Source organism: Hyla sarda, chromosome 1, assembly GCF_029499605.1.
Source record: "Hyla sarda isolate aHylSar1 chromosome 1, aHylSar1.hap1, whole genome shotgun sequence".
Lineage (NCBI taxonomy): Eukaryota > Metazoa > Chordata > Amphibia > Anura > Hylidae > Hyla > Hyla sarda.
This window is the reverse complement of record NC_079189.1, coordinates 233,354,567-233,426,655: the sequence shown is the minus strand read 5'-3', so window position 1 is coordinate 233,426,655 and position 72,089 is coordinate 233,354,567. Positions and strand designations below refer to the sequence as shown.

General features: G+C 43.7%; 1 long non-coding RNA gene across 1 annotated transcript; it reads left to right on the top strand.

Annotated features, from left to right (window-relative positions):
- The first annotated feature begins 21,474 nt into the window (after nt 1-21,474).
- On the top strand, nt 21,475-53,608 carry LOC130366515 (uncharacterized). The gene is made up of 3 exons (XR_008891905.1): nt 21,475-21,528; nt 22,237-22,339; nt 53,365-53,608. It is a non-coding gene; the product is annotated as an uncharacterized LOC130366515 (long non-coding RNA).
- Nucleotides 53,609-72,089: the final 18,481 nt, after the last annotated feature.

Below are 72,089 nucleotides of genomic sequence, written 5' to 3'. Positions count from 1 at the left end.
CAAGTTCCGGCACCAACCCCTCTCTTCCCAATCCGGCGGCCACGCCTCCGCGCACCACTCACCAGCAAAAAAGGCTCCAAAACCAACCGACCCTGCAGCATCCGTGAAAAGCTGCAGTTCACCGCTGCAGACCTCCTCCGCCTGCCAACAGGTATGGCCATTATAACACCGCAGAAACTCCCGCCACACCAACAAATCAGATCTCAGACACCGAGAGATACGGATCCGGTGACCAGGTAGGGCAACTCCCCTGGTCGCTAAAGATAAACGTCTAGAAAAAACCCTACCCATCGGCATTACCCGACAGGCAAAAACCAAGTGCCCCAAGAGCACCTGCATCTGCCGAAGAGTAACTTTCTTCGCCTCCCAAAAACATTCAACCCATTGTAACATAATCTCCAACTTAACAGAAGGCAAACGAAAAACCATGGCCACCGAATCAATCTCAATACCCAAAAAGGACATTACCGTGGACGGACCTTCCGTCTTGTCCGCAGACAGCGGAACACCAAAACGCTGCATCAAAAAACGAAAAGTACTTAACAGGAAACCACATCTGGGGGAACCCGCAGGGGCAACAAACAAAAAGTCGTCCAAATAGTGAATCACCGATGAACAGCCCGTCTCAAAACGTACTACCCACTCCAAAAACGTACTAAACATTTCGAAATAGTGACATGAGATAGAACAACCCATGGGCAAACAAACATCATAATAGAAATCACCATCCATACGACAACCCAACAAATGAAAACACTCCGGATGTACGAGGGGGCATGGGGAAAAGCCGATTCAATATCGTACTTCGCCATTAAGGCCGCAGGCCCCGCTCCTCGCACTAGCGCCACTGCCCTGTCAAAAGACACGTAGGAAACCGAGGAATCCTCCTTCGGAATCCCGTCATTTACAGATGTACCCTTCGGGTAGGACAAATGATGGATAAGTCGGAATTTTCCAGCCTCCTTCTTAGGCACCACACCCAACGGGGAAACTCTAAACATAGGCAGCGGAGGGTGGCGGTACGGGCCCATAAAGCGCCCCAGGGCCACCTCCTTTCCAATTTTTTCACTCAACACATCCGGGCGTTCCCTGGCTGATTTTAGATTGTCAGGGTACTCCCCAGCATCAGAACCCAAAACAAAGGGGATAAAAAAACCCTGGGAAAAACCATCCCTCAAAACTCGGGCGCACTCCCTATTGGGGTACTGCTCTAACCACGGGGACATCGCGGACACGTTCACCGGCGTCCTTCCCCTCACCAGCAGCTGCGGGATGCCCCGGGAGCTTCGGGGCCCGTGGACAACGCGTTGCAGCGTGGCCACCTCCGCAAGCGGAGCATTCGTGCTTGTATTTGCACAGGTTAAGGAACTTGCAGTGTCCTTCGTTAAATAGCCAGCATGCGCCGGGACGCCGCACGGCCACTGACCCTGGTGTCCCCGCTGGGCCAGCGGCCCCAGACTGAAAGGGGGTTCCCTTCTGGGCCATCATCAAGCGCAACCAAACATCAGTTGCCTTAACTCCCCAACCAACCTCAGGCGTCAAAGCCAGGCGACGACGAAATTCTTCGTCATAACGCCACCAGGCCGAACCCCCATGAGACTTGTAGGCATTATACACCGAGTCCATATATATAAAAAGCTCCGAACAACGTTCAGGATGCTTTTCACCCATTATACAACCCAAAACAGCAAAAGCCTGAACCCAATTTCCCATAGTCTTAGCTACTTTTGGCCTAGCTGGAAAAGACTTTTCAGGCTGAGGCCTACGCTCCTTATCAATGGTGTGCTGATCCACCGACACCAACGACCAGACATCAACATACTGGTTCCCCCAAATCTTCTCTTTCACAGCCAACTCAACATGTGATCCAAGGGGACTGACACCACAAAAGAATGACTCCTTATGTACCCCAGCCCGTACCGGGGAAACCTTCCTAACCACGGGAGCCGGACTAGCCTGTGAACCCTCCAGCCTGGCCAAAACCGCTTTAAGAGTAGGCAAAAGATCAGAACCCGCATCACCCCAAACCCCAGCAAAGTTGAACTCACCCGTCTGCGCAGGAACAACAGTCGGAGAAGATGAAGGTCCACACTGAGGAACCGGAGCAGGGTCCACACGCTCCACGGGTGCAGGTGTATCTACAGCCCCAGGTCGGTCAGCTCCATTCGAAGACCTCCGAGCAGGCTTGGACCTGTGTCGCCTGCCCGAACGCCTACGAGACCTCCTGTCCGGGCTAACGGAACTCCAAGAACTCTCCCCCGAGGAGGAGGGCGAACGCCAGCGGGATGAACGGGACCTGCGGGACCTGTCCCTGTTCCTGGACTCCCGGCGACAACGTCTCCTACACCCATGATGCGACACAGCAGTTCTGCTCCTGCGCGATCGGCCAGAACCCCGGGAGGACGATCGGGACCGACGCCCACGGGACCGACTCACAGACCCACAACCATCACGGTCACGCGGTGGCTGGCTGACTATAGGCGCCGGCAACTGTGCAGCAGCAACCACAGGGGGAGTGGGGGGAGGAGGGGGGGGGGGGTTATGCAAGGAGATGGGGGCACTATGTGGCTGTAGTGCAGGGGTTAAAAATGTAGCCTGAGAGATAGGAGGAAGCAAACCCTGGCCCACTCCCACCACCTCTACAGCATCTTCAAATAAAGGCTCACTACCCACATCCATAGAATCTATTGCAGCAGGCAGCAAAGGGGCATTTGCAGGGAGACTAGTAGAGCTGCTGCCTGCTATTGGAATCACACTGGGACCCTGGAAAACAGGGGGGGTACCAGGCACCTCAACAGCTGATGAGGATGCCTGCGAGTTATGAGAGGCCTGTGCGCCCATTACCTGATCTACCACTAAGGAGCTACGCTCAGCCCTAGCTGCAGCCGAGACAGCGCGCCGGGAAGTGCCGGGAGCCGAAACCGGAAGGGGCGGAGCTACCGCCCGACACTTCGCTGGGCCAATGCTGGCAGCGAAGGCCCGGGATCCCGGCGCCGTGCGCGCGGCCTCCCCAGCACGCCGGGCGCCGCTAGGAAGGTGAGGGGGACTGGGGCTAAGCCTGGAAGGGGGGCGCCTCTGTCTAGAAGTACGTCGGCCCCGCGGGGCCGCCGCCGGAGCCGACAGTAAATTAACAGGGGCTGCAACAGGGGAGCTAACAGGAGCCGGGGCACGCATCGCAGCAGCGTCCCCGAGCTCCGCTAAAATGCGGGGGATAAGTGAAGCATCAGCCAGCACCCGCTCCCGGAAACCACACCAAAACTGTTCGTCAGCCATCACAGGGGATGCTCTCACCTTGGATGCTGGAACACAAGAGGGAGAGCTGCTTGCAGGACACCCAGTAAATACCCCTGGGCGTACACCCCTTGGAAACCCCTCCCCAAGGTACTGGAGTGGGAGGGTTGCTGTTTCTTCCTGCTTCTTAACCCTTTCGTCCCCACAGTCAGGGCTACATATGCCTATTCGGCTAGGTAACCTACAGTCCTGTTCGGTGCTGTTGTTCTCCGGCAATCCTCTTTGGTGTCTTCAGCTCCGGGCCAGACTTGGAGCATGGGGGGAGCTTAGTGATGTCACCACTACTGTTTGCTAGCAGCGGGACCCAGCAGAGAACAGCAGTGGTGATGTCACTAAGCTCCTCCCATGTTCCAAGTCTGGCCCGGAGCTGAAGACACAGAAGAGAATTGTCAGAGAACAACAGCACGGGACGGGACAAGGTAAGTACCATTGTCATCAGTGTCACCTGCTTTACCTGTCTGTACCGACAGGTTAGTGCAGGTGACACTGATGACAGATTTCTTTTAACTCGTGACTGGCTTGACTTAGTTCAGCTTTTCCCTTTTGCAAGTTCAGACTCAGAGGCTTGCAGTACCAGGATCTACTGCTATAATTAACTACTGCTATAATTAACCTCTGTGGGTACCTTGCTTGTCCCTTATGGAACTCAGGACTGAAGACTTTAGACTGTACTTCTATTCTGGCAGAAATTCAAGTGTGAGTGTGCCACAACCCCTCCCATAGCACCAAGCAATCTAAACATTATTTTCAGAACGACGGGTGCTGCACGGAGATCGCTGGGGTTTCCCTGAGGCTGCACCTCTGCGATCAGACATCTTATCCCCTATCCTTTGGATAGAGGATAAGATGTCTAAGGGGTGGAGTACCCGTTTAAGTGCCATGATTGCTGATGGAACTTAAGAGGCTAATGACAGAGCCGTTACTTTCAGTCTATGCAGTGCAGGCAGCTCCTGTGCTGGCTTCATAGTCAGACCACCACTTAGGATGTAAATGTACTTCCTGGAGTGTTAAGTTCCAGGGCACCAGGATGTACATGTACAGTGTGTGTCTTAAGGCAGCAGGTAAGCACAGCCTGCTGTCATCTCCATGCTGAGATGCTAAGCCCTGTATATGGAACATTAGTGGTGATGTTATGATACAGGACTTGAGAGTAGACAGCCTGGACATGGAGAACAAGCACCACTGCCCTGTGAACATTAGTAGATGGGAGAAGCACAGGGTAGCAGTGAAGATCCCTATCTGCACTGAGGCAGCACTCTATAAATGCAGGCATGGGACAGCTTGTCAGGTGACAGCAGGCACACTAAGCAAATGAGGAGCTGACTGATCAGGTGTGTCTGCTTTTATTTAATCCCTCCCAACCATCCCACTCCTGCTGTATGTACACCCCCCCCATCCATTAGAGTTCTCCCCTCCCTGAACACATTAGAATTACCCCTCCCCCAAGCACTGTATAGACCCCTCCCCTCCAGCACTGTATATAGCCCCTCTCCCCAGAACTGTATAGACCTCCCTCTCCCAAGTAATGTATAGATCACCCATACCCTTTAGGACTGTCGAGATTCCCCCCTTTTTTATACTTACAGGTGATAAAACAAAAACGTTACTGTAAAGTTGGCAACAATAAGTCCATAGTCTATTGTCTGAACTGAACTTATTGTATTCTCTCCATCGACTAATCTACCTAAACCTGACATACCCATATCGGTGTGTGGTAATACCATAACTCCCAAGCTCGCTATCTTTGAAATATTCCAGACCCTGATCTAGCTTTCACTCCCTATATTAAGTCCTTTTCATGTTATTGTCACCTGCACCTCAAAAACATCTCCAAAATCTGCTTGTTTCTCACTATTGAAACCGCTAAACCTCTTATCACTGCTTGGATTTGTTTTCACCTTCACTATTGTAACTCTTTACTAATAGGCCTTCCCTTCTCTAAACTCTCCCCTCTCCAGTCCATTCTCAATCCCACAGCCTGGCTCATCTTCCTCCCGCCGTTACACCGATGCCTCCCCCTGTGCGTCACACTGGTTACCCCTTTAGCCCAGAAAAGATTACAAAATCCTCCAGTCTTACTCACAAAGCTCTCCACAAGTGTTGCACCTCCCTACATCTCCTCCCTCATCTATCTTCCATCCTACACATGCTCACTGCTTTGCTAACATCTTCTATAATCCAAACCTCTCACTTCCGTCTCCAAGACTTTGCTCATATTGCTCCATTTGTCTGGAATGTGATACCCCCAACGCTCAGAATTAAACCCAATATCCACTGTACACTTGCCCTAAAGACACATCTCTTCATACAGGCCTATAACATCCCCTAATTGGTCTTCCCGATTGTCACTTTTCCCCTTTTGAGACCTCTGGGTTCTAGGAGACATCAAAAGAGCCATATTCGTCAGTCTCCTCCTCTGTTCTATGCCCTTTAGAAATTCGTAAACTGTCTCCAACCAGTTTGCTGTCTAGTGTAACAGCCACCCTTGATCCATCCACAGTCTAGTGTAACACCCACCCCAGGCCAGTCCACAGGTAAGTGTAAGAGCTGACCTCGGTCAGTCCTCATTCAAATGCAAATGCCTCCCCTGGCCAGTTTGCAGTCTAGTGTAAATGCTGACCTTGATCAATCCGCCGTCCAATGTTACAGCCATCCTCGATTAGTCCGCAGTCTAGTATAAATGCTATTCCTGGTCTTTATGCAGTCTAGTGCAAATGCTGACCCCAGTGAGTAAACAGCCTAGTGTAAGTGGGGGGGGGGTGGATTTTTTGGGGAGAAGGTGCAGTACAGTATACAGGGAGCATAGAGGGATAGGCTGCTGCTGACCTCCATTATTCCCCAGCAATCTTGCCTGTCACTTTTTCCATGAGAGGTACTACGTGTCGCTATCCTATCCTCATTCCTTTTCTGTGCCAATACTCAAGAGATGCCTATGCACCAGTCTTACAGATAAAGTTGGAAATTTCCCACCTTGATTTGTTGAGTGAGTGTCATCTGCAGCTCCATGACAAAAGATTTGCCCCATGACAAATGTTGGAACCTTATACCATTTGCTTGAATTGAATAATTCAAATGAGTGCTCTCCTCCTCTCATGTCCCCCATGTCCAGCGGGGCTGGAATTCGCATCGAGGGACGTGCCCACATGCGAATCCCAGTCCGTCACTCACCTTTCATATTCTCAGTCCCACACCGGAGCTCTGCACCCTGTCTATAAGTATCTGCACCTCCCCTTGCCCTGTGCCGGATCTTTGTTGCCCCAGTGCCTGAGAGAAAACTATTGTGTTCCTGTGTTCCTGTTATCCTGTCTATCCATGTACCTGATCCTTGTTCCGTGACCTGACCCTTCTACCTTGCTGCCTGCCCTGACCTTCAGCTATCCTGGTCATGTCTTGTCTTTATCCTCTGTACCATGCTTCATCCCAGCAACCTGTGTGGACGAGTCGTGCCGCAGCAAGACCATCCCGCTTTGCTGCAGGCTCTGGTGAAAACCAGTGGCACCTTAGACTGGCACGGCTCACATCATCATCCACACAAGCCCAGAGGATCCACCACCTGCCATGACCCTTACTGTAAGATCCGTCCATGGATCCTGCTGAGGTGCCTCTGCCAGATGTTTCAGATCTCTCCACCGTTGTGGATCAGCAGTCACAGCAGTTAACTCGTCAAACGCAACAGCTGAATCAACTGTTTGCTATGGTGCAACAGCTTCTTGCCGCTCAGCAGAAACAACAGGGTCCAAGCTTTTTTTTTTTTTTTTTTATTTCAAGTTACAAAATTACAATAATGCATTTCAAAATTCGCTTTACAGGTCCAAGCTTTACTTATCTTTGCCCACAAAGTATGACAGAGATCCCAAGCAGTGTAGAGGCTTTGTGACACATTGTTCTATGCATCTAGAACTCATGGCAAATCAATTCCCGACGGAGAGTGCTAAAGTGGTGTTTGTTGATGCATAAATCACCTAACATTCCTAAATGGTTTGGAATAATGTGCTTTAGCCATCACATAGTTAGATCCCCCCTTTAGACAGCACATAGATTCCCCCATATTAGGCAGCGCATAGTTACAGCTCCACTTTAGGCAGCACATAAGATTCCCTCATATTAGGCAGCATATAGTGGGATTTGAACCCAAGGACCCAGCACTGCAAGGCAGCAGTGCTAACCTCTGAGCCACCATGCTACCCTTAGCATATGTCTAATATCTATGGTTGCTAAAATGGACAGAGATGTCAGCAGGGAGTACTAGAAAAATTAGGCATGTACACATGCCTGAAAAATTTGGTATTGTTGCAGCCGCTTCTGTAGCAGCGACCAGAAAAATTGAAGCACCATAACAAGTGCAGTAGCAGAGGCCAGAAAAATTGGGCATGTACACATGGATGAAAAATTTGGTATTGTCGCAGCTGTAGCAGCGGCCATAAAAATTGCAGCACCATAACAAGTGCAGCAGCAGAGGCCAGAAAAATTAGGCATGTACACATGGATGAAAAATTGGGTATTGTCACAGCCGCAGCTGTAGCAGCGGCCAGAAAAATTGCAGCACCATAACAAGTGCAGCAGCAGAGTCCTGAAAAATTAGGCATGTACACCTGGCTGGAAAATTTGGTATTGTCGCAGCCGCCCTAAAACATTGCGACTTGAACCCTAGTTGGTGGCGGATAAGTCACACAAGTCATCCGGCATTCAGAGTTCAAATACACCAGCGTGTAGACCATTTTTAGCCCAAGGCAGCTCATCTGATCAGGCCTTGTTCAGTAAAATGTATCGCCCAGTGTCAGTCCCTTCGGGATCCATCCCTCATTCATCTTAAGAAAGGTGAGGTAATCCAGACTTTTTTGACCAAGGCGACTCCTCTTCTCAGTGACAATACCTCCTGCTGCACTGAAGGTCCGTTCTGACAGGACACTTGAAGCGGGACAGGCCAGAAGTTCGAGCGCAAATTGGGATAGCTCAGGCCACAGGTCAAGCCGGCACACCCAGTAGTCAAGGGGTTCATCGCTCCTCAGAGTGTCATTATCTACGGTTAAGGCCAGGTAGTCTGCTACCTGTCGGTCAAGTTGTTCTCTGATGGTGGACCCCGAAGGGCTGTGGCGATGCGTAGGACTTAAAAAGCTCTGCATGTCCTCCTTCAACAGCATGTCTGTACAGCATCCTGTCCTTGCCGGCGTGTTCGTGGGAGTAGGAGGAGGATTACTTTCACCTCTTCCCCTGTTAGATCCCTGTTGTGCTGTGACATGACCCTTATACGCTGTGCATACTTCTTAATTTATTTTGGACCTGCTGAATCCTTTCCGCCTTGCTGTAATGCGGTAATATGTCAGCCACTCAATGTTTATACCGGGGGTCTAGTAGCGTGGACACCCTGTACAGGTCGTTCTCCTTCATCCTTTTTATACGAGGGTCCCTCAACAGGCACGATAGCACGAAAGACCCCATTTGCACAAGGACAGATGACGACTGGTATTTTTTTTTCATTTGCACAACTGTCACACCTAATGTGATTTGCACTAGGGTGGCACAATTTGCCCTGCAGGCAAATAAACTGGCAACTGTGACGTGAACTGACAGTGACAACTGGTTTTATTTAGCAGCCAAAAAAGGTATTTTTTTTTCATTTGCACAACTATCACACCTAATGTGATTTGCACTAGGGTGACACAATTTGCCCTGCAGGCAAAAAAAACTGGCAACTGTGACGTGAACTGACAGTGACGACGGGTTTTATTTAGCAGCCAAAAAAGGTATTTTTTTTTATTTGCACAACTATCACACCTAATGTGATTTGCACTAGGGTGACACAATTTGCCCTGCAGGCAAAAAAAACTGGCAACTGTGACGTGAACTGACAGTGACGACTGGTTTTATTTAGCAGCCAAAAAAGGTATTTTTTTTCATTTGCACAACTGTCACACCTAATGTGATTTGCACTAGGGCGACACAATTTGCCCTGCAGGCAAAAAAACTGGCAACTGTGACGTGAACTGACAGTGACGACTGGTTTTATTTAACAGCCAAAAAAGTTTTTTTTTTTTAAATTTGCACAACTATCACACCAAATGTGATTTGCACTAGTGTGACAATGAGCAAAAAAGCTTGCCAGTGGAGTTCCCATTTTAAGCAGTGGTCCCCAACCAGGGTTCTTCCAGCTGTTGCAAAACACACAGACTGATATATTTCAGCCCTTTGAATACTGTAGTAGTTAGTTGCTTTAAAGAAAAAAAGCTTGCGGAGTTCCCCTTTTAAGCAGTGGTCCCCAACCAGGGTGCCTCCAGCTGTTGCAAAACACACAGACTGATATCTTTCAACCCTTTGAATACTGTAGTAGTTAGTTGCTTGAAGGAACTTAAGTTTTATACTGGAGTACCCCTTTTAACCAGCGGTTCCCTCCCAACCAGGGTGCCTCCAGCTGTTGCAAGACACATGGACTGATATCTTTCAGCCCTAAAAAGGGCTTTTTTGGGTGCTGTCCTTAAAGCAGATGTTACACTAGTGGTTTAGAAGTAAACTGGACCCTGAATACCCCACCTAGCAGCAACCTAGCTATCGCTTTCCCTATACAGCAGGAGCAGCTTCTCTGACCCTCCACTTCCTAAGCCTGCAGCATGCTGAATGAGGGTAAAATGGCGTCCGTGCAAGAGGTAGGAGGGTCTGGAAGGGAGGGACTGCTGCTGATTGGCTGTAATGTGTCTGCTGACTTTGACTCACAGGGTCAAAGTTTACTGCAAAGTTAAAGTATAGGGGGCGGATCAAACTTCACATATGTTCGCCTGGCGATGCGAACGCAAACATGCTAAATTCGCCGGGAACGATGCGAACGCAAAAATGCTGAATTCGCCGGGAACTGTTCACCGGCAAACAATGCGCGACATCTCTAGTTGACATATTATAAGAATGTCTAATCTGTAATTTGATGCCTTTTGGAGATTTTTCCATCTTTCCCTGGTTTCTTTACGCACATTAATAAAAAATGTTACATGGGGTGCCCAACCTATTGATCCCCACTGTATATATATATATATATATATATATATATATATATATATATACAGGTGGGCCATTTATATGGATACACCTTAATAAAATGGGAATGGTTGGTGATATTAAATTCCTGTCTGTGACACATTAGTATATGTGAGGGGGGAAACGTTTCAACATGGGTGGTGACCATAGCGGCCATTTTGAAGTCGGCCATTTTGAATCCAACTTTTGTTTTTTCAATAGTTACATAGTTAGTATGGTTGAAAAAAGACATACGTCCATCAAGTCCAACCAGGGGATTGAAGGGAAGGGTGTAAGGGGATAAGGGAAAGGGATGTAGTTTTATAATTCTGCATAAGCATTAATGTTATTTTGTTCCAGGAATGTATCTAACCCTGTTTTAAAGCTGTTAATTGTTCCTGCTGTGACCAGTTCCTGAGGTAGACCGTTCCATAAATTCACAGTCCTCACGGTAAAGAAGGCGTGTCGCCCCTTTAGACTAAACCTTTTCTTGTCCAGACGGAGGGAGTGCCCCCTCGTCCTTTGGGGGGGTTTAACCTGTAACGGTTTTTCTCCATATTTTTTGTATGGGCCATTTATATACTTATATACGTTTATCATATCCCCCCTTAAACGTCTCTTCTCAAGACTAAACAATTGTAACTCCTTTAATCGCTCCTCATAGCTAAGATGTTCCATGCCCCATATTAGTTTAGTCGCGCGTCTCTGCACCCTTTCCAACTCCGCAGTGTCCCTTTTATGAACAGGCGACCAAAACTGAACAGCATATTCCAGGTGAGGCCGTACCAATGCTTTATAAAGGGGGAGTATTATGTCCCTGTCCCTTGAGTCCATGCCTCTTTTGATACATGACAATATCCTGCCGGCTTTGGAAGCAGCAGCCTGACATTGCATGCAATTCTGTAGTCTGTGATCTACAAGTACACCCAGATCCTTCTCTACCAGTGACTCTGCCAGTTTAATCCCCCCTAAGACATACGACGCATGCAGGTTATTAGTACCCAGATGCATAACTTTACATTTATCCACATTGAACCTCATTTGCCAAGTGGATGCCCAGACACTTAGTCTATCCAAGTCATCTTGTAACTTAGGCACATCCTCTATAGACTGTACCGTGCTACAAAGCTTGGTGTCATCTGCAAAGATAGAAACAGAGCTGTTAATACCATCCTCTATATCATTGATAAATAAATTAAACAGCAGCGGGCCCAGTACTGAACCTTGGGGTACACCACTAATAACCGGGGACCAATCAGAGTACGAATCATTGACCACCACTCTCTGGGTACGATCCATGAGCCAGTGTTCAATCCGGTTACAAACTAAAGTTTCCAAGCCCAAGGACCTTAACTTACCTGTCAGACGTCTGTGAGGGACAGTATCAAACGCTTTGGCAAAATCCAGAAACACTATATCCACAGCCATTCCGCTGTCAAGGCTTCTACTCACCTCTTCATAAAAGCAAATTAGATTGGTTTGACAACTTCTATCCTTAGTAAACCCATGCTGGCTATCACTTATAATACTATTATCCCCTATGTATTCCTGTATGTAATCCCTTATAAGTCCTTCAAACAATTTACCCACAATGCACGTTAGACTGACCGGTCTATAATTGCCTGGCGAAGACCTAGAGCCCTTCTTGAAGATTGATACCACATTAGCCTTGCGCCAGTCCCTTGGCACAATACCAGACACCAGAGAATCTCTAAATATCATGAACAAGGGTACAGATATTACTGAACTTACCTCTCGAAGAACTCTTGGGTGTAGTCCATCCGGCCCTAGGAAGAGGGTCATGTGACAAATCAAAGTTATTGGGAATTTCACAAGAAAAACAATGATGTGCTTGGTTTTAATCTAACTTTATTCTTTCATAAGTTATTTACAAGTTTCTGACCACTTATAAAATTTGTTCAATGTGCGGCCCATTGTTTTGAATTGTCAATGCAACCCTCTTCTCCCACTCTTCACACACTGCTAGCAACACCGCAGGAGAAATGCTAGCACAGGCTTCCAGTATCCGTAGTTTCAGGTGCTGCACATCTCGTATCTTCACAGCATAGACAATTGCCTTCAGATGACTCCAAAGATGAAAGTCTAAGGGGGTCAGACCGGGAGACCTTGGGGGCCATTCAACTGGCCCACATCGACCAATCCACTTTCCAGGAAACTGTTCATCTAGGAATGCTCGGACCTGACACCCATAATGTGGTGGTGCACCATTTTGCTGGAAAAACTCAGGGAACGTGCCAGCTTCAGTGCATAAAGAGGGAAACACATCATCATGTAGCAATTTCGCATATCCAGTGGCCTTGAGGTTTCCATTGATGAAGAATGGCCCCACTATCTTTGTAAAAAGAAAGTAAAAGGGTGTAGATCAGTTCACCATATAGTCCATAAACAGTAGTCATCTGATAGAGGTCCTGGAGCATGGATGCAGGGAGCCGTCACTCCCCGTAGCATAGAAGAAAAAAGGAAGGAAAAAATCCAGCTCCCAGGTGTAGAGGATACAATAAAAAGTAACTTTTAATGGTGAATATTAAAAAGGAAAAAGGAAAGTGACATGTCACTCTAAAAAGGGAGTGAAACGCCGATGCATTTCGAGCTGTTGCTCTTAGTCATGCCACTGGCAACTAGTCACACAGGGGTTTAAATACCTACTGACTCATAAACAGATCCCACCGTGAACCAACCATCCCCGCCACCATCAAACAGGATGTGACGTGGCGGGCCAAAAAACAGCCAGGTGAAAAAATGAGACATTTAAAACCTCATATGAAAATCAGCAACAAAAGTTTAACCCTTGAGAAGCCTATTGTGCAAGCTGGCAAAGCCATATCATTCATCAGCCGCACGTAAAATATCAACACTGTAGGATAGCAGTTGATTCATATACAAATGTAGATATAAACGCCATGTGTGCAAATATAACAGAAAATTCAATTATTATGACACATATCCAGGTAGCGTATGAATAGATTGGCCCACTGCTGACAATTGAGAGAAAATACACTAAAATCTCGGGGCACCCACATTAGGAATATCACTAAACAAACTTGATTCTAGCTGGTATCACATGAAAAAAACCCAGAGAGGAATCACATAATGTGTACAGCGGCATGCACAATTATGTATACATATATTGAATAAAAGGTCAAAATATGCAAGCAGCCTGGACACAGTGAAATTATGTACAACACATACCAAAAAAAAGAGAAAGTATAATATAATGCAACTCACTACGATCCTAATAAATTAAACATATGGAAATATACAATAAAATGATAAGCCGACAAACAACAATATGTATCTCAAAATGAAACAATATGATGCGGTATATATATATACTCTCATAACACAATTAAGGAAATCAAAAACGGATGATCATATATGAGATGCAAGATTATGCAGCATGGTTAAAAGGTTGCGGCAAATAAAAATGATAATAATAATGGGTGGAAAATAATCATAAAAACCGCATAATGTAACCAGAAGCATAATGTTGTCTAGGTGTCTGGCAAAACGACATAGGTCGGACACCCCCTATGTTATACAAAGCTAGTATAGACTAATATGAATAGAACAAAACATGAATAGATAATTTCTTATGGCAATAATAGCACAAAAACAAAAGCCAGGCCGTACTGGTATGCATAATGTGATATAATGTAAAAGCTACTGAAATTTAACCAGCTACAAATTACATTAACATGGCGAGCATGAAGATGGAATATAGTGAAAATGACAATATAGGCCTCATATAGGAAAAACCACAAAATAAAAATAAATATATATATATAAAAAAAAAAAAAGGTTGCATGATAAATGAGAATTAGAGATAATAAAATAAATATAAAATAAAGGATTCTAATGAACCCAGAAAAAGAAAAAAATATTTTCTTCAAAATAAAGAAGAAAATTAAACTACGGAAACCAGTCACAACACAGATTACATCAATAGAAATACATAAGGTCATTTCTAAAATTAAGACCTGATGGAGCGTGAGTTTCCACCCTAAGGATCCAGAAAGCTTCTCTAGTATGGAGAGCGTGTAACCAGTCACCTCCCCGTTTAGGGAGGGGGGCTTTTTTGATTCCCTGGATCTGGATGGTCTCGCTTTTACCTTGATGTTTTTCTACCAAATGTCTGGTTAAACCAGACATAGACCGGGAGGAGAAATTAGTATGAGTGGACAGATGTTTATATCTCCTCCTTTTCAGTTTACGGCCAGTACAACCTATATACTGCGGTTTACATGTAATACATGTGACGCAGTATACAACATGTTCGCTGTCACAATTGATACAATTTTTTTATAGTGCAGCTGGCGCCCGTGGCTGTAGATGTAACCTGGGGAGAGGAGGGCATTAGTCTACAGATACTGCAGCGGGACTTGCCGCATTTGTGGCTACCAATGGTATGTAGCCATGTATTTGTAGATTTGTCTACTGGAAAATCGCTAGGTGACAAGATTGATCCCAGAGATCTGGCCCTCTTAGCCACATATCTTACACCTCCAGACAAAAGATTGGCCATATCGTCATTCTGCAACAATACAGGGATATGTTTTATGATAATATTCTTAATCTGGTCAATGTTTTGACTATAGGCGGTGGTAAATGTGGGGATGAATTGGGGTTCTGATGAAGTCTTATCAGAAGGGGACAAGTACTGGTCCCTGGATTTGGAGTCTGCGATAGACTTGGCTCTCGCGAGTATGGCATTACTGTAGCCCCTATATTTGAGGCGACTAGTGATGCCAGAACTCGCTGTGCGATAAAAAGTGTCATTTGAAGACGCTCTCTTCGCCCTAATATATTCCCCTATGGAGAGGTTTTTTGTGGTATGCTTGGGATGTCCGCTGCGGGCGTGAAGAATACTGTTGCCCGCTGTAGCCTTGCGGAACATGCTGGTATGCATCTTATGTGTGCATTCATTCCCCATGAGAGTAACATCTAGGAAATTGATCATCCGTTTCTCTCTTTGCATAGTGAAAAGTAAATTTTAATCGTTATCATTGAAAAACAATAGAAAAGCAGCAGACTCATCCTCCCCCATCCCCTGGCATATGAGGAGGAGTTCGTCTATATACCTGCCATACCAAATGATGTTATGATGGTAAGGATTACAGGCGGCATATAGACGACACTCTTCCCAAAAGGCCATATAAAGATTTGTCAGGGAGGGGGAGAATTTGGCCCCCATGGGGCAACCAGTGACCTGAAGAGAAAAAAACAAAACATTAAAGGTAAAAAAGTGATACTGTAACAAAAAAGCAAGTACTTCCACAATGTATTGTTTTAAACAAGAACATACATATATATATATATATATATATATATGTATTTGTTGAGATGATATCCCACTGCTATTTCTGCTCTGTCGTGCGGTATAAAACTATATAGGGACGTCACGTCATAAGATGCCCACTCATAGTCCCCACACCACTCAATTTGGGAAATTGCAGTTAAGAATTTCTCTCTCATATAGTGTTTTATCCAAAATGACTACAGATCCCGTTTGTCCGCTTGTCTAATGTATATATGGGGGTTATCCTTTAGATCCTTCAGGGCTTTTTCTTCCTTTTTATTGAAATTGTTTGGTAGCACTGGTGTCTATCTCTCCAAATTTCGTAAATCCATTTCCACCCTGCCATGATATGCATCCATTGCCTCTACCCTAGAATTGATAGGGTAGAAGCCAGGGTTAGGTAGAGGTAACGTGTTCACTCGTGTTCATGGATAAAGTTTGTAGATCTATGAGGTCTAGACATGTAGTTCGGTCTGTAAAACTCGTATGGAGCGGCATGCTGGTATGTCCTATATCATTTAAGATCTGAGGCTTGGGTGTGATCTGGTGGGTTCAACAGTGTCCATGACAGAAAAATGTTTTTTTACTGTAAGAGCTCAAATAAATGTATTTACATCCCTAATGGTCTGATATAAATCAAATGGAACCAATGGTACAAAGCCCAAGCCTTTTTCTAGAACTCTAGCTTGTTGCTCAGTGATGATACAAGCAGACAAATTGACAACTGTATAATTGCACGATGAATATTCAGATGTAATGTTGATCCCATGTAACTCTGTTATTGTCTCCTGTTTCTTGTCTGCATGCCGCCGGTACTTCCGCCCCACTCTGTGCCTTCTTGATCGGCCCTTCTTTGTTTGTATTTTCTCCTCTTTTTGGTGCTTGTACCCGTCTCGTTTTTTGATGTCATATTATAAGATGAATTGTGTTGGTCATGGCCATGATGATTTTGATGAAAATTTTCCTCTCTCTGCTGGTGCCTATTCACACAACGGGTCATCATCAGATCCGTCCATACAATAGTCAGTGGTGTCATTATCTGAGGATGTGAAGCTAACATTTTTTATGACATTGATATCCGGCTGGTTGCGGTGCTTCAAAATAGATTTGGGCTTTTGCCTCTTTTTTTGCCACGTATAAACTGCATTATTTAAATAATCATTGGTATCTCTTTTAAATTTGATTTTCTTACCTATGCAATAGCGTCTTCTAATTTTGACAGCTGTTCATTCATTTGAGATTGTAATATAACAAGTTCTTGTGATCCTGTGTATTTCTCCAATAGAATAGTAGTTTGGTTAATGTTGTCTTCCAATTCAGACATATGTTGTTGTTCACACTCAATAATTAATTGCATAAGGTCTATGGAGAATTTGTCAAGAATAGTGTTCCATTTTGTAGTGAAGGCTTCACTAAACGCAGTGGTGGAACGTTTGCAAATCCTCAGAACCCTTGGGAACATATTTTTGTTGAGATACTGCGTGAGAGTGGTGGCATCCCACCATACCCTGAATTGATGCATTTTAAATTGCTGTAGCTCCTTCATAAGAGATTTAAGGTCCAAAGATGATTCTTGTTCCTGATTGTCAGAAAAAATGTTAGTAACCCACATGCGTCTGTTTGGGTCATTAGATAAGGCTACTTCTTGGGAGTTGGTTGGACTAGTAGTGTCAGTCATGTCATCCATAATGAAGAAATATATGCACAATGAGTTAAGTAAAAAATATATATATATAATCAAGAGAAAAATCAATTTCAGATGTTACATGTAATTCAGCATGTAGATATGCATGCACTGATGGCACAGTGAATGGAAGCACTATCAAAAAGGCGGCAATGTAGCAAAAAGAAAGTCAAAGGGTGTAGATCAGCTCACCATATAGTCCATAAACAGTAGTCATCTGATAGAGGTCCTGGAGCACGGATGCAGGGAGCCGCCACTCCCCGTAGCATAGAAGAAAAAAGGAAGGAAAAAATCCAGCTCCCAGGTGTAGAGGATCCAATAAAGCTTAACTTTTAATGATGAATATTAAAAAGGAAAAAGGAAAGTGACATGTCACTCTAAAAAGGGAGTGAAACGCCGACGTGTTTCGAGCTGTCGCTCTTAGTCATGGCACTGGCAACTAGTCACACAGGGGTTTAAATACCTACTGACTCATAAACAGATCCCACTGTGAACCAACCATCCCTGCCAGGATGTGACGTGGCGTGCCAAAAAATGGCCAGGTGAAAAAATCTGACAGGTAAAACCTCATATGAAAATCAGCAACAAAAGTTTAACCCTTGAGAAGCCTATTGTGCAAGCTGGCACTATCTTTGTACCCCATATATCACACTATACCATCAATTTTTGTGTTCCAACAGTCTTGGTGGGATCTGTCCAATGTGGGTTAGTGTCAGACCAATAGCGGTGGTTTTGTTTGTTAACTTCACCATTCACATAAAAGTTTGCCTCATCACTGAACAAAATCTTCTGCGTAAACTGAGGGTCCTGTTCCAATTTTTGTTTTGCCCATTCTGCAAATTCAGTGCGTCCATCTGGGTCATCCTCATTGAGATGCTGCAGTAGCTGGAGTTTGTAAGGGTGCCTTTTGTGAGTAGCTAATATCCGCCGAAGGGATGTTCGACTAATGCCACTCTCCAGTGACATGCCTCGAGTGCTACGCTGTGGGCTCTTGCTGAATGAAGCTAGGACAATGTGTCACAATGTGACTTGATCCACGAAGGAATGCTTCTATATACCGAGGACTAATACTCAGCATATAACATTATTAACGCATATATTCAAATGGTAGCTATGTGAATATGCAACAATACAGAGTGCAGGAGAAATCACTCTTAAGACTGGAAATTTGTACAAAGAAAACATAGGCACTGTTCTTGCAAGTACCCTGATATTAAAGGAAATCGTGTATAGACTACACACCTGAAAAAAACGCATGCACGGCAGCCACTAATGTGACTTGGTTCATATAATTAGGATGATGGACTGATCATCAGACTTTAAAGCAAAGGGGAAAGAATATCTTGAAAAAGTGAACACGATATTGATGAAGAATACTTAGAACTACAAGACTTTTTGCACACTGGTGGCGGTCATTAAATCAAAACATGTTTAAATAATTTTGTATCTACAATGTATTTTTAAGAAGACGTAATAAAAGTGAAATTTTAAAGGTTCCCTTAAATTTCCTCTTTTTCTATTCATTATTGGGAGACCTAACCTATATAGTGGTCATTACTACATCATCTATATATATATACAAGTAGAAGGCGTCCCACAGCACTCCAATATAAGGTGAAAAGCAGTGTAGTTTATTTCCTCATATGTGGCAAGCAACGTTTCAACTGTCTGCACAGTCTTTATCAAGCTTGATAAAGACTGTGCAGACAGTCGAAACGTTGCTTGCCACATATGAGGAAATAAACGACACTACTTTTCACCTTATATTGGAGTGCTGCGAGACGCTTTCTACTTGTGTCGATTACTGCCGCCAGTGACCAGGGCTACGATTGGGCCCGCTTGCACCCATATTGCCTTGACGCCTTTCGGATGTGCTGCTCTACCTTGCTTATATATATAATATAATATATTATAATAATATATAATACCACTTTAAAGCAGCTGCAATACAGTCTTACTAGAAGCCTGGAAGGACTGATACTCTGGTGGATTTGGTCCATATTAGAATTTGATGTTCCTTATGGGCTAAGCTGTTTTATTACCCAAACACTAATCAATAAGGGAGTATGTCAAGTACTAAAACACGTCAAACATCTTTGTGTGGGTATAGGAGTCTCCACACGTCTTCCCTCCCTAATTCTTAAATAAATATAGGGGAGGAACCAGTATTATTTATGGCAAACCTTTTACTATCTCCACCAGGATTAATTACACAATTAAAATTCCTACAGATGACTAGAGGGACAAATGCCTTTCCTTTAAGAATTCTGATCAATCAAATGGGGATTTTAACAGAGAAAGGAGGAGGGATGTAGGGAAACGTCATTATCACTTCCTTAAAGTGGTCACCATATATAAAAAAAAATACATCTACAACTATCATCTGTTAGATGATCCTTCGAAATATTGTTAATTTTATTGTGGATAAAGACAAAGACAAATAAAAATAAAAAATAAATGGAGTGAAGTTCCTGAGAAGCCCCCCTATTTCTACCCTTGAATAATGTATGTTGAGATAGGTCTTAGTAAAGCAAACCACTGCTAAGAGAGAGTCTATTAATGAAATAAAAAAAAATAGGGTAACTCTAAAACCTCACCCACATTCCTCTTACATTACAAATCAAAACATTAAAACTTATAAAGCGTATAGTAAGTAGAAGAAGAAAGGGGAAAAAAACCTCTCTTTGACTCATTCCCCCCCCCCCCCAAAATAAATAAATAAATAAATAAATACATAAAATACTATGGGTCCACAAATCTCTTACCAATTAATATACCTTGTAGTACCTATCCAACCTCCTTAAACCCATACATCAGGAAAGTATGTCAGAGACCCTGAGTATATAGCTGTTCCATGGCCTTCACAGTAGAATAGAAAAAAAAAACACAAACAATATTCAGTATGGCTGGGAAAAGAAGAGAGGTAAATTCAAGCTATATACAGTAGTTTAGAATTGTAGTTTTGGGACTATGTAAGAATGACTTCTTTCAAATGGGTTCGATCACTTGGAAGTCCTTTAATGCTGTGGAAAAACAAAAAGCACTTCTATCGGTATACATGCAGACAAAATCATTCCAGGTTTATTGCCACAGAGGAGAGGAGTCAGAAGGGCCATAAATTGATAAACTAATACATGACAAATGCAAAAAAAAAAAAGGAGAAAAAGGGATTATAAAATTAATTTATCATAGTTAGTGGCCCTGATTTACTATTCTAAATCGGACATGTTTTGTTGGGTTGTGTGCCAGATGCTGGTGCATTGCACCAGAAATTCTGTCTGCGCCAGAATTGAAAAAAGCCGACTAACTCTCCATTTTACAGAGAAAACCCCCCAAAAGGGGCGTGTCCCTGAAATTTTCACAAAAACTCAACATATTTACTAAGGATTCCACAGAAAATATAGGGAATTTGAGCTGAGAAAAACCCAACAGATCAGAGCATGTGTAAAAAAGCAAAATGTAGAGAAAAGTGCAAAATGTAGGAAAACCTTAGTAAGTACCGTGGAAAAAAAAGTAGTGGGGAATTAAAACCCACAAAGAAAACTCCACTCCACTCTTAGTTAAGTGGAGTTACACAGTCTAAGCCACGGAAAGTTTACAGTTCCTTAACTCTGTTTTAGAGAAAGAAGATATCAAACTGGTCCACTCACATTGCAATGCACATTTCAAAGGCAATAATGGAGGAAGCATATGGTTCAGAGAGCCCATAGCAATAGGCCTATTGGTTACAAGTACATAGGGGGAGATTCATCAATACATGTGCAGAGAAAAAGTTGACCAGTTGCCCATAGCAACCATTCAGATCGCTTCTTTCAATTTTTGAAAAGGCCTCTGAAAAATAAAAGAAGCGACTTTCACAGCACAGATCTTGATGAATCTCCCCCATAGTTTACAGAATATAGTCTTAGCATAGATATGTCAGAGGCCACTGGAACATATTTAAGTCCAAGTATTCTTTAGCTGAATGACCATAATGGAGTTCAGAAAAGAAGGAATCCCTATTGAGTTGAAGATTAGAGGGCTTCCCAGTAAAAACAATGGGGGAGATTTATCAAAACCTGTGCAGAGGAAAAGTTGCCCATAACAACCAATCAGGTCACTTCTTTCATTTTTAACAAGGCCTCTGCAAAATGAAAGAAGTGATCTGATTGGTTGCTATGGGCAACTGGGCAACTTTTACTCTGGACAGGTTTTGATAAATCTCCCTCAATGTTTTGCTGGACCATCTTTTACTGTAAGGTTCCTTATTAGCATATGGGTTCCTAGAATTCCTAAAGCTCTACTCTGTAAGTTTTGTGTTATTTGGCACATCTTGGCATTTGGAGAAGTCATGAGTAACTGTCTAATTTGTGCCATCTCTATCCTCAATACTTTCAAGGCAGCCTCTCAGTTTATCCAAGATATGTTCTGGTTCCTTCTTTGTTATAAAAGGGCAGCTTCATTTATTGTCTGTTTACTCCCATTTGCCTAGAGGTGAACAAAAGGCTATCTTAGCACTAAAGAGGAAATTTGGAGCAAATTATTTATTATTATAAAATATATTTATTAGATGATTATACCAGTCAGAGGTATTGTCCTTCTTATAGTCCCTTTTTAAGATAGTCTTTAGCTGTGGCAGTGTTAATGTATTTTATATATGTTCATATTCAGATCAGGACGTTTCAAAAAATTTTCCTCCATTTAATCTCTTATGTGATTTTTAGTATTTTTGCAAATCACATAATTAACCAAAAATTACCCCTTACCTCAGAAAATAGCTCAAAAATCTTGGCCAATGTGTGATCACCTCTTTGCTATCTGCAGTTTACTGCATCACTTGCAGCAGAGAGATCAGGATGGAATACAGGAAGTGGGGATGGGGATCTGATACTGCTATGTTCAGGAGAGGGGGGGGAAAGCCAGGGTCATGTACGTGAATTGTAATGAGTCAATCTGTTTCCAGGAGAATAGTTAAATTCTGTGTTGCTGTGACAAAGCCCAGGCCAATCTGGGGGCTTGGCTATGGAGCCAATTACATCTGGCCTCAGAGTCCACACCCTTCTCAGGTAAATATAACTATACCCTCTCCATTAGCTTCTGCATCACTCCTACATGATCCTTCCTGTGTACTTGACTTGACTCTTGGTTTTGTGACCCAACTATCCCACCAACATCTGTTTGTGTACTGCTTTTCTGTTTATTACCCTTTGTGTCCTGACCTGCTTCCCTGACCTCTGTACAATGTTGTTTATTGTTTAGGCCCTTATTACGCCCCTGCACTTACTAAGAACAGAGACCACTGTTCAATTGAGCACATGTTGTTTAGGGCGGATACTCAAGTAAGCAGGGAAAGTGGCTATGGGTGAGCTTAGGGCTTCACTTACTTCTGCTGGACATAACGTGCATTTTTTGAGCCTGTCCCTATCAAAACTCTGCCAAAGGGTAGGGCCACATGTGCCACAATTTGCTGCATATTTTGCTACACATTGAAGTCAATGGGTAGAAAAATCTGCTGCATGTTTAGCTACCCATTTCCTTCAATGGGTAAGAAAATATGCAGCAACAAATATCTAGAAAAATACGGCATGTGTGACCCTACAATTAAAGATAAATTAAGGCTTCCCTCTAATCTCAGCAGCAAGAGCAGTTCAATGCTTAGTATAACCTCCCAATTGCTGTGCTGTTGTTTCTTTTCTTTCAGCTTAGCACCTTGAAGGCCCATTACATCAGTAATCCTTTCTCACTCCACATGCTATGTATAGTACTGTATTATGTTAATTATCCCCGGGACCAGACTGCTCAGTTCAGCGCAATGTTACCAGCACTATATACAGTACTGTACTGTGAGTCTTTTTGGAACACAGCGCTTTCTCTAACAGCCGGTTTAATTATTAAGGATAGTATTCCAACTGAGCCTGTTCTCTCTTTGATTTGTGCACCCTCCTGCCTTTCTAAATGCAGATGTGTGATAGTGTTTTTCAGGGACAGACAGGGGATATGTTCTTCCTCTGTTTCTCCCACATCATCATCATCAAACAGACTGTTAATAGCATTTATATGGGGGACAGTAGATTCCAGATTTGCTTCTCTGTCACTTTAACATATTTGCTAATAGCAACCAGTTCATTGAATATTAAATCCAGCAAAAAACTAATGTCATTTCTCATGCTTTGCACATCCATTGTTAGTCTAAGGCTATGTTCACATGGTAAAATGTCTGTGCGGAATTCCACATGAATATTTCGCACAGACATACCGCAGAGTCCCATTGATTATATTTCCAAGTGATTCTAGAATCGGCATGTTCTGCCAGTCCTCCGCTGTCTGTGGAATATCCGCATGGAAATTTTCAGTGTGGACATTCCACTGGGAGAACATAGCTTAAAGGGGTACTCCGCCCCTAGACATCTTATCCCCATCCAAAGGATAGGGGATAAGATGTTAGATCGCCGCGGTCCCGCTGCTGAGGACCCCGGGGATCGCCCCTGCGGCACGTGCTATCATTACTGCACAGAGCGAGATCGCTCTGCACGTAATGACAGGCAATACAGGGGCCGCCCCCGTCAATACAAGTCTATGGGAGGGGGCGTGGCGGTTGTCACGCCCCCTGCCATAGACTTGCATTAAGGGGACAGGCCGCGATGTCATGAGGGGCGGAGCCATGACGTCACAGTGCTCCAGACCCTGTATCACCCGTCATTACGCACAGAGCGAACTCGCTCTGTGCAGTAATGATGGCGGGGTGCCGCAGCGGCGATCCCTGGGGTCCCCAGCAGCGGGACCGTAGTGATCTAACATCTTATCCCCTATGCTTTGGATAGGGGATAAGATGCCAGGGGCGGAGTACCCCTTTAAGGCAGAATCTGCTATAACTGTACAGGATCTGACTGATAGGACAAAGCTCCTCACGCTGTATTGGGCACTCACAAGATATCAATAGGATGGCTGTCCTTTAGGCTATTTTCTAATGAGGGAATTTTACTTTGTTTCTCCCTGAATGATCAATTAATCTTATTTTCCTTGCCCTTTATATTGCAAACCTAATAAGTCAACATTGCATAATAAGTCAATAGTTAACATTGCAGTTGGGGTGTTTATTCTTTATTCACACTGCAATGAGAAATAAATATAAATCAATCATGGAGATTAGGACTTCATTTCTTCTAGGAATGTGGAGCTCTTTACAATATGTGCCTGATCATACTAATGTAGTAGTATTTAATAACAATCAAATCCTTATCCTATACAAGTACTGTAACTATGTTAGCGTGTAATGAACCTGATACTTTAGCAGATAACCAGATTATGACTAGAGCAATAATCACTGTGCCTGCAATAAGTAATGAATGAGAATCAGATAGATTAGAACATCCCTTCCCCTAGTAAAGTAGTCTTCAAAATATGAACCTCCAGATGTTGCAAAACTACAACTTCCAGCATGCCCAGACAGCCGTTGGTTGTCTGGGCATGCTGGAAGCTGTAGTTTTACAACATCCTGAGGTCCACAATTTGGAGAGCACTGCTCAGCACAGTGTATAGAGTGTATAGAGCTGAATATTTCAGCTTCCTTTAGCTTTGAGCTGAGCTAGACTGTAAAGTCCTGATGCCTTCAGTGCATTGTGCTGAATATTTTTGTTCCCTTTTGCAGCTCCTTGGCAGAGCTGATACACTTTAGAGTGCTGAGAGCTGATAGGTGTGTGTACAGTCTCAGCCAATCACAGCTCATCTCACACTGGACTGCTCTTGGCTGTGTGTAGCAGAGGGAGGAAGGAGGTTCTTCTCAGCAGGGCTTCAGATGATGTCACTCCTGCTGGGTAATGCTGTCTGTGGAGCTCAGTGAGACTGAGCAGTAGATACAGAACAATATCAAGGTAGCAAACTAAAACATAATAAAAATAAAAGCAGAGGGTAGGAAAATGGGAGGATTAAAAAAAAATATCAAGATCATGAAAGGTACTTTTTAAGATTAAAATTTTTTAGGTGTGGGTGATTCTATTAATCTGTTCCATGTACATTCAAAGGGAATTGGGCAACTCTGCTAACTGGTAACCATGACATATACCATTTGCAAAATAGCTTATCCCATTCAGTTGTCTTACAAAGGATTTGGTGACAAATTCTTACAAAGGATTTCGTGACAATAAAGGACCTCTCAATAAGGCTGTGTTCACACGTTGCAGCTAGCTAACAGTACTGCAACTAATTATGGTAACAATCATGGTAAAAATCTTATCATGTAAATTATTCAAATTGCAGTAGGATGCTCAATTTCTCCTGCAAATAAGGTAACTTGCTGCAAAAACGTATGCAGTAATTTGGTACAGTACCGCTAACAAACCACAACGTGTGAACACAGCCTGAGAGATGCAACAAATCTGAGATGTAACAAATCACCTTTCTTTTAAAAATCATGTCCTTAACCCCTTAACAACGCAGGATGTAAATGTACCTCCTGGTTCAGTGGTACTTAACGCACCAGGACGTAAATTTACGTCCTGTACATGACCGCGAGCACTGGGTTGGTGCTCTCATCATGCACAGGAGGTCCCGGCTGCTATCAGCGGCCAGATACCTGCCGGTAGTGGCAGACATGAGCAGTTGTGTTGATGTCCGCCATTAACCCCTCAGATGCCGTGATCAATACAGATCACGGCATCTGCAGCAGTGCGGACGGTAAGATGGATGATTTGATCGCCCGCGGCGCTGCCGCAAGTATCCGATCATCCATAATGGTGGACGAAGGTCCCCTCACCTGCCTCCAGCCATCTCCTGGGGTCTTCTGCTCTGGTCTGAGATCGAGCAGACCAGAGCAGAAGATCGACGATAATACTGATCAGTGCTATGCCCTATGCATAACACTAAAAAGTATTAGCAATGATTGCTTTAGACAGTTCCCTATGAGGGACATAAAAAGTGTAGAAAAAAAAGTAGGTAAAAAAAAAAAAGTTAAACATTTTGAAAAATCCCCTCCCACAATAAAAATGTAAATTGTCCCTTTTTCCCATTTTACCCCCAAAAGTGTAAAAAAAAAAAAAAAAAAAAAAAAATATATATATATATATATATATATATATATATATATATATATATATATATATATATAAACATATTTGGTATCAACGTATGGATCCCGTATGGTGAACGCCTTAAACATAAAAAAAAAAAAATCCAAAATTGCGGCTTTTTTCTCCCATTTGATTCCAAAAGAAATTCATCAAAAAATGATTAAAAGTTCTATATAAGCAAATGTGGTATGAATTAAAAGTACAGATCACGGCACAAAAAATGAGTCCTCAAAATGAGCTTATATCGAAAAATGAAAAATGTATAGGTCGTCAAAATAGAGGGATGTTAAACGTACTAATTTTGTTAAAAAGTTTGAGATTTTTTTAAAGCAGTACAATAATAGAAAAGTATATAATCAATGGTATTATTTTAATCAAATTGACCCACAGAATAAAGAAAATCTGTCATGTTTACTGTAAATTGTATAGCATGAAAACAAAACCTTCCAAAATTTGCAAAATTGTGGTTTTCTTTTAAATTTCCCTACACAAATAGTATTTTTTTTTATTTTACCATACATTTTATGGTAAAATGAGTGATGTTATTACAAAGGACAACTGGTCACGCAAAAAACAAGCCCTCATACTTGTCTGTGGATAAAAATATAAAAGAGTTATGATTTTTCGAAGGCAAGGAGGAAAAAACAAAATGGTAAAAATAAAATTGTCTGAGTTCTTAACCCCTTAAGGACCCAGGATTTTTCCGTTTTTGCATTTTCGTTTTTTCCTCCTTACCTTTAAAAAATCATAACTCTTTAAATTTTGCACCTAAAAATCCATAGTAGGCTGGGTTCACACTACGTTTTGTCCCATACGGGAGCGCATACGGCAGGGGGGAGCTAAAATCTCGCGCTCCCGTATGTCACCGTATGCGCTCCCGTATGCCATTCATTTCAATGAGCCGACCGGAGTGAAACGTTCAGTCCGGTCGGCTCATTTTTGCGCCGTATGCGCTTTTACAACCGGACCTAAAACTGTGGTCAACCACGGTTTTAGGTCCGGTTGTAAAAGCGCATACGGCGCAAAAATGAGCCGACCGGACCGAACGTTTCACTCCGGTCGGCTCATTGAAATGAATGACATACGGGAGCGCATACGGTGACATACGGGAGCGCGAGCTTTTAGCTCCCCCCTGCCGTATGCGCTCCCGTATGGGACAAAACGTAGTGTGAACCCAGCCTTAGGGCTTATTTTGTGTACCACCAATTCTACTTTGTAATGACATCAGTCATTTTACCCAAAAATGTACGGCAAAACTGAAAAAAAATCATTGTGAGACAAAATATTTTAAAAAATGCCATTTTGTAACTTTTGGGGGCTTCTGTTTGTATGCTGTAAATTTTTCGGTAAAAATTACACCTTTTCTTTATTCTTTAGGTCCATACGGTTAAAATGATACCCTGCTTATATAGGTTTGATTTTGTCGTACTTCTGGAAAAAATCATAACTGCATGCAGGAAAATGTATACGTTTAAAATTGTCATCTTCTGACCCCTATAACTTTTTATTTTTCCGTGTATGTGGTGGTATGATGGCTCATTTTTTGCGCCGTGATCTGAAGTTTTTAGCAGTACCATTTTTGTATTGATTAGACTTTTGATTTTTTCATGATATAAAATGTGACCAAAAATACACTATTTTGGACTTTGTAATTTTTGGGCACGTAAGCCATTGACCGTGCGGTTTAATTAATGATATAGTTTTATAATTTGGACATTAGTTTACTTTCATTGTAGAGGCGGCGTTCAACTTTGAACACCGCATCTAAAGGGTTAATAGCGCGTGGCACTGCGATCAGTGCCACGCGCTATTAGCCACGGGTCCCGGCCGTGGCCCCACGTTATAGAATGAGAGCGAACTCATGACGTACAGGTACATCATGGGTCCTTAAGGGGTTAAAGGGGTACTCCACTGTCCAGTGTTCTGGCTGTGTTTGGAACATTTAGTTCCGAATGCTATGTGCACGCTGCAGCAGTCGACCACACCCCCTTCTGATGTCCGGCCTTGCCCCCTCAATGCAAGTCTATGGGAGGGGGCGTGGCGGCCCCACACCCCCTCCCATAGGCTTGCATTGAGGGGGCGTGGCCTGACCCCCGCAGCGCGCGCACAGCATTCGGAACTAAATGTTCCAAATGCAGCCGGAACACTGGCCAGTGGAGTACCCCTTTAAGGCCCAAATGGACTGAGTCTTTAAGGGGTTAAAGGGGTAATTCAGTGGAAAACTAATGGTTTCAAATCAGTTATGAAGATTAGTAAATTACTTCTATATAAAACGTTAACCCTTCCAGTACTTATCAGCTACTGTATACTACACAGGAAGTTATGTAGTTCTTTCCAGTCTGAACACAGTGCTCTCCATGCAGGATAACGGTTTGCTATGGGTATTTGTCCCTGCTCTGGACAGTTCCAGACATGGACAGAAGTGGCAGCACAGAGCACTATGGTTAGACCTGAAAGAACTACACAACTTCCTCTGGAGCATACAGCAGCTGATTAGTTCTGGAAGGGTTAGGCTTTTTATATAGAAATAATTTACAAATCTATATAAATCTCTGGCATCAGATGATTTGAAAAAATGTGTTTTTCACGAAGTACGTCCACAGCATATTTCATGTAGCGGATGAGCCGACGGCAATCACAAGAGCAAACTCCTTGCTGCGGCTAGGTAGCTCTGTGTGCCCCCTTGTAGCAGACACTGTGTATACAGCGGGAAATCTGACGCTATGAGCGGACACACAGAGCTACCAAGCCACAGCAGGGAGCTCGTTCTTGTGAGTGCAATCAACACATCTGCAACGTGAAATACACTGCAGATCTGTGCTTAGAGTCCTTTATTTAGAATCATGCCTCTATGCAAAGAGAGGTTCTTAAAATGTTATTTTGAGTATGGATCTCATTATTTGCACAGTGCCCTGATTTCACTCTATTCCACACAGTTAAGCTAGTGCGGCTCTCAAAAGACATATTGTTAAAGCTAATAAAAAGTATTTCAAAGAGTTATAGAAGCAAATGGGAAATCCCATGAATGTGATGATTGCATTATTTAAAACCCTTAAAACACATATGTTGATCAAATATACCTTTCATACATGTAGGAAAATGTTATCCAAAGAGGGGAATTTGTGCAGTTTGAAGGACAATTAAGAAAAGAATATGACTAAACTCTACAGACTGAACATTTGATGTTTCGTAAATAAACACATATAATAAACAACAAAGATACAAAAACTTTCAAAAATTTCCATTTTCACCTGGAATAGCCCTGTCCATGTTCCCCACTAGTGCAAATGGATGCTTTAGAGAAGGGTCCCTGGCTCAGTCACAATCTTTCTCTATTAAATAGAGTTGACATGGTTTTAAATTACATGAATAAAAAAGTTCATGCAGTAATAGAAAGAAGTATTGCCCTACTAAGAGGGGCATTTACTAAGGGGTTTAGTCATTTTTTTCTGACTATTTTTGGCGCTAAATTGTCGCAATTGCGCCTACCCTATTTTTCGTGCGACTTTCTCTAGCAAGAGCTAGAAAGTAAAAAAAAATTGTTCTCGCTTGATTTACGCTAGTTTGCATTTTTGACTTGCAGTGGTCAGGTATTTATTAACTGCGACAGTCGCAGCTGCGCAATAAATAACGGCCGTAAAAATTTACTAAATTTACTCCAGCTCCAACATGAAGCAGGAAAAGCTACTGCCTCCCGGGCTCCGACATACTTTCTCCCCGCTATCCTCACTTCGCTACAGTGACACTGCAGTGATTTACATCCCCCCTCTCACCTGCCAGCGCCACACAACTCCCATCTGTCTGCTAACTGTTGCAAGACTACAAGTCCCAGCATGCCCTTACAGTGAGGACACACTGGGAGTTGTAGTCTTGTAGCAGTGGGAGCTGAGTGGCGCGGGCGGGAGACAAGGGGGGGATGTATATCAGTGTCCCCATAAATGAGGGTAGCGGGGAGGCAGTATGAGGAGCCCGGGCGGCTGCACTGTAAGGTCAGCCTGGGCTCCTGCATGCTGGGTGTTGTAGTTTTGCAACAGTTGGAGTGCCACAGTTTGCAGACCACTGGTTTATGGTCTGTAAACTGTAGTCCTCCAGCTGTTGCAAAACTAAACAGCTGAAGGGGACCGGCGAAGACGTTCACTTTCCCTTCCGAGGCTCCAGCAACGATCGGTGACGGAGATCGTCGGGCGGCACTGTTGCGCGGCAGTATCTTGCGGTAATGTCGTGCGGCGCTGGATCCTACGGTAGCCGGTAAGTTGCCCAAGCCCTAAAACAGTGTTTCCCAACCAGGGTGCCTCCAGATGTTGCAAAACTACAACTTCCAGTTTGGAAAACACTGTGCCCACCTTACTGTAAGGGCATGCTGGGAGTTGTAGTCCTGCAGCTGGGTGCAGGGGACAAGCTTGTCACTTGCCCACACATCTCCTGCACCACACAACTACAACTCCCAGCATGTCCTTACTGTAAGGGCATGCTGGCAGTTGTAGTCGTGCGGAGCAGGAGATGTGTGAGCAGGTGATAATAAATGTACTAACCCATTTTTTTTTCTTCTCATTTCAGATCCGTGTATCCTGTGGACTCCTTCGGATTCGGTAGACTACTTGGATGACCAGCGTTTTTCTTTGTTTGATCTTAATAAAATGGTTAACGAGGGCTTGTGGGGGAGTTTTTTTGTAATAACAATTTTTTAAAACCTGTTGTGTTCTTTTCTTACTTTACGTGACAGGCTTAGTAGTGGAAGCTGTCTTATAGACGGAGTACATTACTAAGCTGGGCGTAGCTTAAGCCACAAAAACAGCTAGCGCTAACCCCCATTTATTACCTCGGTACCCAACGCCACAGGGGTGCCAGGAAGAGCCAGTACCAACAAGCCCAGAGTGTCAAAAATGGCACTCCTGTGCCTAGGCGGTAATAGGCTGGCGTTATTTAGTCTGGGGAGGGCCAGAAACAATGGTCCTCGCCCACCCTGGTAACGTCAGGCTGTAACTGTTTGGTTGGTATTTGGCTGAGAATAAAAAAAGGGAGGACCCTATGCGTTTTTTTTTAAATAAATAATTAAATATTGAAAAAAAAACACATAGGGTCCCCCCTATTTTTATTCTCAGCCAAATACCAACCAAACAGTAACAGCCTGACATTACCAGGGTTGGATGAGGACCATTGTTACTGGCCCTCCCCAGCCTAAATAACGCCAGCCTGTTACTGCCTAGGCCCAGGCGAGCCATTTTTGACACTCCGGGCCTGTTGGTACCGGCTCTTCCTGGCACCCCTGTGGCGTTGGGTTCCGGGGTAATAATTGGGGGTTAGCGCTAGCTGTTTTTGTGGGTAACGCTAAGCTCTGGCTTAGTAATGGACTCCGTCTGTAAGACAGCTTCCACTTCTAAGCCTGTCCAGTAAAGTAAAAAAAAAAACACAACAGGTTTAAAAAATTTTTTATTACAAGCCCTCATTAACCATTTTGTTAACATCAAGCAAAGAAAAATGCTGGTCGTCGAAGTAGTCCACCGAATCCGAAGGAGTCCGCAGGATACACGGATCTGTAGAAGAAGTAACAAAAAAAAAAGTAAGAGTAAGTACATTTAGGGAGAAAAAACAGTGTTAAAAAATTTTTATAAACTCACACACACACACACTAAACGCCGTTTACCACTATTCTGAGCCATGACTTCAATTTAGTTATTGAATTATTTACATGTGGTGAAAAAGATAAAAAAAAAAAAACTCAAAAACAAAAGATCCAGAAGGAAACCTAGCAGCCAAACCTATTCAGACAGCAGGAAAAAGGAACAGACAATTTTTTCTACTGCATGAAGTAAATTTCCCACTTTTGCCTATGTGTGCCAAATTTATTAACGCCGTGCAACAATTTAGTAAATTTGTCGCACATAGTCAAAAATGAAGTAGAAAAAAACAGGCTAAAAACCAGACTACATAGTAAAAGATTAGTAAATGCCCCTATAAGAGAGTAGAGGATGCAAGGAATAGACTTTCTGTAGAAGTAGTAGCTGCAAATACAGTGAACAAGCTTAACCCCTTAAGGACCAGGCGCATTTTGTCCTTAAAGGGGTACTCCGGCGCTTAGACATCTTATCCCCTGTCCAAAGGATAGGGGATAAGATGCCTGATCGCAGGGGTCCCACCGCTGGGGACCCCCGTGATCTTGCACACTACACCCCATTAAAATCAGTCCCCGTAGCGTGTTCGCTCCGGGTCTGATTACTGTCGCTCACAGGGACGGAGCGTTGTGACGTCACGGCTCCGCCCCGTGTGAATGAGGTGCAGAATGAGAGATTGTGGGGGTTCCCAGCGGCGGGACCCCCCGTGATCAGACATCTTGTCCCTATCCTTTGGATAGGGGATAAGATGTATTAGGGCCAGAGTACCCCTTGAGGCATGCATGTGATAAGGCTATCCTTCATATAAGATAGGGCCAAACTATTGAAAATATTCAGAAAATGATGCAGGCTTGATAAGCTGAATGTTTTTTATCTGCTAATACTTTCTATGTTTCTATGTTTTTTGTGTGGTGCCCATGTAGAGGGTAGGTGGATTAGTTCAGGGGTAGATGAGATAGTAGTCCCTCTAAAAAAGTATTTTGTGTGGTAGCTTTGTGGCTGGCTGAACCTTGTATGTCCCCCTGTGGACTTGTAAATAGGAGTCTGCACAATAAGAAGTCCTTGACCCCACAGTACAATTTTATGAGGTGTCTAAGTGTTGCTGGTATGTGGAAATTACTTAAAGGAATGTTCACCTTTATGCTTCAATTCTTCCTTCTTTTTCAAGATTTGCATTTGCTGTACACCACTTTGGTGTTGCTGGTGTATCCACAGTGGTATGTGAAAATGACTTAAAGGGGTATTTCCATCTAAACTAATGAAGTTAAACTTGTAGGTAATGGCAAGCTTAATATTTTTCGCAATACTTACGGTACCTAAGCTCACGATACCTAAACTCACAACACCTAAGCAGCATTTAACTATTTGGAAACATTTTACAGCAGAACAACCACTGTTATAACACACCAACAGTTGATTGGGTACCAGGACACTGCAGATGCCCATAGCATCCAATCATAGCACAGCCTTCATGTATAAGGAGCACCATAGGACATGAGAGTAGTGCTTTGATTGGTTGCCATTTTTAACAAAAGCATTCTTACTTTTAGAAACATTTGTGAATGTTCATCTTTATGCTTCAATTCTTCCTCTTTTTTCAAGATTTGCACATGCGGTGAAGATTCAGTATTCACAGTAGCTAAAAACCCAGATATACCCATTACTGCTCACACAGTTACTAACTATCTTGGTGGCCAAGGGTAAGGGCGTGTGAACATTCTGTAAGTCTTAATAGTTGTCCTCAATTTATTAAACTCATGAATGAGAAGAAGAAGTCCTATTATTTAATCAATAATACTATACATGTATATCTTCAATGTTACTTGTGTGTACTAAGGATACCTGCATCATTTTATGTAACATGTGAGCGTACAATGCTCTTTAGTGTTAATCCACAAAGGGTTAAGGTAAGTTTAACTGAAAAGCCCAGTCTACCTCTCTCAGGATAGAAAACAGCCAAGGGCAACAGCGGATGACTAATGTGTAGAATATTGCAATTAGTATAGCAAGGTACTTACAGGGATCAAATTAAAAAATTCATTAACGTACGCACTTAATTAAGAAGCACTTTTCGGTATACATGATAAATTATGACACCTATTAAATCTTCTGGTACAAGCTGTAATGGCTTCTTTGCTCATAGGCAAAAATCTATTACTTTTAAGACTCTCAGAGCCCCAAAAAAGACTAACAGCAGCACGTAAAAGATTATTGAAAAAACAATGGCTTTCTCCTTCCAGAGTAAAAGAAAAGCTACATAAGCAGAAGACTGCATCTTGCAGCAGGAATGCCATATAAATTAAGCAAGATTGCTGCATGGCAATTTTGGCTTAGATTACTATAACAAATGACCTTGATATCCAGAATTAATCTCAAATACTAGGAATCTACAGATCTTTTCCTAGTTTCTTTTTTTTCCGTATGATAAGTACACAACTATAAAATATAATAACATTTATGTACTTGCTGGGGTATAAAAAAAACATGCCAACAAGCAGTAAGTTATACAAAAGTGTCATATGTTCCCTAATTGAAGAAATGAACACAAACGTCAAAAGAAAGGAAAAGCTCCCATAATTAGAGAATAAATAAGAATATTAAATTAACCATAGAATCGAATACAAATAAGAATCAGCAGCAGGTGAGTATATGTAGACTTGTTAAGCCCTTAAGGACCAAGCCCATTTTTATCTTAACCCCTTGGGGACGGAGCCCATTATGACCCTAAGGACGGGAGCATTTTTTGCAAATCTGACCACTGTCACTTTAAGCATTAATAACTCTGGAATGCTTTTACTTATAAATTTGATTCCGAGATTGTTTTTTCGTGACATATTCTACTTTATGTTAGTGGTAAATTTTCGGCGATACTTGCATCCTTTCTTGGTGAAAAATTCTAAAATTTCATGAAAAATTTGAAAATTTTGCATTTTTCTAACTTTGAAGCTCTCTGCTTATAAGGAATATGGATATTCCAAATAAATTATATATTGATTCACATATACAATATGTCTACTTTATGTTTGCATCATAAAATTGATGAGTTTTTACTTTTGGAAGACACCAGAGGGCTTCAAAGTTCAGCAACAATTTTCCAATTTTTCACAAATTTTTCAAAATCTGAATTTTTCAGGGACCAGTTCAGGTTTGAAGTAGATTTGAAGGGTCTTCTGGTTAGAAATACCCGATAAATGACCCCATTATAAAAACTGCACCCCTCAAAGTATTCAAAATGACATTCAGTCAGCGTTTTAACCCTTTAGGTGTTTCACAGGAATAGCAGCAAAGTGAAGGAGAAAATTCAAAATCTTCATTTTTTACACTGGCCTTTTTTTGTACACCCAATTTTTTAATTTTTACAAGGGGTAAAAGGAAAAAAATCCTCTCAAAATTTGTAACCTAATTTCTCTCGAGAAAGAAAATACCTCATATGTGGATGTCAAGTGTTCGGCAGGTGCACTAGAGGGCTCAGAAGCGAAGGAGCAACAATGGGATTTAGGAGAGTGAGTTTTTCTGAAATGGTTTTTGGGGGGCATGTCCCATTTAGGAAGCCCCTATGGTGCCAGAACAGCAAAAACCCCCACATTGCACACTATTATGGAAACGACACCCCTTAAGGAACGTAACAAGGGGTACGGTGAGCCTTAACACCCCACAGGTGTTTGACAACTTTTTGTTAAAGTCGGATGTGTAAATGAAAAAAATATACATATACAAATGTAAACATTTTGGAAACTACACCCCTCACAGAATGTAATAAGGGGTACAGTGAGCATTTACACCCCACTGGCGTTTGACAGATCTTTGGAACAGTGGGCTGTGCAAACAAAAAAATTAAATTTTTCATTTTCACGTACCACTGTTCCAAAAATCTTTCAGACCCTTGTGGGGCGTAAATGCTCACTGTACCCCTTATTACATAACACGAGGGGTGTAGTTTCCAAAATGGGGTCACATGTGGGTATTTATTTTTTTGCATTTATGTCAGAACCGCTGTAAAATCAGCCACCCCTGTGCAAATCACCAATTTAGGCCTCAAATGTACATAGTGCGCTCTCACTCCTGAGCCTTGTTGTGCGTCCGCAGAGCATTTTACGCCCACATATGGGGTATTTCCGTACTCAGGAGAAATTGCGTTACAAATTTTGGGGGTCTTTTTTTCCTTTTACCTCTTGTGAAAATAAAAAGTAAAGGGCAACACCAGCATGTTAGTGTAAAACATTTTTTTTTTACACTAACAGGCTGGTGTAGACCCAAACTTTTCCTTTTCATAAGGGGTAAAAGGAGAAAAAGCCCCCCAAAATTTGTAGTGTAATTTCTCCCGAGTACAGCGATACCCCATATGTGACCCTAAACTGTTTCCTTGAAATACGACAGGGCTCCAAAGTGAGAGAGCGCCATGCGCATTTGAGGACTAAATTAGGGATTGCATAGGGGTGGACATAGGGGTATTTTACGCCAGTGATTCCCAAACAGGGTGCCTCCAGCTGTTGCTAAACTCCCAGCATGCCTGGACAGTCAGTGGCTGTCCGGAAATGCTGGGAGTTGTTGTTTTGCAACAGCTGGAGGCTCCGTTTTGGAAACACTGCTGTACAATACGTTTTTCCTTTTTATTGGGGGGGACAGTGTAAGGGGGTGTATATGTAGTGTTTTACTCTTTATTAGGTGTTAGTATAGTGTACTGTTTTTAGGGTACATTCACACTGGCGGGTTACGGTGAGTTTCCCGCTAGGAATTTGCGCTGCGGCGAAAAATTTGCCGCAGCTCATACTTGAAGCAGGAAACTTGCTGTAAACCCACCCGTGTGAATGTACCCTGTACGTTCACATGGGGGGGGGGGGGTGGCAAACCTCCAGCTGTTTCAAAACTACAACTCCCAGCATGCACGGTCTGTCAGTACATGCTGGGAGTTGTAGTTTTGCAACAGCTGGAGGCACACTGGTTGGAAAACCTTCAGTTAGGTTCTGTTACCTAACTCAGTATTTTCCAACCAGTGAGCCTCCAGCTATTGCAAAACTACAACTCCCAGCATGCACGGTCTGTCAGTACATGCTGGGAGTTGTAGTTTTTAAACAGGTGGAGGCACACTGGTTGGAAAATACTGAGTTGGGTTCTGTTACCTAACTCAGTATTTTCCAACCAGTGTGCCTCCAGCTGTTGCAAAACTACAATTCCCAGCATGTCTGATCACAGAAGGGCATGCTGGGAGATGTAGTTATGCAACAGCTGGAGGTACGCAACTACAACTCCCAGCATGCCGAGACAGCTGTTTTCTGTGTGGGCATGCTGGAATTTGTAGTTTTGCAACATCTGGAGTGCTACAATTTAGAGACCACTGAAAAGTGATCTCCAAACTGTGGATCTCCAGATGTTGCAAAACTACAACTCCCAGCATGCCCAGACAGCAAACAGCTGTGTGGGCATGCTAGGAGTTGTAGTTTTGCAAGATCTAGAGGGCAGTATAGAGATCACTGTGCAGTGGTCTCTAAACTGCAGACCTCCAGCTGTTGCAAAACTACAAATTCCAGCATGCCCACACAGCAAACAGCTGTCTGGGTATGCTGGGAGTTGTAGTTTTGCAACATCTGGAGGGCTACAGTCTAGAGACCACTATAGTGGTCTCAGACTGTAGCCCTCTAGATGTTGCTAGGCAAATACTCAATGGCTTCCGTCGCATCCGGGAGCCGTCCTCTTCTGCCGCATGCCGCCGCAGATCTCCGTCGCCGCCGCCGATCCCCGTCGCTCCGCTGCCTCCGGAGGGGTAAGTGGACGTCGGCGCCCGGTCCCCTTCGGTTCCCCGTTCTGCCCCGCCTATTGTGGGTGGGCAGGACGGGGAAAACAAAAGTAAACCCCTCCGCCCCAGATCTGCTATTGGTGGTCGCGTCTAGACCACCAATAGCAGAGATAGGAGGGGTGGCAACCCTGCCACCTCACTCCTATCGCTTTAGGGGGATCGTGGGTGTCTTAGACACCCGCGATCCCCCTTCTATTCCGGGTCACCGGGTCACTATAGACCCGTAATGACCCGGAATCGGCGCAAATCGCAAGTGTGAATTCACTTGCGATTTGCGCCGATCGCCGACATGGGGGGGTCTAATGACCCCCCTGGGCATTTGCACGTGGTGCCTGCTGATAGATATCAGCAGTCACCCCGGCCCGGTCCCCGCCCGGCGCGCGGCGGGGGCCGAAATTCCCACGGGCGTGTGGATACGCCCTTCGTCCTTAAGTACCAGGACGCAAGGGCGTATGCATACGCCCTTCGTCCCCAACAGGTTAAAGGGGTACTCCAGTGGAAAACTTTTTTTTTTTTTAAATCAACTGGTGCCAGAAAGTTAAACAGATTTGTAAATTTACTTCAATAAAAGGAGTAGGAGAAAATCCCCATAGCAAACATTTGCTGCTCTGGACAGTTCCTAAAATGGACAGATATGTCAGCAGAGAGCACTGTGCTTGTGATGTCATCAGAGAGCTCTGTGTCACCAAAAGAAAAGAATTTCCTCTGTAGTATTCAGCAGCTAATAAGTACTGGAAGGATTGAGATTTTTTAATAGAAGTCATTTACAAATCTGTAAAATTTTCTGGCACCAGTTGGATAAAAAAATAAATAAAATAAAAAGTTTTCCACCGGAGTACCCCTTTAACCCCTTAAGGACCAAGGGCGTACAGGTACGCCTTTGCTCCCTGGTACTTAAGGACCAAGGGCGTACCTGTTCGCCCGTGGGAATTCCGGTCCCTGCCGCGCGCCGGGCAGGGACCGGACCGGGGTGACGCGCCAATGCCCAGGGGGGTCATCAGACCACCCCATGTAGGCGATCGCCGAAAATTGCAAGTGAATTCACACTTGCGATTTTCGGCTATTCCGGTGATGCGGGTCACGTGTGACCCGCTGACCCGGAGATACAAGGTGATCGGGGGTGTAGGATACACCCCCTATCACCATCTGTATCTATGGGGAGGTGGCGATTTCGTCAACCCCCCAGGATCGCTGCTATTGGCCGGACGGGGAGGGGTTAACGGCCCCTTCTCGCGGCTCTGCTTGCTCCCTGAGTTCATTCAGCGGCCAGAGCTGCGAGAAGGAGCCAGGGACCCCCCCCCCTCTGTGAAGATCGGAGCCCCTCACAGAGGAAGACCCCCCTTAGAGCAGGGAGAGAGTACAGCCCCAGGGACAGGTAGGGTTAACCAGTAAAATAAAGTTAAAAAAAAAGTGTAAAGAAAAGTTAACATTTCCCCCCCCCCTGACCCCCTGATAGGACCTAAAGGGTCCGCAAAATTTTTTTACTGTGACCCGGGCCCTATTAGGGATTCAGGGCGCTGCATTTGGGCATTTTTTTTTTTGGGCCGCAGCGCTTCCCCTCCCCCCCCCCATACAGTTAGTTACACCAATCATACACACTACATACTCACCCCCCCCCCCCCCACCATAGAAAAAAGGCGATGGCAGCGGAGGCATAAGCTTTTCTTGCCTCCGACTCCGAATCTGTCAGTGAGGACGATGAAGATCCAATATTCCTGTGTTCTTCATCGTCCTCCTCATCATCTAGTACTGATGATGAGTCACCTATACGGCGGCGGAGACGCCGCCAGACGAGGCCACACACCCCCCATGATAGTGGCCCGGTGAACGGCACTAGTGCGAGTGGTGATGCTGCTCGTACTAGGAGTCCGACCCCCCAGACAAGTTTACCGGAGCCCCCTTCCGGTGAACCTGTCTGGAGACCCCCAAAGGCTTATCAGTCACGGGTTCCGGAGTTTGTTGGCGACTCCAGAATCCGGATTGACAATTCTGGATTCACTGAAATTGACTATTTCAGTTATTTTTTCAGTGACAGTTTTGTCAATCTAATGGTGGAGCAGACGAATCTGTACGCCAGGCAGTTCATCGCCCACCACCCTGATTCTGTTTTGGCCAGGCCCAATGAATGGTACGCCATTGATGCAGCAGAGATGAGGAAATTTTGGGGCCTCTTGCTGCATATGGGCCTGGTCAAAAAACCAAGTGTCAGACAGTACTGGAGCGGGGACATCCTCTACCAGACCCCGCTTTACAGTATGGTCATGGCACGGAGGCGGTTCAAGGCCATTCAGAAATGCCTGCATTATGCAGATAATGCGGCATGTCCGCCCCGAGGTGATCCCGCCCATGACCGGCTTCACAAAGTGAGGCCGGTCATCGATCACTTTGGGGCCAAATTTTTGGAGGCCTACGTACCCCTCAGGGAGCTCTCGGTTGATGAGTCTCTTATTAGATTTAAGGGGAGACTCATCTTCCACCAGTATATTCCCTCGAAGCGGGCGCGGTATGGCGTGAAGCTCTATAAACTTTGTGAGAGTACCTCCGGGTACACTCTCAAGTTTAGAGTGTATGAGGGACGAGATTCCCTTATTGAACCCCCAGATTGTTCCCCCACTCTGGGTGTTAGCGGGAAAATCGTTTGGGAGCTTGTGCACCCTTTGCTGGATAAGGGTTACCACGTGTACGTGGACAACTTTTATACCAGCATCCCTCTCTTCACATCCCTTGCCGCCAGATCCACGTCCGCTTGTGGGACCGTGCGGAAAAAACAGAGAGGCCTCCCTCTAAATTTTCCGCAGACACCTATGCCCAAGGGGAAGTCCCGTGCCCTTACCCATGAAAACCTGTTGTTGGTCAGGTATAAGGATAAGAGGGATGTCCTTATGCTGACCACTATTCATGGTAACGGCAGCTCACCTATCCCTGTGCGAGGTACCACAACACCGGTCCTCAAGCCCGATTGTATTCTGGACTACAATCGGTATATGGGGGGAGTTGATCTTTCTGGCCATGCGGAAAACATGGGTATGGTACATAAAAATTGCGGTCTACTTGGTACAGGTTGCCATGTACAACGCTTTTGTACTGTCCCAGTACGCTGGCAACACAGGGACATTCCTCCAGTTCGAAGAAGAAGTCCTAAAGGTCCTGATCTTTGGCGACCGGGAAAGAGCAGGCCAGACTTCCCAAGGAACTGGAGTTATGGGTGCCAGGATCGTCCCAGGCCAACACTTTCCAGGTGAAGTCCCCCACACTGGAAAGAAGGGACGATCCCCGAAAAAATGCAGAGTGGGGGATTCGGAAGGACACCACCACTCAATGTGATACTTGCCCCGATCATCTGGGCCTCTGCATTAAACACTGCTTCAGGGAGTATCACACTTCCATGCAGTACTAAATTTTCCCTTTTCATTTTAATTTTCCATAATTTGACCCCAATGTACCATGTCCAGAGTACATTCCAAATTTTAACACAATAAAACCACTAAATTGCCCAAAAAACTGATCTTAAAAAAAAAACTGATGAGACCTCTGGGGGTATTTTTTTCTCTGGGTCATAGATTACTGAGTCACTATCATCGGGGACTTTTTTTGTTGCCTCAAATGCGCAGCTCTCTCTCCACCTGAGCGTGGTGCGCATTTGAGGCAACAGGTTAGGGACGGCCACACACGTCACATTCCCAGAATGATGATTCAGAGCATAGGGTTTGGGGCGGGCATATTTTTTAGTTTTGGCTATACTCTGGGTCATCATTCTGGGAACATAACCTGTTTTATAATGTTATGTCCCACTGTACCCCATTTTAGTTATTTAGTGTACCCCAGTTATTTACCCCATGTAATGCCCCTTGAGGGGGGGTCCCACTGTTCTGGCTCCATAGGCCGCAACGCAGAAGCTCAGGGCCCCTGAATGCGATCTGCTTCTCTCAGACCAGTGTGCAAGCTGTTTACGCCCAGACTTGAGGTATGTCCTTACTCCAAAAAAATGTATTTACAAACTTACGGTGACATTTTCTCCTTTTACCACTTGTGAAAATGAAAAATTTGGTGTAACCCCAGCATTTTAGTGTAAAAAAATCCAATTGTTCATTTTCACATCCCACTTCATGAATATTTATCAAACACCTGTGGGGTGTGAAGACTCACTGTACCCCTTGTTATGTTCCTTGAGGGATGTAGTTTCCGAAATTGTATGCCATGTGTTTTATTTTTAATTTTTTTTGCTTTCCTTTCACCATAGGGGCTTCCTTAATGTGACATGCCCCCCGAGCAAAATTTGCTTCCAAAAAGCCAAATATGACTCCTTCTCTTCTGAGCATTGTAGTTCGCCCATAGTGCACTTCAGGTCAACTTATGGGGTACCTCCATACTCAGAAGAGATGGGGTTACAACTTTTGGGGGGTATTTTCTGCTATTAACCCTTGCAAAAATGTGAAATTTGGGGGGAAACACATTGTAGTGAAAAAATAATATTTTTTTTTTACATATGCAAAAGTTGTGAAACCCCTGTGAGGTATTAAGGCTCACTTTATTCCTTGTTACGTTCCTCAAGGGGTCTAGTTTCCAAAATGGTATGCCATGTGGTATTTTTTGCTGTTCTGGCACCATAGGGGCTTCCTAAATGCGACATGCCCCCCAAGCAAAATTTGCTCTCAAAAAGCCAAATATGACTCATTCTCTTCTGAGTATTGTAGCTTGCCCGTGGTGCACTTCAGGTCAACTTATGGGGTACCTCCATACTCAGAAGAGATGGGGTTACACATTTTGGGGGGTATTTTCTGCTATTAACCCTTGCAAAAATGTGAAATTTGGGGGGGGGCAAACACACATTTTAGTGAAAAAATAATAATTTTTTTTTACATATGCAAAAGTTGTGAAACCCCTGGGGGGTATTAAGGCTCACTTTATTCCTTGTTACTTTCCTCAAGGGGTCTAGTTTCCAAAATGGTATGCCATGTGTTTTTTTTTTGCTGTTCTGGCACCATAGGGGCTTCCTAAATGCGACATGCCCCCCAGCAAAATTTGCTCTCAAAAAGCCAAATATGATTTATTCTCTTCTGAGCATTGTAGCTCGCCAGTAGTGCACTTCAGGTCAACTTATGGGGAACCTCCATACTCAGAAGAGATGGGGTTACAAATTTTGGGGGGTATTTTCTGCTACTAACCCTTGCAAAAATGTGAAATTTGGGGGGAAACACACATTTTAGTGAAAAAATAATATTTTTTTTTTTTACATATGCAAAAGTCGTGGAACCCCTGTGGGGTATTAAGGCTCACTTTATTCCTTGTTACGTTCCTCAAGGGGTCTAGTTTCCAAAATGGTATGCCATGTGTTTTTTGTTTTTTGCTGTTCTGGCACCATAGGGGCTTCCTAAATGCAACATGCCCCCCGAGCAAAATTTGCTCTCAAAAAGCCAAATATGACTCCTTCTCTTCTGAGCATTGTAGTTCGCCCGTAGTGCACTTCAGGTCAACTTATTGGGTACCTCCATACTCAGAAGACATGGGGTTACACATTTTGGGGGGTATTGTGTGCTATTAACTCTTGCAAAAATGTGAAATGTGGGGGAAACACACATTTTAGTGAAAAAATAAAAAAAAAATTTTACATATGCAAAAGTCGTGAAACCACTGTGGGGTATTAAGGCTCACTTTATTCCTTGTTACGTTCCTCAAGGGGTCTAGTTTCCAAAATGGTATGCTATGTGTTTTTTTTTTTGCTGTTCTGGCACCATAGGGGCTTCCTAAATGCAACATGCCCCCCAAAAACCATTTCAGAAAAACGTACTCTAAAAAATCCCCTTGTCGCTCCTTCCCTTCTGAGCCCTCTACTGCGCCCCCCAAACAATTTACATAGACATATGAGGAATGTGCTTACTCGAGAGAAATTGGGCTACAAATATAAGTATACATTTTCTCCTTTTACCCCTTGTAAAAATTCAAAAATTGGGTCTACAAGAACATGCAAGTGTAAAAAATGAAGATTGTGAATTTTCTCCTTCACTTTGCTGCTATTCCTGTGAAACACCAAAGGGTTAACACACTTACTGAATGTCATTTTGAATACTTTGGGAGGTGCAGTTTTTATAATGGGGTCATTTATGGGGTATTTCTAATATGAAGACCCTTCAAATCCACTTCAAACCTGAACTGGTCCCTGAAAAATAGTGAGTTTGAAAATTTTGTGAAAAATTGGAAAATTGCTGCTGAAATTTGAAGCCCTCTGGTGTCTTCCAAAAGTAAAAACTTGTCAATTTTATGATGCAAACATGAAGTAGACATATTGGAAATGTGAATAAAAAAAATTTTCATTTGGAATATCCATTTCCCTTACAAGCAGAGAGCTTCAAAGTTAGAAAAAAGCAAAATTTTCAATTTTTTCATAAAATTTTGGGATTTTTCACCAAGAAAGGATGCAAGTTACAACAAAAATTTACCACCATGTTAAAGTAGAATATGTCATGAAAAAACAATCTCAGAATCAGAATGATAACTGAAAGCATTCCAGAGTTTAAAGTGACAGTGGTCAGATGTTCAAAAAATGCTCTGGTCCTAAGGTGTAAAATGGCCTGGTCCTTAAGGGGTTGAAGACCAGAGTGTTTTATTGCACATCTGACCACTGTCACTTTAAGCATTAATAATTCTGGGATGCTTTTACTTATGTGACATATTCTACTTTAACATAGTGGTAAATTTTCATCAACACTTCATCATTTCTTGGTGAAAAATTCCCATATTTCATGAAAAATTTGAAAATTTAGCATTTTTCTAACATTGAAGCTCTCTGCTTGTAAGGAAAATAGACATACTAAATAAATTATATATTGATTCACATATACAATATGTCTACTTCATGTTTGCATCATAAAGTTGACATGTTTTTCCTTTTGGAAGACTGGAGGGCTGAAAAGTTCAGCAGGAATTTTCCAATTTTTCACAAAATTTTCTAAATCAGAATTTTTCAGGGACCAGTTCAGGTTTGAAGTAGATTTAAAGGGCCTTCATATTAGAAATACCCCATAAATGACCCCATTATAAAAACTGCACCCCCCAAAGTATTCAAAATGACATTCAGTAAGTGTGTTAACCCTTTAGGTGTTTCGCAGGTATAGCAGCAAAGTGAAGGAGAAAATAAAAAATCTAAAATTTTTTACACTCGCATCTTCTTGTAGACCCAGTAGTAGCGTAAAAGGAGAAAAATCCCCCCAACATTTTTAACCCAATTTCTCTTGAGTAAGGAAATACCTCATAGGTGGATGTAAAGTGTTCGGCGGACGCAGTAGAGGGCTCAGAAGGGAAGGAGCAAAAATGGGATTTTGGAGAGTGAGTTTTTCTGAAATGTTTTTTTGGGGGCATATCACATTTAGGAAGCCCCCATGGTGCCAGAAAAGGAAAAAAAAACACATGGCAAACTATTTTGGAAAATACACCCCTCAAGGAATGTAACAAGGGGCATAGTGAGCCTTAACACCTCACAGGTGTTTGACGACTTTGCGTTGAAGTTGGATGTGAATAGGGAAAATTTGATTTTTAACACTAAAATGATGGTGTTACCTCAAATTTCTTTTCACAAGGGGTATTAGGAGAAAATGGACCCCAAAATTTAAAGTCCAATTTCTTCCTATTAAGAAAATGCACCATATGTGGAGGTTAAGAGCTCTGTTTGCGCACTACAATGCACAGAAGACAAGGAGCAAAATTTGGCTTTTTGAAAGAGAATTTGCTGAAATTTTTTTTTTATTTTTTTTGGGGGGGGGGGGGGGGGGGGATGTTGCATTAAGGAAGCCCCCAGCCAAAAAAAAAAAAAACACATGGCATACTATTTTGGAAACTACACCCCTCAAGAAATGTAACAAGGGGTATAGTGAGCCTTAACACCTCACAGGTGTTTGACGACTTTGCCTTGAAGTTGGACGTGAAAATAATTTTTTTTATTTTTATCACTAAAATGATGGTGTTACCACAAAATTATTAATGTTCACAAGGGGTAATAGGAGAAAAAGGACCCCAAAATTTGAAGCCCAATTTCTCCCAATTAAGAAAACGCCCCATATGTGGACGTTAAGTGCTCTGCTGGCGCACTATAGGTCTCAGAACAGAAGGAGCGTCATTGGACTTTTGGAAAGAGAATTTTGCTGAAATTGAAGTCGTGGGCCATGTGCATTTACAAACCTCCCATGGTGCCAGAACAGCATAAACCCCCCATGTGTGACACCATTTTGGAAACTAGACCCCTTCAGGAACATAACAAGGGTTACAGTGAGTACTTACCCATTACAGGTTTTTTCAACAGTGGGCTGTAAAAGTGAAAAATTAGATTTTTAACACTAAAATGATGATGTTACTCCAAATTTTTCATTTTCACATGGTGTAATTCATTTTTCACATGGTGTAATGGTGTAATAACAAGGGTTACAGTGAGTACTTACACCTCACAGGTTTTTTGAACCTCCAGCTGTTGCAAAACTATTACTCCCAGCATGCCCTTTGGCTGTCCTTGAATGCTGGGGGTTGTAGTTATGCAACAGCTGGAGGCACACTGGTTGCAAAACACAGAGTTTTTTACTTAACTCAGTGTTTCGAAACCAGTGTGCTTCCAGCTGTTGCAAAACTACAACTCCCAGCATGTACTGTCTGTCAATGCATGCTGGGAGTTGTAGTTTTGCAACATCTGGAGGAACACTGGTTGTGGAACACTGAGTTAGGTCACAAACTATGTGTTTCCCAACCAGTGCACCTTCAGCTGTTGCAAAACTACAATTCTCAGCATACACTGACACTCCTGCTGGGCAAGGGTGATTGATGCCGACTCGGACTGGACCAATCACCCTTTCTTTCGGGTCACTGGTGACCTGATTGACTCGGATTCGCTGCTAATCGCCTATCTGAATTGATCGTCGATTTGCGGCGATCGCCAACATGGGGGGGTCCCAGGGCGTTGCACGGGGTGCCTGCTGAATGATTTTGGCGGGCATCCTGGTCCTGCCCCTGCCCTGGCGAGGGGGCAGAGACCAGAATTCAACATGCAAATTCAATATGTAACACACGTCAATTGTGAAGTGGCACCAGTGCCACCTCACTCCTACTGGGAAAGGGTGATTGATGCCGACTCGGACTGGACCAATCACCCTCTTTTTCGGATCACTGGTGACCTGATTGACTTGGATTCAGCGCTAATCGCCTATCTGAATTGATCGTCGATTTGCGGCGATCGCCAACATGAGGGGGGTCCCAGGGCTTTGCACGGGGTGCCTGCTGAATGATTTAAACGGGCATCCTGGTCTTGCCCCGGCGAGTGGCAGAGACCAGAATTCTCTGGTGTATGCTGTTAAAAATAAATATTGGGGTGAAAATCACATAAGAATTGTGAGAAAACCGTCACACACAGGTACAGACACTATATTATGAACTACACTAACTTTACAGCCCCTGTAGCATAGTCAAATAAAAAAAATCCTGGAATACCACTTTAAGTACCAGGGCATCAGGGCATACCCATACGCCCGTGGTCCTTAAGCGGATAAAGTGAAGCTCTGGTGTGAAACCGCTCAGAACATTATTATTAGTGATGAGAGGCATATGCCATATTCAAATTCGCTATATTTCGCGAATATGAGGACGAATATTCGTCCCATATTCGTGAAATTCGAATATTCGTTATATGCGTGACATTTTTTTGAATTGCGAAATTTCTCTATTGCGAATGCGAAATTAATAGCGAAATTTCGCTCGTCTGTGCATGCACACCATAACATCATGCGAGGGACATTGCTAGGGACGTTGTTAAGCTCTGACAACTGTGCTTGCAGAACTCATTGGCTCACAGGCATAAGTAGGGCGGAATTTCCACGAATATTCGCATTGCGAATATTCTTATTGTGGGTCCTTAAGGAAATAATACAAGCATTGCCTTTATCAGTCGAAGGGAATGTTAGCTTCATATTTCTTTCTGTGCTTCCGTACTATAAAAAAATAAAAATAAAATATTCTATGTTGCCAAGAGTCTAAAAGGCGTTCTCACGCCCCTGGAATGCAAAGGGCTAGAACAGCTCTTCACTCCAATCCCTGCTTGCTTGATTGACAGTCAGGGCTCAGTTTCTAGCACAGAGTCCTGCAGCAGGCATTTTAATTTAGTACAGGTTTGAAATTTGGACACCGGACTCAGCTTCCAGCTGAATGTCAATCAAGTATAGTCATGAGCGGCATAGGCCATATTCAAATTCGCGATATTTTCCGAATATATGGACGAATATTCGTCATATAGTCACGAAATTCACATATTCGTTATATTCGTTTTTTTGCGCATATGTGAAAATATATGCGCACATTCGCAAATATTGAGCCCTCCCTTCTTTAATGGTATAGGGACCGGTGACATGTGCATTAACCCCTTAAGGACACATGACGTACTGGAACGTCATGTGTCCACTCCCGATCTATAACGCGGGGCCACGGCGTGGCCCCGCGTCATAGCGGTTCGGGCCCGGCCTCTAACAACGGCCGGGACCCGTGGCTAATAGCGCGCGGCATTGATCGCTGTGCCGCGTGCTATTAACCCTTTAGACGCGCCGTTCAAAGTTGAACGCCGCGTCTAAAGTGAAACCGAAACCATGCCGGCTAGCTCAGTGGGCTGTTCGGGATAGCCGCGGTGAAATCGCGGCATCCCGAACAGCTGACAGGACAGCGGGAGGGCCCCTACCTGCCTCCTCGCTGTCCGATCGCCGAATGACTGCTCAGTGCCTGAGATCCAGGCATGAGCAGTCATGCGGCAGAATCATCGATCACTGGTTTCTTATGAGAAACCAGTGATCAATGTAAAAGATCAGTGTGTGCAGTGTTATAGGTCCCTATGGGACCTATAACACTGCAAAAAAAAAGTGCAAAAAAAAAGTGAATAAACATCATTTAACCCCTTCCCTATTAAAAGTTTGAATCACCCCCCTTTTCCCATAAAAGAAAAAACACAGTGTAAATAAAAATAAAAATAAACATAAATGGTATCGCCGCGTGCGGAAATGTCCGAATTATAAAAATATATCGTTAATTAAACCGCACGGTCAATGGCGTGCGCGCAAAAATATTCCAAAGTCCAAAATAGTGCATTTTTGGTCACTTTCTATATCATGAAAAAATGAATAAAAAGCGATCAATAAGTCCTATCAATGCAAAAATCATACCGTTAAAAACTTCAGATCACGGCGCAAAAAATGAGCCCTCATACCGCCCCATACACGGAAAAATAAAAAAGTTATAGGGGTCAGAAGATGACAATTTTAAACGTATAAATTTTTCTGCATGAAGTTATGATTTTTTCCAGAAGTGCGACAAATTCAAACCTGTATAAGTAGGGTATCATTTTAATCATATGGACCTACAGAATAAAGGTAAGGTGTCATTTTTACCGAAAAATGTACTACGTAGAAACGGAAGCCCCCAAAAGTTACAAAATGGCGTTTTTTTTTTCAATTTTGTCTCACAATGATTTTTTTTCCCGTTTCACCGTAGATTTTTGGGCACAATGACTGACGTCATTACAAAGTAGAATTGGTGGTTCAAAAAATAAGCCATCATATGGATTTTTAGGTGCAAAATTGAAAGAGTTATGATTTTTTAAAGGCAAGGAGCAAAAAACGAAAATGCAAAAACGGAAAAACCCCCGGTCCTTAAGGGGTTAAGTCTGTGATTTTTTGCCCATTGGAACCAATAGGCCCATTGTGGTCTATGGGGATCGCTAGCCATGCAAAACAGTATGCTAAGCAGGACCGTCTCAGCAGCACAGTGGATGGGAGACCACCATGGGTTTGAGTCCCAGGGTGGGACTGAGTTTTACAGTGTTGTGGCTTAACTTTACTTTCTTGGAAATGCTGCTGAGTTGCCCATAGAAACCAATCAGATTGCTTCTTTCATTTTTCACAAGGGCTCTGCAAAATGAAAGAAGCGATCTGATTGGTTGCTATGGGCAACTCAGAAACTTTTCCTGAAAAGTTTCTGAGTTGCCCATAGCAACCTGACTACTTCCTTCATTTTTCAGAGGCCTTTTCAAAAATGAAGGAAGCAATCTGATTGGTTGCTATGGGCAACTGCACAACTCTTCCTCTACACTGGTTTTGATGTATCTTCCCCATAGAGGGGTATTAATCAAAACCTGTACAGAGGAAAAGTTTCTGAGTTGCCCATAGCAACCAATCAGATCGCTCCTTTCATTTTTCAGAGGCCTTTTCAAAAATGAAGGAAGCAATCTGATCGGTTGCTATGGGCAACTGCACAACTCTTCCTCTACACTGGTTTTCCGCATATGGGCATATTCGCAAATATTGAATCCTCCCTTCTTTAATGGTATAGAGAACTGCGTATATGGTGCACTAACTCTGTGATTTTTTGCCCACTGAAACTAATAGGCCCATTGTGGTCTATGGGGATCTTACACCATATAAAACAGTAAGCTAAGCAGGACTGTTACAGTGCTGTGGTTTAACTTTACTTTCCTGGAAAAGCAGCTGAGTTGCCCATAGTAACCAATCAGATCGCTTTTCAGATTGCTTCTGAAAAGGCCTCTGAAAAATGAAGGAAGCAATCTGGTTGCTATGGGCAACTCAGAAACTTTTCCAGGAAAAGTTTCTTAGTTGCCCATAGCAACCAATCAGATCGCTTCTTTCATTTTGCAGAGGCCTTGTGAAAAATGAAAGAAGCGATCTGATTGGTTGCTATGGGCAACTCAGCAGCTTTTCCAGGAAAGTAAAGTTAACTTACTGTTTTACATGCCGTGAGATCCCCATAGACCACAAAGGGCCTATTGATTTCAATGGGTTAATGCACCAGTCATAGTTCCCTATACCATTAAATGAGGGAGGACTCAATCTTCGCGAATATGCGCATATGCGCATATATTTGCCCATATGCGCATAAAATTTTGCATATGCGAAAAATAAAACGAATATTCGTAATTACGAATATATAGTGCTATATTCGTCATATTCGTGAATTCGCGAATATGCGATATTCACAATTAAAATTCGAATTGCGAATATTCGCGAGCAACACTAATCAAGTAGGGACAGGAATGGGAGGGAAGCTCAGAGGCATTCCAGCCTGAAGCACTTCAGAGGCTTTGAAATGCCTCTTTGACAAAGTTGATGAGATGAATGGGCAAGGCAGATATTTAAACAAAAGTAAATTCATCACACTTCCTCCTGGCAGGTTCACGAGAAGTTTGGACTATTAGTTAGCCCACAGACATACACTATTGTATAACAGATGTTTGAGTAGTGTCTAATCAACATCACATTTTAGGGCTTACAGCCCTTTGATCAAGTTGTACATGCACTATAATGTCTATGTGTTTTTTAGTAGAGGGGCTATAAGTCGTAAAGCATGAATTAATCATGCGAGGGTAGGGTCTTACAGGCAAAGTTTTTACCCCCACCGGTTACAATGGACCATATGTTGTTCCCTTCCACCTTTTAGAGGACTTTGCATCACATCAATACTTGGTGGTGTAGGTGGCACATAGTGTTTTTTGCACACCTTTTCTTTTGTTTGATTTAAAAAAAATTTGGGTGCATATATTTTATCCTAAAAATATTATTAAAAGTTATGTTTTGCGTAATGCATATCCTCAATACTTACTTGTGCACACTAACACTTTTACAAAAGAGACTGTTTTCTTCAGCCTACCTGCCTCAGCTACTATTCGTATCCTGCCACTTGCCTGATGCCACACATCTGATACCAAGTTCTCCTTTTTTCACCCACCTACGTCACCGGATACTGGTATTGTCACCCGCTGCCTCAATATGTCACCGGGTAACTTCAGGACTCCTGATGCTGCTGATGCCACCTCTAAGCTGTCTCATACTGCCACATATGTTCTCCTCATGCTGCTGCCACCTCCAGGTTGTCTCATTCGGCAACTATATGGTCTCCTCATGCTGCCACCAAGTCCAGGCTGTGTCATTCAGCCACTATATGGTCTCCGTATGCTTCTGCCACCTCCAGGCTGTGTCATTCAGCCAATATATGGTCTCCTCACACTGCCTCCACCTCCACATTGTGTCATTTAGCCACTACAGGGTCTCCTCATGCTGCCGCCACCTCCATGCTGTGTCATTTAGGCATTATATGGTCTCCACATGCTTCCGCGTACTCTATGCTGTGTCATTCAGCCACTATATGATCTTCTCATGCTGCCACCAACTCCAGGCTATGTCATTCATTCAGCCACTATATGGTCTCCTCATGCTGTCGCCAACTCCAGGCTGTTTCATTCAGTCACTATATGGTCTCCTCATGCTTCTGCCACCTCAGGGCTCTGTCAATATACCACCATGTGGTCTCCTCATGCTGCTGGCACATTAAATAAAACTTTTTAGGTTCATCTATTTGTAATCTTCAATTTAAATGTTCAAACATATCTTTAATCTTTTCAATTGTGAGGCCCCATGGCCTCGTCAGGCTGTGTCCACCTCCAGGCTGGGTCATTCAGCCACTATATGGCCTCCTCATGCTGCTGCCAACCCCAGGCTGTGTCATTCAGCCACTATATGGTCTCCTCATACAGATGCCACCTCCAGGCTCTGTCATTGTGCCGCTCTGCGACAGTGATTCTAATAGCGACGCCTCTAATCTGCATGTCATACTGAATAACAGTATTATTTCACTAACCCAGCACACACCCTATGCGTGTTACAGCAAGGCAAAGTGTTCTGCACCCCTATTGAGGCTCTCTGTAGGCCAGAAATAGCAGTTTTTAATACAGATTCTCCGCAAATAAATTTGTACCGAACCAATTTTTTTCGGAAAATTTGGCAAATCGGCCGAATCAAATTTACTGTGTTTTTATGTAACTGTGATGTACATACTGTATGCTGTACTGTTCTGTGTATCACACAGATGGAGTTGTTACTAGCTAGGGCCACTTAGCCTTAGGGGCTTCACAATCACACCCCCTGAGCATAACATTTATACCCAATTTTACAATACAATTTCCAACCATTTTACTATTTAGTGAAAAGTACAAATAGTCAACCAGATAGTAAAACATATATCTATGGAACAGGAATGCGTAGCAAGAAAGTAGAAAGACAGTTGGAATTAGGGCTCCAAAAATATTAAATCTCAATTTTAGACTAATCACAGAGATCATCTTTAAGAGTCTAATTAGGGTTTACATTTATTATGTTATTTTCTCAGGTCTGTATTTATTCTGAGTTTGCATTTTTTTAGGGTGGAGGTTGGGGGCATGGCAGAGGTTAGGGGTGTGGTCGGTGCTTGTAATGTTAGGGCTGGGAAAGATGCTGGTGGCGGGACTTGGGCTGAACCAGACTTGTCAGCCTGCCTAGTTCTCTATTTTTGTGATCATTAAGCGTTATTACAATTAGACAGAGCTGTAGTATGCTTCACCATTACAACAAATAATATGACATTTCAAGTAAAAACTGACTTGCAAACACAGCCAATGGTAACACAGCTAATCTGCAGGGAAGCTGGATGTCAGAATTCTGCCAATGTAATATGGATGGCCTATACTGAGGATAAACCATTAAAGAGGAACTATCATCAACATAAAACATTGATATATTGCAGATGTAATTCTGACACTATCTCTAATGTATGTCTTTCAGAAATATTGTAGGGTTCTACCTTATATTTGGTCATTATAATTCTGGCCACTAGATGTCCCATACATTCTTGCAGCATGTCATATGGGTCCCTGCAGCATTAGCTGAGAGACACAGAGTCAGAAAATAAAAGGTGACACAGCTTGCTCAGGGACATGCCCCTGCTAGGAAGAGGAATGCAGGGAAACTGAGCAGACTACGTAGCAGATATCTGGCCAGAACTAGACTGGAAACAGACACAAATGACATGAACAGGATGCTAATTACATTGTAAGTAACATTTATGTTTTATTTTTTTTATTTTTTTTGGTTGGAGACAGGTACGCTTTATATTTTAAAGGCCACATTCGTTCTTTGATTCATATTCTGTTCTGTTGTTCAAAAATGTTTGTGTCCTTTGTTTCTGTTCTATTAGGCTTTAGTTTTATGTAATTTTTATTTTAGTATTTTTTTTGTGATATTACGGAAAATTTTAAATTTATATATGTAAATAAATATTGTTGTATATAAATATTTTCCACCCTCCAGTGGAAAACAATATTTTTTTAAATCAACTGGTGCCAGAAAGTTATACAGATTTGTAAATTGCTTCCATATAAAAATTGTAACCCTTCCAGTACTTATCAGCTGCTGTATGCTCCAGAGGAAGTTGTGCAGCTCTTTCCAGTCTGACCACAGTGCTCTCTGCTGACACATCTGTCCCTGTCAGGAACTGTCTAGAGTACAAGCAAATCCCCATAGTAAAGCTCTCCTGCTCTGGACAGTTCCTGACACGGACAGAGGTGTCAGCAGAGAGCACTGTGGTCAGACTGAAAAGAACTATACAACCTCTCTCTGGAGCATAAAGTACTGGAAGGATTAAGATTTTTAAATAGAAGTCATTTAAAAATCGGTTTAAGGCCCCTCTTTCAGGGTCTGTTGGGTGCCATTGTTTTTTGATGGGAGTAGCGGAAGGAAAATAAATTGTATGATGTATTTTTCCTCCGCTATTCTTCCCGTGCTCCCGATGGACGTCACACTTCCATTACTGTCACAATGGCAGTGTTAAAGAAGCCTAACTTTCTGCCATCAGTTGATTTGAAAAAAATACATATTTTCTACCGGTTTCCCTTAAAAGGCCAAAAAAGACGGTTGTGTGGCATTTTTCCTGTGATTTGTTTTGCCATTACAAATGCAGCAAACAATGTTACAAAACATTGTTACAAATGTAAAAAAACAGTATTGCTGTTATTGAAAAGTCACAACTGGAAAAAAAGCAAAAAAATAAAATAAACATACGTTCCCCTACAGTACTGTACATGTTTCTTCACTGCATCCCATTTACATTTTGTAATTGTTTTGTTCAGGGATTTTTTTTTTAATAGCCTCAATGTACATTAACCTAACAAAACTTAAAAGTCCATAAGGAACAGTTTTTTCTTCTAGAGTTATTACAGGGTATGTTTTCTCTTAATTAAACTAATTTACATGTCTCAATTCGTTTTAATTACTCCCATTCATTTCATGAATACTTTTGTTTGATTGGAGTAAGACATGTTTCCATAATTGCAGAAATAGTGGACTCACAGGGGATCATTTCCCCCCGCTGGTGTATAAGAAACATGCAGCATTTGATTTCTGAATATAAATCTGCATGCAAAGCAATAAAAGCCTCTAATGTACATAGTAATGCCCTCTACAAGATAAAAATACCATCAATTGGAACGCAAAGTTTTAGCTTGAAACAAATTGAAATATCAAAACAGATGTTCTAATACAAATGTTAGAATCTATATGCATACATTGAACAGTATCATCTTTCTAAGCGGTTAGTAATAAAATGTGTAAAGATCCAAAAATGCATTAAAAACCAACTTCCAATATTTGGCCTAAGGCTGCATTCAGATGTTCAGCTTTTTAATTGCAGATACTGAATACAAAGCCAGGAAGAAATTTGAATAGAGGAAAAGTCTTAGCCTTTTCTTTATACACGTCCTCCATTCATGATCTGTTTCTGGCTTTGTATTCAACTAAAAACCTAAACGTGTGAATTAGCCTTTTTCTGCCGCTCCTTGTTGAGCGAGGCACTTCCTTTAAAAATATTAAGGAATTATGAAGTAGGTATATCCTTCCCTAACAAAGGCAGTTTTTTTTCCTGTAAACTATATACCCTGTCACATGTACAATCTATGAAGTGAGTGCAGGAGTTGCCCTCACTCAATAGATAGCGTTTTACGGCTGCTATAATTCTGATGTCTGCCATAAACCCTAAAGATACCGTGATCAACAGTGATCACGGCATCTAAAGCATTTGTGGTGCTTACTTACATTTATTGGATCACGTGCGTCATGATTGCCGAGGTCTGATAAGTAAAAAATGGCAGCCAGAGGTCTCCTTACATGTTCCGTGCTACAGGCTGCCAAAGTATCACCACTGCTTATAGATTTGGCGCAAGAGAGGGAGGGGGGAGGGGGCCCACCCGGCACAGACATGTACAGTTAAAAACTGCCAGTCATTGTCTGGCCTATAAGGACCTTTGGCCTAAACTGAGAGGAGAGCATGAGACATATATGTTTGTCTCATTTAAGGTATAATTGATCTTTTATCTATGGAGAAGGCCCCATGTAAGGTTTTTGGAAGTGGTTAGAATTTCCTGTAGGTAATCCAGGGTCATCAAATGTTACTGAATTTAGAATGCAAACAATGTTTTTCTTTTTTTGACTCTTTACTGCACCAGCCCTAAAAGTCTTTATATATTAGCTTTCCCTTCTCTATTGGGTATGAAACCCACTTGATCTGGGTTAATTAGAGGAGGCATCAACAATCCGGCTGTTCTGGAGTTCGCTGCTCTGGACAGAGGAAAGCATGATTTTTTTATTTCATCCTGGCATGAGCAGGGGATAGGGGAGGCAGCTGACTACATACCTATCTACCTGACTTCATATTTACCTATCTACCTATTTGGCTACCAACCCACCTACATATATATCAGGAAACGCTACTGAGCACTTAGGGGCAACTGGTGGGTTTGCATGATGTCATGTGCTTCTTCTGGCCTTAGAGGCTGGAAGAAGCATGTGACATCGGTCAAAACGCTCTGTAACATTTCCTGATTCCTCCCTGTTCCTCCTGATCATCACGTTAGATGCCGCATGCGGCAAGATAGCCTGCTTTGCCTACTTTTTTGGAGTATTTGAGTTGTTTATGCCTTTTCTGATTAAGTGGAGCACTCGGCAGGCATTACTGATTTATGGTCAGCGCTGAGTCCTACAATCCACGCCATGAATAGATATAGACGTATACAGTTTAGCATGTAGTGCTCTCCCCACTTTCTCCCTCTGCTACCTACATATATAAATACTACCTTCCTATGCCAGGAAAAAATTATGAGCCTCAGACCAAGGGTCATCAGCCTGCATGAACCTATGTGTTGGATCCTTAATATGACTGTTGTGCTGCTACCTGCTGCCTACCTACTTACATACCTAGATTCTTGACTACCTAGCTAGCTACTTGGCTTCCTACCTACCTTACTACCTATTTACCTTCCTGCCTGCCTACCTATGTTTCTGGTTACCTAACTACCTAGTTATCTACTTAGCTACCTACCTACTAATTTATTTACCTACTGGGGGAGATCGATCTACCTACCTAGCTACCTCAGGACGTATTTACCTATTGAGGGGCCTACCTACCTATGGGGGGGATAGATTACCTACTAAGGAAACTAACTACTGTGGAATATATACATAATGTGTAGAGGTGGGGAGGGCACTAAAAAAAAATGCAGAGTCTAAGGGTGCGTTCACACTGAGTAATTCATGAGGAATGCACGCTTAAAAAAATTTGTCAGTAAAATGCTTTTTCTTTGCGCGTGTAATTTGTGCGTAATTTACAGGGAATACTCAATTCTGAGGAGGAAGAAAAGCGGAGGGGAAAATTGGTGGGAGGGCCAAATCGGCCATTTTGAGACTCTCAAAGCACAAGTCAAGACACCTGTGAGAGAAATCTCCCTATATATTGGTGCAAATTGATGCAAAATGTCCAAAAAGAAGACATCCAAGAAAATGCAAGTGGATCTTGATGTCCTGATTACTGAGGTAAATTTATTAAATGGCTGTTATTACCTATTGCTATACTTTGTCAATCAGACATGTGCTCTGGTGTAGTTTTTAAACTTTAGTCCAATATGGTGGGAGTTGTAGTTTTGCAATAGCTGGAGAAACCTCTTGGTTGGAAACACTGATCTATAATATATACTACATTACAATCCTTCATGATGGGGGTTGTAGTTTTGCAATAGCTGGAGGTACCCCTGGGTGGGAAACACTGACCTATACTTTATACTACGTTACGATCCTTCATGCTGGAGTTTTTAGTTTAGCAACAGCTGGAGGTACCCCTGGAAGGTAAACACTGACCTATACTACAGTATATACTACTATATAGTCCAACATGCTTGGAGTTGTAGTTTTGCAATAGCTGGAGAAACTTCTTGTTGGAAAACACTGACCTATAATATATACTACGTTACGTTCCTCAAGGCGTATCTGTATGCCATGGACGTCTCCATTCACCATCAGTAATCTGTCGTTGAACGGAACAGGATGCCTGGGAGAGGGGGGGGGTCGTAACCCCCAGGTTAATTGTGGTCAATTGGATCTCCATTGACCTGATGAGCCTCAAAACAAAGTTGATTGGGGCTGTTCAAGGCAGCCCCGAACAGTGCCAGCGGGAGTGGGGTGGCACTGGAGCCACCTCACAATCGCACTGATTCAGAGCTCTATACCGGCCGACAAATCGGGGCTCCTGCTGGGGTTGACACTAACGGCAACTTAAATTATTGTTTCCCAACCAGGGTGCCTCCAGCTGTTGCATAATTACAGCCCCCAGAATGCACGGTCTGTCACTGCATTCTGGGAGTTGAAGTTTTACAAAAGCTGAAGTTCTGCAACCCCTCCCAATGATAATGCACAGGGTACACTAGACTAAACTAAAATAAGGCTAAAACCACCTTCATATATAACTCCCTTCTATCTGCACCACCAGACCCCAATTTTAAATAAAAAATAATACATCTCTTACAGCAATGTTTCTGAAACTGAGCCTCCAGCTGTTGTGAAAAAACAACTCTCAGCATTGCCTGACAGCCATTGACTGTCCAGGCATGCTTGTAGTTTGAGAACTGCTGGAGGCACCCTTTTTCGGGAACACTGTCATAGGTAACTTAGCCATTTTTAAGCCAAACTTAGTTCATCCAAAAAACAATATTTATAAAAAGAAAACACTCACAGCATAATATGTTAACAACATTTTTAATAACATTGGGTGGTGTCATAAAGTCCACAACAGATTGTTCCCAAAAGCATGGTGGAAGAACATCACTTTTCTATTATATATAAGATCAAAGACAACTTTAATGTTTTGTATGGAAAAACATGTGATTGTAGGTTGTGGCCTACAGGTAGGACAGAAGCCATCAGTTTGCTGAAGGAAGAGGAAGACCACACCGGAAGGTAGTAGATGACTTGATTGAAGGTAGCCCACGAGGTGAGGACATCTATGGAGACCGTTGATAAACTGCTTCAGGTCCTTAATTCCAGAGAACGTTTGTTAATCACCAAGGCTGATTAAACTTGCCAAGACACGGTATCTACGGGGGACATGAAATAGTCAGCGAAGGTTTCTCTCACAAGTACAGCAAGGTTGGATTGACGACTTGACACCCAGTTGATGGGCTCATCATTCAAACCCTCGTGTGTGTCCACTTCTATGTTGGGGCTATCCTAGTCACGGACATAGTTGTAGAGGACACACGCGGCTTTGATGACTGCATTAGCTGTGGCCTCATCCAACTGCATTGCACAGGTGAAGATCCTCCACTTCCTACTCATGATCCCGAAGGTGCACTCCATGAAGCGTCGTGCCGGACTCAGCCTTGCATAGAAAACTCTCTTTTGGGCATTCAGTCCGCTCTGTGGGTATGGGCGCAGCAGGTTATTCATCAGAGGAAAAGCCTCATCCGATACCGTGACGAAGGGGACTGGATGTGTGGTACCTGGAAGAGGTTTTGGTGGAGACAGAGTCACCTAATATTGCAAAACTTGCCACCCAAATACAGATACCCTCAGCACCCGGGAGTCTCCAGTACTACCATAGGCACCGAGGTCGATGGCAATGTACTTACAACTGGCATGAGCTACCGCCATCAGGACCACAGAAAAGTACTGTGATCCTGATCGCGGTGGCTTCTGCACACAAAGATGCTTCCCGTCGATGGCGCCTATGCAATTTGGGAATTGGGCTACAGACTGAAAGCCTGCTGCTACCTGTAGCCACGTTGCCTAGGTTGAACTGGGCATTGAAATGGGCAGCAAGTGTTGCCAGATCACGTGGCATGTTGACTTCACAATTCCAGAGATGGTAGATTTACAAACCCGGAATTGGAGCTGCAACGATGCAAAACTCTCCCCTGTTGCAAGAAATCTAAAAGAGAAAAAAAAAATTGTACATTGTCAAAAAACGTGAAAAAACGGCTTACACCCAAAGTCAAACTCAATGCATGTTGTACCATTACATTTAATATAATATGGTGTGACATGCTGATAGTTGTAGTTTAGGGTCAGCTGCAGAGGTCTAGGCTGCATCTGGCCATGCTGAGTGTTGCATGTACCATCAATCTTTGAAACAGCCTATGGCTTTTGCAGCTGTCCCAAAACTCCAACGCAATGCATGGAGCACCATCCCCTTTTTCAAGAGCACTATATGGTGCAACATGCTGGGAGTTGTAGTTTAGGGTCAGCTGCAGAGGTCTAGGCTGCATCTGGCAATGCTGAGTGTTGCATGTACCCAAAATCATTGAAGCAGCCTATGACTTTGCAGCTGCCCCAAAACTCAAAATACCAGCATTTTACATAAAATTTTAAAACAAAAAAGTCTACTTACCGCAACGTGATCAACAAACATTCTGTGGGAGAGATGGCTTGACACATTCTTGTATCCTGATGCTGGAGGTGGGGACCAAGAATGTCCAGCAGTTTGTCAAAGGCCTCCCTAGGCATCCTCACAAAGTTTAGGAATTTTTCGGACTACCTATAAGTAAAGAAATAATGATGGAAATGTGTTTTTTTACGATAATAAAGAATAGGGGTGTGTGGAAAATAATATGAACTTACTTTCTAAGCTCATCATAGAGTTATCTGATGTGGTCAAAATGGCTGCCGATTAAAAAATGGGTGTTGAACGGGTGTCATTCTTTCCTGAGAAAATTACACGCAAGTTACGCAAGAAAACGGTGTGAGCGGAAATTTTTTCTTCAATTGATTTCAATGGGATTCTGCTCGCGGATTCCGCTTGAAGAATGAACATGCTCTTTCTTCAAGTGGAGAGGAATTCCGAGAGCAGAATTTGCACACTGTGAACTGAAAAGCGCACAATACATTAAAGTATATGGCCAGATGAGATGGTCAATTTATTCCAGCTGAGAATTCAAGAGGCATTAACCCCTTAGACATGGCAATCAAAGTTGATCACCGCGTCTAAAGTGAAAGTAAAACCGTTCCCGGCAGCTCAGTCGGGCTGTTCGGGACCACCGCGGTGAAATAGTGGTGTCCCAAACAGCTGAGAGGACGGAAAGAGGGTCCCTACCTGCCTTTTTGCCATCTGATTGGTAATCTGCTGCTCCGTGCATGCTCAGCAGGCTGGAGCAGCAGAGCGCCGATAATGCTCATCAATGCTATGCTATGGCATATCATTGAACAGTGTATGCAATCAAAAGATTGCATGTAATAGTCCCCATAGGGGACTAGAAAATGGTGTAAAAAAAGTAAAAGAAAAAAAAAATTTATATGTGATTTAACCCCTTCCCTATTAAAAGTTTGAATCACTCCCTTTTCCCATAAAAAAAAGGTGTAAAAAACAAACAAACATATGTGGTATTGCTGCGTGCGTAAATGTCCGAACTATAAAAATATAACATAAATCAAACTGCATGTTCAATGGCATATACGTAAGAAAATTCCAAAGTCCAAAATTGCGTATTTTTAGTCATTTTGTATACCTTAAATTATTTTTTAATTAAAAGCGATCAAAAAGTCCCATCAAAACAGTGGAAAAAATGAGCCCTCACACATTCCATATACAGAAAAATAAAAAAGTTATAAGGGTCAGAAGATGACAATTGAAACATACTAATTTAGGTGCATATAGTTATAATTTTTTCAAGCCGTAAAATAAAATAAAACCTACACAAATTGGGTATCCTTGTAACCGTAGGGACATACAGAATAAAGATAAGGTGTAATTTTTTCTGAAAAGTGCACTGCATTGAAACGGAAGTGGGTGTTTTTTGTCCCACAAAATTTTTTGCCATTGATTATGTGGTGAAATGACTGATGTCATTACAAAGTAAAATTGGTAGCGCATAAAACAAGCCCTCATAAAGGTCTGTAGGTGGAAAACTGAAAGTGTTTATAGAAGGTGAGGTGTAGGAAAAATTTACTTTGCAATGAATGCAAATATCGCCGTAAATCGCACAAATCGCTTCATTAAACTCCATTTAGTGCGGTTCAGGCTCCAGGGCATCTAAGATGGTCGGCTCCATATGTCAGGACATGGGGTAATGAATGCTGGGAAGGTGGGGACAAGGGTAGGTGGGAACAAGGGTAGGCGGGATGACCCTGAATCACATGCATCATGCAGCATATCAGCAGCCAGCCATTGTAGGTGTATTACAGCAGCGATCCACCTCAAGCCCAAATACAGCCTAGAAGCACTGATAGAAGGTAAAGAGAATGAGGGCAATTTTGGGAGTAGTGCACAGCGACTGTATACTGCAGCACTGGTGTGTACAACAACTGAAAAGCTAATAGTAGCCAGCCAGTCAGGGTGAGCAGAGCACTAAAAGCCGCAATCACCTGCCTAATACTGGTTGAGTAGTGGAGCGTATTGTCCTCTATTAAGTGTAACCAGTGCGTACATAGGTGATGTACCATTTTGTTCCTGTTAAAGTCTTAAGGGCCTAGTTACTGTGAAAGGCCAGCCAAAATTACACACCTGCTGCTGTTCTAGACAAATACTGTTTTAAGCGTAGTGGAGCACATTGTACTCCCCTCATAAGTGCATACTGTGTACGTACATCTAAGTGGTGTACCATTTTGTTCGTGTTATAGTTCTAAGGGCCTAGTTACTGTGAAAGGCCAGCAAAAAAGTAAACACCTGCTGGTGTTGTAGACAAATACTGTTTTAAGCATAGTGGAGCGCATTGTACTCCCCTCATAAGTGCATACCACGTACGTACATCTGATTGGTGTACCATTTTGTTCCTGTTACATTCTTAAGGTGCTAATTACTGTGAAAGGCCAGGCAAATGTACACACCTGCTGGTGTTGTAAACAAATACTGTTTTAAGTGTACTGGACGCATCGTCCTCCCCTCATAGGTGCATACCACGTACGTACATCTAAGTGGTGTACTATTTTGTTCCTGTTAAATTCCTAAAGGGCCTAGTTACTGTGAAAGTCCAGCCAAAACTACACACCTGCAGATGTTGTAGACAAATACTTTTTTAAGTATAGCGGAGCGTATTGTACTCCCGTCATATGCGCACTAAGTATCACTTCTGAAACCCGATGCGATCGTCCTGTATAATGTATAGATGCGGGTGGCCGGTTGCTCTTCTATGGTCCCACTGTAGTATGAGTGTATGCCGTATATATACCTATTATTCATATTTCCCACAGAGAGCTGTGATTGCCTGGAACCATCTTGTCAATCACAGCTCTCTGCGGGAAATATGAATCTGTGATGTGAATACTTTTCACATCACTGGCCAGCTGGAATATAGTGCAGTGATGCGAGCGCAGGAGAAAGCCGCTCCATCTCTGCAATAGATAGGACAATCGCACCAGGTGTCAGGAGTGACACCTGCTGTGATCTGTCCTTAAAGGGGTACTCCGCCCCTAGACATCTTATCCCCTATCCAAAGGATAGGGGATAAGATGTCAGATTGCCGCGGTCCCGCTGCTGGGGAGCCCTGGGATCCCTGCTGCGGCACTGCGCTATCATTACAGCACAGAGCAATTTCGCTCTGCACGTAATGACGGGCAGTACAGGGGCCGGAGCATCGTTACATCATGGCTCCGCCCCTCATGACGTCACGGCCCGCCCTTTTCAATACAAGTCTATGGGAGGGGGCGTGGCGGTCATCACGCCCCCTCCCATAGACTTGCATTAAGGGGACAGGCCGTGATGTCACAAGGGGCGGAGCCATGATGTCACGCTGCTCCGTCCCCCGTATCGCCCGTCATTACGCACAGAGCGAACTCGCTCTGTGCTGTAATGAGAGCGGGGTGCCGCAGCGGAGATCCCAGGGCTCCCCAGCAGCGGGACCGCGGCGATCTGACATCTTATCCCCTATCCTTTGGATAGGGGATAAGATGTCTAGAGACGGAGTACCCCTTTAACTGCAGGAACTACTGCTCCCAACATGGAGCACACTTCTGATACTTGATGCAATAGTCCTTCATAATGTAATTTTTAATTACAATGATATCATCCTTCACAATCACATTAAATATATACATACATTATTGTCCCCGCCATCTGCCTCCGCAAATTACAATTTGAAATATCTTTGATTTCTGATAAATATATGGATTTTTGGTAAATTAGGGAAACTCAGCCTTTTTTTGCCTACTGTATTATATATATTTCTGATGTCCCTGTCCTCATTTCATCTCTGACCCTCGCAATTATAGTGTTCCTCGCGAATATTCGCAATGCGAATTTTATTCGCGAATATCGCATATTCGCGAATTCGCAAATATTCGCGAATATAGCACTATATATTCATAATTACGAATATTCTTTTTTTATTTTTTTTAACTTAATTTTTTTTTTCACAGTACACATCACAGTGATCATCCCTTACTGCTTCCAGCTTGTGTGGTGTAAAGAAGGCTCTAATACTACTGTGTGAGACCGGTGTGCAAATTTTCGCATATACGAAAATGTGCATATGCTATTTTTCGCATATGCGAATTTACGCTTATGTTAATTAAGGTATATTCTAATTTTCGCATATACTAATTTTCGCATGCGTGAATTTTCGCATATGCGAAAATAAATCGGAAATATTACGAATATGCGAATATTCGCGAATATATGACGAATATTCGTCCATATATTTGCGAATATTCGCAAATTCGAATATGGCCTATGCCGCTTAACACTACGCAATTATTCATGGCAGCACATCTAAATGCCCAAAAAAATTAAATAAATGGAGTGGGTAAATGTATATATACGGCATATACTCATACTACAGCGAGACCAGAGATGAGCGGCCGGCCGCCCACATCTATACATTATACAGGATGATCGCATCGGGTGTCAGAAGTGACACCCACTGCGATCTGTCTTATTAATGCAGGTACTACAGCTCCCATCATGGAGCAGAGTGTGCTCCATGTTGGGAGCAGTAGTACCTGCAGTTGAGGACAGATCATAGCGGGTGTCACTCCTGACACCTGATGCGATCGTCCTATCTAGATGCGAGAAAGCCGCCCACATCTATACATTATACAGGATGATCCCAGCAGGTTTCAGGAGTGACACCCGAATCAATCTGTCTATTAGCACAGGTACTACTACTCCCATCAAGGAACAGCCTGTTCCATGCTGGGAGTAGTAGTACTGCCTGAAGAATATAAAAAAAACTGAGAAAAAAAGTGAAACACACACACATTATTAAAATACATTACTAATAAAAATTCACTGAGAAATTAAATGGTGAAATCGATAATTTTTTTTAGAGAATTGGGCGAATCGGCCGAAACAAATTTTTCAAAAGTTCGCTCATCTCTAGTCATCAGCCTCCACGCTCTCAGGATGTGGTCCTGTGACAGTGTGCGACTCTGTCTCCTCATCCTCCACCGTGTCCTCAGCCTCCCCTGCATGGACAAGTCTCAGTGCCCCTCCAGCATACCATGTGTGCAGGGCACGGCAGTGTCACGTTGTTCTTCACATGGTTTATCTTGGCGAACTGAGTCACACAGGGGAGGAACTGCTAAAGATCATTCATCAAGAAATCGAATCATGGCTTACTCCATGAAAACTGGAAATGGGAACCATGGTGACCGACAACGGGAAGAACATCTTGTCTACGCTGCGACAAGGAAGGCTGAGCCATGCGCCCTGCATGGCACACGTGTTCAATCTGGTTGTCAAGCAGTTCCTGAAGTGTTACCCCCATTTGCAAGGCATCCTAACAATGGGAAGGAAACTTTGTATGCACTTCAGCCACTCGTACACCGCAAATCACACCCTCCTTGAGCTGCAGCATCAGAAGGGTATCCCCCCAACATAGTCTGATTTGCGACGTTTCCACACGTTGGAACTCCACATTCCAGATGCTGGACCGACTATATGAACAGAAAAAAGCCATCACCGATTTCTTGATGATCCAAGCGGATAGGGGGACTCCCCTGTGTAACTTCAATGTCAACCAGTGGCAGCTCATACATGACAGCTGCCATTTCCTCAGGCTCTTTGAGGAAACCACATTAGTCATATTAGTCAGGTGCCAGATTATGGGATGAATTATGTCATTCCACTGCTCCATTTCCTACAACACGTGTTGGAAATTATGGCTGGTCAGGGCACTGGAGACACGGTGCCTACATCTCAATGCCACATGAGGCCTGTGGGGGCTGAACTGGAGGAGGAGGGGGCACAGTGGAGCACAGTTTAGGTTTCGCGAAATGGGCATTTTTCAAGTCAACTGACAGTAGAGGAGGAGCAGGAGCAGCCAGAGGAGCTAGAGGGCTATGGGGAAGGCAAGAGGACCCTGAAACACCGTGGCAGTATGCAGTGGAGATGGAGGCAGGTAGTCCCTCCAAGTCACTCGCACAAATGACATGATGCATGCTCAATTGCTTGAGTAGTGACTGCTTAATTTTCACCATTTGGCAGTGGGATAACTTCTGGCTCTTTACCTTATTGGAACCTCACTACCGGCACAAAATGGGGGCCTTTTTTACACCCACTGAGAGGGAGGACAAACTGACCTACCACAAAGACATCCTACATAGTCAGTTTGCCAATGCCTATCTGTGCCATCATCCATCCTTTCGCAAGGTCTGAAACGGGGGGGGGGGGGGGGGGGGGCTCTGCGCTCACCTTCCACTGCCACGAGGGGTGGGGTGGCAGGAGCAGTACCAGCTCTGTCAGCAGCAGCCTGAGTCTACAGTCGCTGATGAGTGGCTTTCTTCACCCGCATAGTGAAGCAACTCATCAGCAGCAGGTAGACCTGAACCAGCAGGCGATGGCATACCTTGACATGACCATGCAAACACACCTTGAAGATCCGCTGGACTTCTGGGCAGCCAAACTTGATTTGTTGACTTTTTCAGAGTTTCCCTGGAAAAGCTGTCCTGCCCGGCCAGTAGTGTGCCATCAGAGTGGATGTTAAGTGCTGCGGGGGCCATAGTAACCCCAAGGAGAACTCGTCTGTCCATGAAAAATGTGGAGAGACTGACCTTTGTCAAGATGAATCAGGGATGAATCAGCCAGGATTTCCACCCATCAATGCCTGATGCATCAGAGTAGATTGACCATGGTGACACACCAACACTTCACAAATATGGATAGTGCAAAACGTATTTAAGGTGCTGCTCCCCAGTTACAGACATTCCTCCGCATTAGACCACAAGTAAATATTGAATATATGCATTAGCAAAAACTTAACTTTTATTATTATAAAATATATGTACCCAAAAACTTCCCCTGTAAGGCCCTACTCTCGCATTATCAATTCCCTTCTTGACAAATGTTACTTGCACTAAAATGGGCGGCCCCACACAGGAACCTCTCCCTATTTAAACCTACAAGCACTGCCATTTCCCAGGGTTTGAGGTGGAAATACTGAGAGTTTCCTGTGTGGAGCCACCCATTTTTGGGCGAGTAACACTTGCCAAGAAGGGAATTAATAGTGTGAGGGTAGGGCCTTACAGGGGAATTTTTTACCCCAACCTGCTACAATGGACAATACGTTGTTCCCTTCCACCTATTCAAAGAAAGTGTTACTCGTCTTAGAAAGGACGGACCCACACAGGAACATCTCCCTATTTCCACTTAGAAACCCTGGAAAATGGCAATGTTTGTTGGTGGAAATAGGGAAAGGTTCCTGTGTGGGGCAACCCTATTTATAGCGAGTAATACTTGCCAAGAAGGGAATTAATAATGCGAGAGTAGGGCCATACAGGGGAAGTTTTTACCCTGTAAGGCCTTTCCTTTTGTTTGATTTAAAAAAAAAATTTGAGTACATATATTTTAAAAGTTAAGTTTTACGTAATGCATATCCTTAAAGGACATCTGCAGTGCTGGGCAAAAAAACCTTTCCAACGATGTCTCCCCCATCAAAATTGGCCCAGTCGTTCTCCCGTTATCAGCACACGAATTACGGAGGAGAAGTGAAAGTAAAACTACATCTCCCATCATGCCTTGTGCTTACTTCCTGTAAGCTGCTGCCCTCCCCCTGTTCTATCCCCCCGAGCAAATTATTATATTGTAACGCCCACATCTCCCTTCCCTATGCATACACCCTCCCCTTCTGCTCATCTCCCCCTCCCCATGCTGGCTCCTGTCCAGTGATGAAGCAGGCTGCCTCCGTGCTCACTGTAGTGTGGGCACTGGAGAGTGGATAGTGAAAGTAAAAATGGTTAAAAAAAAAAACATAATTGTTTGTCTATAAAACTGTCCTGATAGGGGTCCCTCCATCTTTTTCACAACTACAACTCCAAGCATGCCCAGTTATTTGATATGCTGTTCGGGCATGCTGGGAATTCCAGTGGTGCCTCCAGCTGTTGCAAGACTACAAATCCCAGCATGCCCTGTCAGCTTTCTGCTGTTTGAGTGTATAAAGGAGTTGTAGTTCACCAACACCTCTACTGTATCAGGAGACTCCTGGGAGTTGTAGTTCACAAACACCTCTATTGTATCTCTGTAGTCTCCTGGGTGTTGTAGTTCACCAACACCTCTACTGTATCAGGAGACTCCTGGGAGTTGTAGTTCACAAACACCTCTATTGTATCTCTGTAGTCTCCTGGGTGTTGTAGTTCACCAACACCTCTATTGTATCAGGAGTCTCCTGGGAGTTGTAGTTCACCAACACCTCTATTGTATCTCTGTAGTCTCCTGGGTGTTGTAGTTCACCAACACCTATATTGTATCTCTGTAGTCTCCTGGGGGTTGTAGTTCACCATCACCTCTATTGTATCTCTGTAGTCTCCTGGGAGTTGTAGTTCACCAACACCTCTATTGTATCTCTGTAGTCTCCTGGGTGTTGTAGTTCACCAACACCTATATTGTATCTCTGTAGTCTCCTGGGGGGTTGTAGTTCACCAACACCTCTATTGTATCTCTGTAGTCTCCTGGGAGTTGTAGTTCACAAACACCTCTATTGTATCTCTGTAGTCTCCTGGGAGTTGTAGTTCATACACCAGTGTTTCCCAACCAGGGTGCCTCCAGATGTTGCAAAACTACTACTCCCAGCATTCCCTGGTTGGGAAACACTGGCATACACACACACACACACACACATAACAGGGACTACAACTCCCAGCATGTGTCATTCAGTAGTCCCCCTCCCCCCTCTCACACACAGAATCATCTCCAGTATGATATTTATTCCCTGTAGTCTATACACCACCAGCCCGTGCAGTGTAATATGTCTCCTTCACACACACGTCCTCCCCTCCCTGCTCTGTGGTTTGCTCTGTGTTTCCCCCATGAAAACTTGAAACCTCCCCGTGATAAGTGAGGTCCTATATAGACAGAGCAGGGGAGGGTGGAGGAGCTGTGGACGTCCTCATTCTCCCCCTGCTTCAATCTTACAGATAGGGGCGTTTCTGAGGATGAGCCTATGGCTGCCTCAGAAAGCACCCGCTGATGCATATCTATAAGCAGGGAGGACCCGATGGAGGCTAGGGGGAGCACAAACACTGCTGGGAAGAAGAGATCTCCGTCCCCAAGATGGCGGCTGCAATGTAATGAATAGGGGACGGACGCAGGACTACTGGGCTATGCTGGCAACTCTAATATCTCAGAAACGGCTGCATATAGGTAAATAGAACTAATTGACTGAATTGTATAACTTTTGTTTGGGGAACATTTGGGCAGGGATTTTTGACCACTACAGTTGTCCTTTAATACTTACTTGTGCACACTAACCCTTTTACAAAAGAGACCGTTTTCTTCTGCCTACCTGCCTCAGCTACTATTCTTATCCTTACACCCGCCTGATGCCACACATCTGATGCCAAGTTCTTCTTTTTTCATCCACCTTCGTCACCGGGTCATTCAGCCACTATATGGTCTCCTCTTGTTGCCGCCAACTCCAGGCTGTGTCAATCAGCCAATATTTGGTCTCCTCATGCTTCCGCCACCTCCAGGCTGTATCACTGTACCGCCATGTGGTCTCCAAATGCTGCTGGCACCTTAAATAAAACTTTTTAGGTTCATCTATTTGAAATCTTCAATTTAAATGTTAAAAAATATCTTTAATGTTTTCAATTGTGAAGCCCTATGGTCTTGTCAGGCTGTTGCCATCTCCAGGCTTGGTCGTTCAGCCACTATATTGTCTCCTCATGCTGCCGCCACCTCCGCACTGTTTCATTCAGTCACTATATGGTCTCCTCATGCTGCCGCCACCTCCACGCTGTTTCATTCAGTCACTATATGGTCTCCTCATTGTTACGCCTAGCGCTCCGGGCCCCCGCTCCTCCCCGGAGCGCTCACGGCGTCTTTCTCCCTGCAGCTCCCCGGTCAGTCCCGCTGACCGGGAGCGCTGCTCTGTCATGGCCGTTGGGGATGCGATTCGCACAGCAGGACGCGCCCGCTCGCGAATCGCATCCCAGGTCACTTACCCGTTCCCGTCCCCTGCTGTCATGTGCTGGCGCGCGCGGCTCCGCTCTCTAGGGCGCGCGCGCGCCAGCTCCCTGAGACTTAAAGGGCCAGTGCACCAATGATTGGTGCCTGGCCCAATTAGCTTAATTGGCTCCCACCTGCTCCCTGGCTATATCTGGTCTCCTCCCTTGCACTCCCTTGCCGGATCTTGTTGCCCTTGTGCCTAGTGAAAGCGTTTTGTGTGTTTAAAGCCTGTGTACCAGAACTTCTGCTATCTCCCCTGACTACGAACCTTGCCGCCTGCCCCCGACCTTCTGCTACGTCCGACTTTGCTTCTGCCTACTCCCTTGTACCTCGCCTATCTTCAGCAGTCAGAGAGGTGAGCCGTTGCTAGTGGATACGACCTGGTCACTACCGCCGCAGCAAGACCATCCCACTTTGCGGCGGGCTCTGGTGAAAACCTGTAGTGGCTTAGAACCGGTCCACTAGCGCGGTCCTCCCATCCCTCTCTGGCACAGAGGATCCACTACCTGCCAGCCGGCATCGTGACAGTAGATCCGGCCATGGATCCCGCTGAAGTTCCTCTGCCAGCTGTCGCTGACCTCCCTACGCTGGTCGCCCAGCAAGCTCGTCAGATCGCCCAACAAGATCACCAGCTGTCGTACTTGACCACCATGACACAGCAACTCCAGTCACAACTACAGCAAGTACAGTCACAGCTACAGCAGCAACAACCATCTCCTCCGCCAGCTCCTGCACCCCTTCCGCAGCGAGTGGCCACTCCTAGCCTCCGCCTGTCCTTGCCGGACAAATTTAATGGGGACTCTAAGTTTTGCCGTGGCTTTCTTTCGCAATGTTCCCTGCACTTGGAGTTGATGTCGGACCAGTTTCCTACTGAAAGGTCTAAGGTGGCTTTCGTAGTCAGCCTTCTGTCTGGAAAAGCCCTGTCATGGGCCACACCGCTCTGGGACCGCAATGACCCCGTCACTGCCTCTGTACACTCCTTCTTCTCGGAAATTCGAAGTGTCTTTGAGGAACCTGCCCGAGCCTCTTCTGCTGAGACTGCCCTGCTGAACCTGGTCCAGGGTAATTCCTCCGTTGGCGAGTACGCCATACAATTCCGTACTCTTGCTTCTGAACTATCCTGGAATAATGAGGCTCTCTGCGCGACCTTTAAAAAAGGCCTATCCAGCAACATTAAAGATGTTCTGGCCGCACGAGAGACTCCTGCTAACCTGCATGAACTCATTCATCTAGCCACTCGCATTGACATGCGTTTTTCTGAGAGGCATCAAGAGCTCCGCCAGGAAAAAGACTTAGATCTCTGGACACCTCTCCCACAGTCTCCACTGCAATCTGCGCCTAGGCCTCCCGCCGAGGAGGCCATGCAAGTGGATCGGTCTCGCCTGACCCTGGAAGAGAGGAATCGCCGTAAGGAAGAGAATCTTTGTCTGTACTGTGCCAGTACTGAACATTTTTTGGTGGATTGCCCAATCCGTCCTCCACGTCTGGGAAACGCACGCTCGCACCCAGCTCTCGTGGGTGTGGCGTCTCTTGATGCTAAGTCGGCTTCTCCACGTCTCACGGTGCCTGTTCGGATTTCTACTTCAGCCAGCTCTCCCCTCTCAGCCGTGGCCTGCCTGGACTCTGGAGCTTCTGGGAATTTTATTCGGGAGTCCTTAGTGAATAAATTCCGCATTCCGGTGACCCGTCTTGTCAAGCCACTCCACATTTCCGCGGTCAACGGAGCCAGGTTGGATTGCACCGTGCGTTACCGCACGGAGCCCCTCCTAATGTGCATCGGACCTCATCACGAGGAAATTGTATTTTTTGTCCTTCCTAA